The following is a 72,089-nucleotide window of genomic DNA, read 5'->3' on the forward strand; positions in this document are numbered from 1 at the left end:
AATGCTTGTGTCGAAGATGCTAGGATTGTTAGCATGTTAAATTAGGTTTTAGTGTTTAAACCCTAATTTGTTAAGTTAGCTTGTTTATTAAGTTGGCTTGTGTAATGGGTCTTGTGGAAAAAGCCCATTAGTTAGTATGTTAGGTTTTATTATAAATAACATACTAGTCTCTCATCATTGCTAAGCTGCAAATCCTAATTTAGGGTGAGAGAGGTTATTTGTTATTCTTGTAAACTTGTAATCTTGTTTTAAGAGAAAGTAAAAGAATAGCAGTTATAACCAATTCTTGTGTTCTTCTCATCTTCACTAATTCCTATTATATTTTGTTCTTGACATCGTTTTTCACAACAAATTGGTGCGGTGAGCGTGGAGAAGATGCCTTCAACAAAGTATGAGATTGAAAAGTTCACCGGAGTGAATGATTTCGGTCTGTGGCGCTTGAAGATGAAAGCCTTACTGGTTCAGCGAGGTTGCTTGGAAGCGTTGAAGGGAGAGGCAGCCATGAATGCAGAATTGACAACAGCGGAGAAGACGAATATGATCGAGAAAGCACACAACGCAATTTTGTTGAGCCTTGGTGATAAGGTTCTTCGGCAGGTATCAAAGGAGACGACGACATCAGGGTTATGGGCGAAACTTGAAAGTTTGTACATGACCAAATCGCTGGTAAATCGACTCTACCTGAAGCAAGCTTTGTATTCATTCAAGATGATTGAAGACAAAGTGTTGGCTGAGCAGTTGGATATGTTCAACAAGCTAATTCTTGATCTTGAAAATATTGATGTGAAGATCGATGATGAAGATCAAGCGCTGTTACTATTGTGTTCTTTGCCCTGATCACATGCTCACTTCAAAGAAACTCTCTTGTATGGAAGGGAGTCTGTGACGTTTGAAGAAGTTCAATCAGCCTTGTATTCTAAGGACTTGAATGAACGAAAGGAGCATAAACCTTCGACTGTTGGTGAAGGTTTGGCCGTTAAAGGAAAATTCTTGCGAAAGGATGGTAAGTTCGACAAGAAAAAGGGCAAAAGCCAGTCAAAGTCTTACAGTGGCGAAGCATCTGGTATTCGATGCTATCATTGTAAGAAGGAGGGTCACACGAGAAAGGTGTGCCCTGAACGCCTGAAAGATCATGGAGGTAAGGATAATGGCAATGCAGCCATTGTTCAAGATGATTTCAAATCATCTGATGTTCTTGTAGTTTCAAGCAATGACTCGAGAAGAGAGTGGATAATGGAATCAGATTGCACTTGGCACATGACTCCAAACAAAGACTTGTTCGAGGAATTATGTGATCAAGATGGTGAATCAGTATTGCTGGCACTATGCCAAATTTGTCTTTAAGCAGCACCCCTACGAAAGCGCTTTTAGGAAAAAGCGCTGGTATAGGTTTCGCTAGAAACAAAATTAAAAAACACGCAAAAAAAGCGCTCTTATAGGGGGGGGTTACGAAATCGCTTTCAAAAAGCGCTGGTAAAGGCATGGGTACGAAAGCGCTTTTCAAAAGCGCTCTTATACGGGGGTTATGAAAGCGCTTTCAAAAGCGCTGCTATAGGGGGTGGGTACAAGAGCGCTTTTCCCTAAAAAGCGGTGGTATAGCCATGTGTACTAAGGCGCTTTTCAAAAGCGCTTTCATAGTTGTTTCATAATTAAAATTTTTAAAAACAAAATTAGACAAAACGCGCGTTTGCCCTCACAAAATCCCTAATTCCCTCTTTCTCTTTTGCCATCGCTGTGACTGCAACCAAAAGCCGCGACTGCAACTTCTCCTCCTCCCTCCGACGGCGACTGCAACTTCCTCCACCCTCCGACGGCGACTTCCTCCTCCCGGGTAAGAACAAAAATCCTATTCATATCTCTCTCGCAACCTTATTTTCGAATTCAAAATTGTGTTTGTGAATTGTGAATTGTGGAGTGTGTGTTGATGTTCATAGGTTTAAGGTTACATTGTGTGAGTGAATGCTAGGGTTTTTGTTGGAGAATGATGGTGAAATTTGGTAATGAAGTTCACCAATGCATAACTGTGAACTCAACTTGATAGTTTTCATTTTCTTCTGTTGCAATGTTGCTTCATCATGGAGTTGGATAATCTGCATCCTTAGGTTTGCGACAATATTATAGTTGTCTTTATATGAAAAAATATTAACTATCAGATTACAACATAGTCAAGGCCGTCTCGAATAATTTAGGAGCCATTACACATACGCATTTCGGGTGATCTGGGGTGTTGCATATGTCCCTAGCTTTGTTTCTTGAAGGTTTACGAGGTTTCAGTAATGGGTGTATTGTAGGTTCTTATTAGATATTTGTTTTTTTCTTCCAGTAGTCCATTCTATTTGTCAAGATTATTATAACATTGTGAAGAAAAGATGAGAGAACAAAGGGAATGGTGCTCTGCCAGGGTTCAATAGTTTTGTGAAAATTCATTTTAGGGAATACAGATAGTTCAAGCTAATAAAAGAGTTAGTGAATATGTATGTGCATTAAGTTAAATACTAAACTACCCTAAAGTAGTTTAAATAATACTGTAAATTATAAAAATTTATTATTGAACATCTAACTTATTTTCATTAAACATATCATTTAGACAGTGCTCTCTGCAATTGGTTATTAAAATGAATCTTCTGTTGCAATGTTGCTTCATCATGGAGTTGGATAATCTTCATTTTCAACTGATTAAGGTTTAAATCTACATCAAATTAAGAAGTGATTATTTAACAATAACTAAATGAGATGGTGTTTTAAGTTCTCTTTATAAAATTGTTTTTGTCTAATGTCATGATAACTTATTAATAGTGTACTAATGTGCTTTAGTTTGTTTGATACAGGTTCAATGGCTAGTAATCAAGAAAACTCACACGAAAACTCACAAGATAGAGATGCTCCGGATACAAATGTTCCACCTGATACATCATCAAAAGAAGTTTCACGAGGCATCACCATTATGAAGGGAATCATTCGACATAGAGACCAAGGATTAATATATAATTTGGAATGGAATTCTGATAACCAACCAATTGGTTCTAATTCTGCAAAGTTGACAAGCTATATTGGTACACTTGTACGTATGCATATTCCAGTCTCCGTAGCTAAATGGAATCTGAGAAGCAAAGAGTTGGACGAGAAAAAAGACGCGATTTGGGACGAGCTTAAGGTATCATATATGGTTGTTGTTATTATCTTGACGATAATTTGTTTAAATTACTTATACTAACACACTCTATGCGTATGTTTTTTTGCAGCGGTCTTTTAACATACCAGATGAGCGTAAACGCTACATACTTGGTTTGGCCGGAAAAAGATATAGAGGGTGGAAAGCTTTTTTAACAAACACCTATCTTAAGGATAAAGATGGAAACTTTCTTGAAGAGGCACCGGGATGCCCAAAAAAATATGAGCTATTCATTGATGAAGAAGATTGGGCTAAGTTTTTAGAGCAAAGAGATGAAGCTTTTCGGAAAAGGAGTGCCACAAATAGTGCAAGAGCATCAAAACCCGCATATCCATACAAAAAAGGGCGTTTGGGATATGCACGCTTAGAGGAAAAAATTGTAAGTAAATAGAAATGCATTTTAATTAAGTGTCTAAATGTGTTTTATTTGACGATTTTATCATTTGTGTCAATGCATAGTTAGAGGAGACTAAAAGTGAGGAAACCTCACTTCCAGTACATGTGTTGTGGAAGGAAGCTCGTGTGAGCAAGAATCGCGCTGTCGATCCCGATGTTCAAAGAGTTTATGCTGAATGTGTAAGTATAACACTGTGTCTTTAATTAAATCAAATTTTTTTTAATATATAATTGATTTTTTATCTCCACTAATAATTATTGAAATGTAAATGAATTACAGGAGACCATGTCGCAATCGGTAACCACCGGTGAGGACCAGGATGATAGGAGCGTACTTAGTAGAGCACTAGATGCTTCTGAGTATCCTGGTCGGGTGAGGGGTAAAGGTCATGGTGTGACTCCAACCTCTTTTTACAAGCATTCTAGGAGAAGAAATCCTACCAATGAAGAAGTGTTGCAAAAATTGCAGGAATTACAAGCACAAGTCTCTGAATTGCAAAGAGATAAAGAGATGTATATGAGAGAAAAGTGCAATACTTCATCGGTGAAAGAAACTAGTGATAAATCTAGTATTAACTGTCAAAGAAAATTTCCCGAGGTAATTATAAATTTTTTTCCTTACAAATTGTTCTATTTTATTAATGATAATGACTTTATATTTACTATTGGTTTAGGGCATTTCATCTTGCCAACTATACTTATCGTCACCGAATTATCGCCTAGTTGGCAAGGGAAAAGTGCACAACACTTTGGGAGATTTACTTCACCATAGACTGCTCCCGGATGGACACCTGAAAGTATCATTTGATGTTGTATTAGATCATGATGCGGTACTACCGGTACCTGACATGGTCTCAGAGACAACATTGCTGCGAGATGCAAAAGGGGGTTAACAAATGCTCACACACTCACAAGGTGAATTGACTATTTGGCTAAGGTGGTTGTGCTTAAAATGAAACAAAATGCCTTAATTCTTTTCATGATTTCATAAAATCAACATAAACAAAAGATTTAGCATAATAAAATCTAGTTAAAATAAAGATTGTGGCCTCCAGCATATGTGAACAATGGAAAGCTTCCTCACATTTATGGTTTGGGAACTAAAGTGATTCAATCAACAAGCAAGTAATGCAAAAGAATGAATGACATGATAATTGTACAAATGAAAATTTTCCTAAACATGTTATGCTATAGAAAGCGATAAATGAGTACTTGAATGATACAACTTCAAAAACAATATCTTACCATACATTTGCAAGCTGAAACACTCACGCTTCGAAAAATCACCTCAAAAATCTTCGATTAACGAACAAAATTTGAGTACATACAACAAACAAAAGAATTAGAAAAACAAAACTAATATATATTACTAATTAGCCTTGGTGAAAGTGGAAAAAGGAGTGAACCAAGTGGAATAGGAACCGCACTGGTACAAAGCAAGAAAATTGAATTTTTCTGTGCTCGCTAAGCGAGCTAGACCTCGCTAAGCAATGACAATAAAACTCAGAAAAACTAGAACAACAACAGGTGTTCCAGCTCTCTTCACTTTATCTAAATACCTCTTAAACATTAAAAATAAACAAAATTTACAACCGTTGGGGTGCCTCCCAACAAGCGCTTGTTTTAAGTCGTTAGCTCGACACCTTTATTGTTTCGGTGTTTGTAAAGTAGTTTCCTCTCGTCATGCCATGGTGACGTCTCACCGCATAAACCTAAAGAAAGTTTCCTAACCAACCACTCAAAAAACGTTACGAGTACAAATATATACGACAATTTCACGAAAATAAAAGAAAACGCAAGTATACAATTATGTACACAAACAAACACATATATACAAGTATGAAACACATACAACTATTATTATACAACAAGGAAAAATTGGTGAATGTCTGATTCACAAGTTGAAAAGTGAAAATTTTGAATAATGAACTGGTCTGATCTCAACGTGTTTCACCAACATTCACCAACAAAAGTATACTTGTATGTAAACATATACAAGTAAACCTACATGGTGAACATAAACAAGTAAACATGTATAATTATATATATATATATATATATATATATATATATATATATATATATATATACCATCCCCGGCAACGTCACCATTTTGTTGAAGCAGGCATAGCGGCAAACAACAAAAATTTTGGAAATATTTATCCGGGAATTATTGTGTCCACAAAGATGGTGAGAATGCCGTTTAACAATTTCTATGGTTTCGAACTCGGGTTTGAATGAACAAAAAGTAAAAAGATATAGATAGGAAAAATAAGCACATTCTTAGAAGAGAAATAACTTATCAGGCATGAAAATATACTCACTCGTCACAAACTTAAACTTATCGACCAGTTATACTCAACCTATGATACTCGTCTATATCATCATGTATCTCTCACATCAGCGTCCATCTCTAGAGCACCTACGAGATCAACTCACAGCTGAGGTTATCTCTATAGCAAAGTTGCGAGAACATTCGTATTCTCGCGTCGACGATCTCTCGCGCGTCACTCGATTACGAAAGCACTAAGTACAAATACAAATAGTGTTCAGAAACTAACAGATAATCATCCTAGATAAAGATTCAAGCAGTTTATCTCTAAAGCAACCTAAATCCTTAGCACAAAGCAAAAATCTAGGACAACAATAAACACAGATTTGTATAGCAAGTTTTATTTAACACCATGGGCGATAAATATACATAAGATTCGAGTAACTATACAAACAAAATCCAACACAAAAGAAATACACAAAGAAGAGAAGAGATAAACCAAACATCTCGCGGGTTGTCAGTTCTGATTGATGAGAAATCCACCTCTGATCATCCAAGTGCATGACTCAGTATTGTTTTCTAAGCTAATACTAATCTAAGAATGAAGGTGATGAAGATTGGGACAAAAAATCCCCAAACCCATAACCTAAAATGTCTCAAATGAAGAGAATATAAACAAAATTCTGCGCTGGCTCACTTAGCGAGCTGCACTTTGTCATACCCCAAAATTTGCCCTCTTATAGTCAATCAAAGGTTCCTCAATTGCCCAAGAGCACTCATGGTTCTATCAGACAAATCTTCTCCTAATCCAAGATCTCTAAAACTAGAGTTTACATTTTATCAAAGGATTGTGAATATTCAAGGCTTCAAATGGATCTCAAGGTCTCTCATATGTCTCAAAGTATCTCCATGTCAAAAGTCAAGCTTCAATCCCAAGGACTTCTCACTCAATGGCCCAGATGATTAATAATCGACTATGTTGATCTAAAAGTCAACTATGGGCAAAGTACAATCAAAACTCCCGACTTTTGGTCAACATAAAGTATTTGAGGTTATATACATCATTTGATCAAAGGTTGATCATGATCCATTAATGGAAACTCAGAGATGAACAAATTCAAAGGTTCAAATTAGGGTTTCTTATAGGAAAAGTCAACTCAACTTTGACCGGACATAACTCTCTCATACTTTATCAGAAATTCCTCACTCAAAGCCTATTTGGAAGGAAATTGGATTATCTACAACTTTGTCTCTCACAAGCCAAGGCCAGAAATGCATCATTTGGGAGATATGGTACAAGAGATTATAGGTCCTCCAAAAAGTCAATAAAAACACCTTTTGGGTCAAAGCTCATAACTCGAGTATGGAAGCTTCAATTGAAGTGGAACCAAAAGGGTCATTTAGAGGACTCTTTAAGCTTTCCAAAAAGCCTTAGAACTCTTCCATTTGATAAAAATTAAGAGAGATGCGTTTGATAGAAGTTGGCTAATCTTTGAGAAAAGCTTGAAACCCTAAATGATGGAAATTGCATTTTTTGACTCATGGGCCTATATTTCTTTGATTCAAAATTATTTCTAAAGTATCCAAGAGTCTCTAAAGCCCAATGGCACTCCATCTCCTCATTTATTTTAATTATTTTGGATTAATTCAATTAAATTCAATTTTAATTAAAATAAAAAGCAAAATCAAGTCAATAAGTGAAAGGCTTATTATTCAAAATTCTTGAGGTCCAAGATACTCATTAATAAAGGTTAAAATCAAAATATATGATTGGGAGAAGATTGATATAAAAGTGGAAGCTTTAGATGCAAATCTAAAAAAGATTGGAAATCAAATATCTTCTACATTGAATGCAATATATTTGGACATAATTTTTGACCTAATAGAGGTCCCCTATATATAAAAATTTCGTTCATGTTATTAGAGGATTTTTTTTTGGGCAAGAAACTCTAGGGTTTCACGTGAAAAGATATTCAAGAATAGGAGAAAATTTGCACCACTCATTCAAGCAAGTTTCAAGGCCAAATATCAATCCTATATCCCTCTAGAGGTAATACAGAGTAAGGAGGTACCGTTGCTAAACTTCCATAACACTCGCAAACCACATATCACGTATCTCATTATCTTTCATATTTTTGAATCTCAAAATTCATGATTCACTATGTTTAAATGTAAACTAATCATATGCATGAGTTTTTGACAGCATATAGGAGAGTTTTGAATCATTTGTTTGGAGCTTTAGGGCGTGAAACGGTTTCCACCATTGTTATGGCACATCCATGCAAGCTTTTCGTGTTCACGGTGTCAGGCGCTTTCAAGACAAATAAACGTTGCCATTGGGTTCAGAAAGATATTTGGGATCGAACCATGTCCTATTGTGAAGCTAACGAATTGTGTTTTTACGTTTTTGCATTCTGCAGATTTTAGCTACGAAAATGGCATAGCCAAATCGCAGGTAATCAGCATCAAAATCGTGGCTGATTGTTGAGTCCAATGAAGAAGACGATGACTGGTCTTCTTGGTCCATTCTCGGTGCACGCGCAACTCCTCATTGGCCAGTCAACGGATTTTGATACTCTCTCTCCCTGCAATTGATCTGTCAACGCGCTGGTGGGGTCCACTAGGACTTTTGGTTTGAATTCCATCACCATATTTAATTTCATATTTATAGTTTTGTGTTGGGTTCATTAACGATTTAAAAACCTGGCTGAGTTGGTTAAAGAGTAGAGACGCGTACACAAATGGGGTGGGTTCGAACCCTTGTTGTGACAATTTAATTTTTACAAAGTCTTCCTACAAGATCCAACGCATCATACCCCACAACAGGTCACCATGCGTCCTCACTCGGGCACCCCAGGATCTCCAATAATCATGATCTAACGTATAGAGGTTGCACCTCTACTATGCACCCTCAAAGGCTCCCCACACAGGATTGAAGCCAGGTTTCTTTTGTTTTTTTATATTATTATTTATAGAATTGTTTAATTATAAATAAATTAATATATATATATATATATATATATATATATGATTTTATTTTTATTTTTTTTAAATTAGCATTCAGGCTACCAATATTTAGGATTATCCTCCCGATTATCTTTCCGATTATTCGACTTAATTATTTAATTGATTTTAATTATGAAAATCACAAAAACCCTAGGCAAGCTTATTAATGCATTAGGGTTTGCCCAATCCCATTAGCCATTTGGCCGAAGTGTTAGGGTCTAATTTATTATTCGTTTCGACTAAATCTATTGGTCACGATGGGTAATAATCAATAATCGATTATTTAATCATTTAATTAAATATAAATTCAAAATAAACTTATTTTGCTAAATGGTTTTAACCAAAGCTATTGGTTATGATGATTATCATTTACCCTTATCAATTCGTTATTATTTGTAATCGAATTTATCGATTATAAGGGATAGCGATAAATTAATAATTATTTAAAACATACAAATTTGCTAAAAGTGATAATCGAATCAATCGATTAGAATTGCCAGCAATGATTTATTAATCTGTTAATTATGGTGATCAAACCTATTGATCATTGCGATTAATAGTAACAAATTAAAATCAGGGTTGTACGCCCAATCCTAAAAACACTTCCCAAATCTAAAACATTCAAAACACTTCAAATCAAACTACGGATTTTCATCCTTATTCAAAACTACGATAGGCCATTCAAAAAGCCTCTAAAACCATCTCAAATCAAATTTCAACTCTAAGGGCGTACAATCCTGGCCCCGAACTACGTAGACTCTGATCCTCCCTAAGGAGGTACGTAGGCACTTGGCAACAAGGCGAGTCCCCTTCCCCATAAATCTCTTTCTTTTCCCGATTTGTTTTCCCTTAATGATTAACCCTTGAAAGCATAAACCTTACCTTAATACTCTTAGCCATAAAATTGTTAACCTTAGATTCAAAGCCATAGGAAAGGGTTAAGGGTGCCTAACACCTTCCCTCGACCTGAATATAGTATCTTACCCTGATCTCTTAACTGAGTAGGGTTTCCTATTCGCCCTTTAGAATAGGTGGCGACTCTAAAGCTTAATTTTTAGGGCAGGTTGCTACACACTTATTATACAAAATATCTAGTACAGTAAATACAATCTCGCTTAGCGAGCTAGCCTCGCTCAGCGGGCTCAGCTCGCTTAGCGAGCTCAGAAAATCTGCAACTTCTATTTTTAGTTCATGGAAGCGCGCTTGGAGTCCGCTTAGCGAGCTTCTGCAGAATTTCATTTATTGCTCCAAAACTACAAAATCGATGTCGCGCCTTTGACACTTTATCCCTCGAGGCTCCAATATGCATAAATACCTATAAAACAAAGGAAAAACTATCAAACGGTACATATAATGAATGAAAACTCAATTATGTGAATACACAAAACTTGGGATTTTATTACAAAATCAAAATGAATAGAATCGATAAGTGCCACAATTATATACTCAAAATAACGACATTTTGGCACTTATCAGCTACTACTATAAGAAAAAGGTACAAAGAACATGTAAGACCTCATAAAAGTATGAAGTTCTTGATTCAGATATAATGTCAACTTTCTACCATCAAATCTAAACGAATTATGATGGAAGTCATTCTAAAGCACCTTTCATATATAAAACTATGTACGCATTAAGATATGTGTATTCTATTCACACCTTTTAGCTATTTTTTTGTCTCATTGACTTGAGTGTTGGAGTGTTAACCTTGCAGATTTATGCCGTTTTGCCACATTGGAAGTACACTTCATCGCATCTAAATCATGTTTCACTCCATCATTAACTATTTTTAGTTCTTAGATGGGACAAGAAATAAGATAATGAACTTTCCCCATTTATTGTATTAGATAAGATTGATCATTGACATTGAATTAGAATCGATGTCCCTAATTATTCTTGTTAATTATAACAAGTTCTGTTAAATAGGATTTAGTCAACACTCATCAGCTCCTATAACTGCTCTTGTATTCTCTCCATAATTGTAGGATATGAAACAATATTTATGTCTTGCCTGTGATTAAGATGAAGGATCTTCACTAAAATAAGAATCAAATGAAAAGGAAAAATGATTAAATGGTAGCTTTGGAGAAGATGATAGAAGGTTAATAGCCCCACAAGTCTAAGATTTTACATGTGATAAAATAATTCGTTTTTAGGAAGCATAATGATTGAGAGTACTAATTTATTTTCTATTTTGATTAGGGGATACAAATATGTTGGGTCATTTTGATTTTAAAAAATAACACTTAGAATAAATCTTTAGAACTGTGGCTCAAAAGAATGATACTCATATCTTACCTAATTTATGTTGATATTGTTGTGGTGATTGAAAGTTTAATGTTGTCTCTGTGTTATCATAATTTATATTTTGTTTAAATTATATGTGTTTAATGACCAGAGAACATTAACACTAGAAGATCTAAATAACGTCTGTTCACGTTGGGCCAATTTCTTCCTAGAATTTTTTATTTACAAGAACTATAATTTGTCTTGGTTGTTTGTATTGTTATATGACTATCTATTTTTATATATATTTTATTTTTGTTGTAAAAATATATGTGTGTAATTTTCGATTTGGTGTAAACAATGTGTTTTGGTACATAAATAATGTATATATAGTTGTTTCACAAACGTGTTATTTTGTTATGTTCCACAAAATGCGTATATAGGTTAGGTCTAAAAAAATACAGGCTAAAAAGAGAATTATTTAAAATATAAAAAATTAATAGTTTAAAAAACAAGGAATTTCTCCTCTATTGAAATTTTTAGAGTTTGGGAAGTCGAAAGCACCAACGGGCACCGAATACTCCAGGACCACAAGAAAGGGAGACACCATATCTCCACCAAAAACATTAAGGCACTAGGTAAATGAGTCCTCTCTCTTATATATCCAACATTTTAGTCATTCATAGTTGATGTAGGACTTAACCACTCACACTTTCACTTAAAAATCTCCCCTACAAGTGTGAGTCCCCACATCCTATAATAGGATCCAACGGTGAATCCAACTCCCGCTCCCCTACCAAGTTAAATTCAGACTCTGATACCACTGATAGGTCATCATGAAGAGGAAAGCATCCACATTGGGTTAAACACTTATCTAAAAGTCATAGACTCACCCAACCAAGTGAAAAACACACTACTTATTCACCCAAAACCTTAAGGTGATGCGTGTATGATTCCCCTCACTTATAAAGTGCTCAACCTCCACTTTTTCAATCAATATGGGACTTAGAACTCATATTTATTTCTCAATACAACTCACACTTGTTTCTCAAAAATCTCCTCCTCAATTGTGAGCCCACCCACTATGTTCCCCCTTAAGCGAAAGCTCTTTCATCAACATGCTTATACCGCCATTGACAAACACTCTAACTCGTCATGGACATTACAACGGGATATGCCGCTTAACAACCACCATGTCCGAAATACATTCGATACAAATAATAGGTCCCTTCTCAAATTAGACTTTGATACCATAGTTAGAGAGTCTAGGAAGTCGAGAGCACCAAAGGGCACTTGATGCTCTTGGACCACAAGAGAGGAAGACGTCACATCTCCACCTAAAATCTTAAGAAATTAGGTAAATGGGTCCTCTTATATATATATATATATATATATACAACATTTCATCTATTCATAGTCGATGTGAGATTTTACCACTCACACTTGCACCCAACAGGAACTCCCAACCGAGGTAAAAACTCTTCCACTAACACCTTTCAGCTTGGGTAGTAAAAGAAACCGAGAGGAAAAGTAGAATGCTTTGCATTTAAAAAAAATTATTTCTAGGGATTAATTCAATGATTAATGCCATTTTACCCTTGGTTGATAGTTCAACCAAGGAAAATTTTGGCTTACTTTCCATATCACCATTTGTTACCCCTACCCACTAAACTGAGGTAAAACCCTTTATCCAACTGAGTTTAAAGCCCTTACTCATAGTAGTGAATGATTTATATTCAAAATTCCGTGTACAATAAAATGAAAAGAAACCTTCTTTACATAGGAGAAATTTTGGATCAAAAAAGAAAATGATGTGTAGGTCAATTAAATGATTTAATCGATTAACCCTAGCTGGTAATTGATTAAAAGCTTTCATGATACAAAAATCTTAATTCAAAAGAGGAAACTCTAAAACAACTATATAATTTAATCGATTAAAAACTTTTCTAATTGATTAAGAGGTCTTTTACCTAACTCTAATGGACTGGACCAAGTCTTTAATCGATTAGACATCGTGCAAACTTCCATAATTAATTATAAATATTTCTTAATCAATTTCATGCAAGCCTTGATAGGTTTTCAATAAGTTTTATGAAATCATAGAGGGTTTGAAAAACATTTATGAAGGATAGAAAAACACTTAGAAAGGGGGGGTTTGAATAAGTGTAGTTTCAAAACTCTAAAGATAAAAACAACTTGCACAATTATTTTTATCCTGTTTCGTTGTTAACTAAACTACTCCAGTCCACCCTTGACAAGGTGATTTACCTCAAATGAGGATTTTATCCACTAATCACACAAGATTACAATGGTTTTCCAGTTAGATAACCTCTAAGTCTTCTAGAGTATTCTGATCACAACCTGATCACTCTAGGAACACAATGCTTAGATACCCTCTAAGACTTTCTAGAGAATCCGATCACAACTTGATCTACTCTAGTTCTTACAAATGAATGTAAACAAATTCTTATAAGAGTTACAATGCTTATTAATAAGCTATTATCACAACTGTGATTTTTCTCTTAAGTTTAAGCTTAATCTCACTAAGATATTACAACAGTAATGAAGTGAGGTTGATGATGAAGTTTTGAGAGCTTTTGATTTGAACAGCGTTTCTGTAAGTTTGCGCAAAGTGTTGTTTTCAGCTTCTCATCAGAACTTCTATTTATAGGCGTTTGAGAAGATGACCGTTGGGAGCATTTAATGCGTTGCGTGATCCGTACAGCATTGCATTTAATGTTTCACTCTTTCGTCAACTACCTCGAGCCTTGCTTTTGTTGTGTCTACTGACGTTGCCTTTAATAGCTTCTAACGTTCCTTTTGTCAGTCAGCGTAGACTGCCATCTTGTACTTGCTTCTGATCTGATGTTTGTGTAAACAACATTTGAATATCATCAGAGTCAAACAGCTTGGTGCAGAGCATCTTCTTGTCTTCTGACCTTGAAGTGCTTCTAGCGTGATACCATGAGAACTTCAGTGCTTCTGCTTCTGATCTCAAGTTCTTCTGATGCTTCAATAGACCATGTTCTGATTCTGCTTGACCATCTTCTGATGTCTTGCGAGAGCATGTTCTGATGTTGCATACTTGAACCTTCTGAGTCAGTGCTTCTTGCGCTGATTTTGTGCATACTCTTTATATATTTCCTGAAATGGAAATTTCATAGAATTAGAGTACCACATTATCTTAAGCAAAATTCATATACATTGTTATCATCAAAACTAAGAATATTGATCAGAATAAATCTTGTTCTAACAATCTCCCCTTTTTGATGATGGCACAAACATATATAAATGATATGAATTTGTAATCAGAATATCAGACGGCTAAAGACAATTACACAGTTATAGCGCATAAGCATATAAACATAGTGTGTGAATATGTCTCCCCCTGAGTTTAACAATCTCCCCCTGAGATAAATAATCTCCCCATGAAATAAATACTGGAAGAAATTTATAAATAAAGGACTTCCCTGAGTATTTTCCATTTCAGTTGAGACGATCACATATGCTTAGAACTTCAGAACATTCAGAGCTTCTGCTTCTTGCTTCCATAGGACAGCTTCAGAGCTTTGAATTTCTTCTTGAATCATTGCATGCTAGATTGTATCAGAACATTGTTGAATGTACCAGAGCATCATCAGAGCATCTCTACATCCTGAAATGTTTCAGAACATACTAAATGAAAAAAGTCAGAGCATGAATGAATCAGAATATAAAGTATGTTTCAGAGCATATACTATGTGTCAGAACACATAAAATGCATCAGAACATAAAATATGTTACAGAGCACATAAAAAATGTATCAGAACATGTAAGGAGTAAGAATGTGTTAGAGCATATTCTATCACAAGAATATCAGAACATTCTTCCTTCTTGCTTCTGATCTTGAAGCTTCACAACACTCAGCTTGCTTCAATTTCCATGAGCTTGTTTCTATATAAAATTGCTTTTCCACATGTCTTTGCTTCTCATGTTGAGCTTTTTAGAATGTCTTCAATCCTGCAAAGCACTCAAAGACATAGAACTTGCAAATTCTGTTAGAAATGTGGAGACTTACTCCCAGCAACTGATAATATAAATCAGATCATTTATCACATTTTCTCCCCCTTTTTGTCATAACATCAAAAAGCATAAAAGATTCAGATGAGAAATAAACAATATGAGAGAAAAGAAAGATAATTTTCATTGATTCAATCAGAAGAATTATCAGAAGATACAAAAGGAGATGCAAGAAGACAGATGCAAGAACAAGGAGACAACTAAGACATAAAAGACTACGACTAGCCTAGCTTAGACATAATCTTGGCCAGCATGTCATGAATCCCAGCAGTGCTTTCATTCTACTTCTTCATGAAGTCTCTGAACTCTTCATGTGCTTGATCATGCTTATCCAGGCGAGAAGCAAGAACTTCTTGATTCTGTTGAAGACCCTTGATAGCGTTCACCAGAGCAGAGGGTTCAACAGAAGAAGATGTACTACTATTATTCAGAAGAATAGCATTACTAGCAACAACATCCAAAGTGAGAATATCATCTTCAGCAGGATGAAGCTCATCATCTTCCATCTCAACATCTAAGTCTGACTCAGAAACAACTTCAGCATATTCTGGATCAGGGATCTCAGAATCTTCATTCTCCAAAGCTTGAAGAATCTCAGCAAGATTCTTTGGAGGAACGGGAGCAGCAACTTCTGAAGGGTAGACAACTGCTGGAATAACTATATTTGGTGCTTCCTCAGAAGGATTCATTCTTAGCCAGTTGAATAACCATTGGAGGTCTCCAGTCTGAACCGAATATTGAGGCTTCCAAACAACCATAGTCAGACATGGTTCATCTTCCAACTCATCAGTGAACTTCTTCTCCTCAAGAGCTCTACAGTTTCTGATGGGATGATAGTACTTGCCATCATCAAGATCCAAGTAGTAACCAGAAGATCCAGATGCTGCAGCAACACATCTTCTCTAGATTTGTAGTGCATCATTCCAAAACTCCCTTTTGAAGCGATTCCATAAGCCTCGAGTAGCAACATGATCCAGCTGGGAGTCATGAGCAGCTCTTAGAATTTCCATCCTATTTTTGAACTTTAAGCTGAATAGAGCAAAATCAATAGGAATGGTGGGTTCAGGAGGGTTAAAAGTGAAGCAATAGTCAGGGTAAAGAAGAGAATAAGGGTTGGATTCTCTGTCAGGTAAGGAAAGGGTTAAAGAAAGTGGAGATTTTGTGGTGAGGTTGGATGAAGAGGGGATATCAGAAGGTGTTGGGGGACAAACATTTAGAGGTTGGGGATTGAGAATAAGAGTTGAAGGAGGTGGTTGGATACTATCTGGGATGGTGAGTGTATTTTGAGGTTCAGGAGAAAGAGGCTTTGGCTTAGAGGAACTGCCAGCTCTTAAAGCACGGAAAGTATCCCTGATGCGCTTCTCTTGGAATTCTTTAGAATTTACTTTGTAGGGATCAAAGGAGATCTTCTACTTCTTAGCTTGCTTAGCTTCTTCTTCTAAAGCTTTTCTCTTCAATCTTGCTTCTTTCTTCTTCTGTTCCTTCTGCTGCAGCTCAGCCAGAGAAGGAAGCACTCTTCCTCGAATCCATGCAGGATCAATAAAAGATTGAGCTTTTACAGAAGTGTTCAAATAACGCTTAACAGCCTTGTTAAGCTCTTCGTTGAACAAGGAAGCAAAGCCTTCAACAGGAACCCTTCTGGTCAGAATATCTGGAAATATTCTTGGAACAGAAGTTACCTTCTCAATTAGACGCATCCTTTGTAGATCAAAGCCATTCATGACATGTACTTGAATGACACCAAAGAACCTGGACGTTCCAATAGTTCTTAGAGGATCCAACAAATCACTTTCTATCAGAATGTCTGAAGTCATTCTGGCGAAGGGAATAGCCTTCTTCTTGAAGTCTGGAAACTTCTTGCGTTCTTCATCTCGTAATTCTTCAATACTGGTTTTCAAATTCTGAAATAGAATGTTTGAGATGTTAACTTCAATCCCTCTTCCAATGCAGAAAAGAGCATACTTATGATCTGGATTGATGTATGTTGAGGTGAAAGATCTCTTTCTATGATAGAGAGATCCTAGAATAATCTCAGCCCAAACTTTGTAGAACGGCTTCAACAAACCAATTTGATGAGATGCAATACCAGAAGCATTAGATATTTGTATCTCAACTGTTGTCCAACAAACACTACCAGGTTCAGCGCATGTGATTCCTTCTGAATCATCCAGATTGTACAACATTCTGATTAACTTCTCAGTAATCAAAACTTCATGCCCTAACACGAAGGAGATGATTGCAGTTGGGGTAACCGTTGCATGAGCCCAGAAATCTTTTACTAATGCAGAATAAATTGGTCCAACCAATCTATCAAGGTAGTTTGACCAGCCTTGTGCCATTGTCTCAGCATCAGTGTTGAAACCATGTAATCTTAGATTTTCAAAATCTACCGAAGATTCACACAGGACTTCCAGTTCAGTTGAAAGAATGGAACATGTCTTCAATGGAGCATAACCATACTTGCGATGAACAAGATGAGCAGAAGACAATTCTTCTTTACTTGAGGAACTTGATGAAGAAAACATGGAGATAAACTGAAGATACGGTTACGGACTAGGGTTTATGCAGAAAAAGAAAGAAGAAGATGAATGAAGAGAGAGAATGTAAAAAGACTGAAATGAATGTGAAATGAGTATATAAAGGGACGGATTTGAAATGAAATGCAATAGTGTTTGAATGAATATGATTATAGAAAACATGGAATCAAATGCACTTAATGAGAGATGACGTTAGGAGAGATAAAGTGAAAATTGAAATGATTTGCACAGTTACCTAGGGCGGCGTCTCCTCAATTGTACGCATGCTTGTCCAAATAGAGTGAACACGTGTTCAACATCTGAAAAGCTGGTGACAGCTGTTTTGCTTTAAAAGAACTTCTGAATCAACTTAGATAATGAAACGTCAGTGATAACAGAATCAGAACTTCTAATTGATCATCATCAGAACTTCTTATAAGAAAGTAAAACAAGGTCATCTCAGAACTAATCCATACATCAGAACTTCTCATCTTCTCATTCTGGGCATAAATCCATACTGATATTTTTCAGAATGAACTTAAACCTATCTTCAGCAAGGGGTTTTGTAAAGATATCAGCCCATTGATGGTCTGTATCCACAAAGTTTAAAGAAAGAACACCTGTTATACCCCAAAATTTGCCCGCATCTTTTTTAGAAAGAAGGCAACAGACTTCTGTCTAAAATTGGGAGTTTCATATAATCTTGGATTTTATTTCATAAATATCCTGATTTTATGAATACTCGGTTTTTAGAATTTTTCTTATACGGTATTTTGGTTCGCTGTTGAATTTATTCTTACACAAACGCCAAGTACTGTTTATCACTTCACACACGCTATTTATTTGAGATTTATTTGCAGATAAATAGTACTGACGCAATTGGTACAGAATTAAATTTTGCAGGCGCAGAGTCCGGGGATTCAGACTGTATTGGTAACAAGTAAATTATTATTAGTTTTTGTTTCCCACTAATTTTTGTACTATACTATTGTTTTCAAATCTTTTCCTTTCTTTTCAAATCTCTTTCTTTCAAATCAAATCCTAACATTATTCCATACATCTCTCTTTTCAAACCCTACCATACACTTTCTTTCAAATCCTACTACCACTCAAATTTTCCTTTTTTGTACGGAATCACTTCATTCCCCAACGTCTCTATCCTTCTTTTCACTCTATAAATACCTCTCATTTTTTCCATAAATTCTCACATCAAATTTCAACTCATTTCTCAAACTTCTACCTCATAATTATTTTCTCTTCTTCCCCGGCAAAAATGGCAAAATGGATGGATACGTGTTTTCTTATGGTCATCACTATTTTGGTGGTGATCATGTCCTTTTTCTGTCTGCATAGTCCTGAAAAATGCGGACCTGGGTTGCTTACACTCCCGTTCATCTATATGTTGTTATTTATAGCATGGGTTTTTAATCGTCATTTTTAAAGTTTGTCGTATCTTTCGCTTTCAAATAATGTACCGTTTATTTTATTTGTCGTACTGTTCATTATATTGTGTAATATTTGTACTGTCAGTATTAAATATCGTACTATCTGTCGTACTGTCGTTTAATTATCAAGATAATATTATGTGTGTTTTTGCTAGTTAAATATTTATTTTTTCTGTGCATTGAATATTTTTCAAGTTTATTATCGGTAATTTCGTTCGCGTACAGTATATTTTATTTATTTATTATGTTTGTGTTTTTCTAACAACTCATGTAAATAAATTTTCACCATTAACACAACAAAAACAAAAAGAAAAATTAACTTTAACTGTTGAATTTTCACTTTAACTGTTACATTAATGCCCGGACAGCCAGTTGACAGTCAAGCCCGCTGACAGCACGATTCTCCGTGTTTTGTATCATCATTCAAATCAATCTTTTGCATTTCAAAATTCCAAGATTTTTGTTCTAGAAGTCTTCTGATAATCACATGATCAGTAGAGACTCAACGACCAGTTTGACCGAAAAGTCAACAGACAGTCAAAAATGAATTTTTTTGTCAACATCCATATTTTGTCAAAAGATTCATCATTTGATCAATGGTTGATCATAATTCATCAAGAAAAGATCAGAAATCAACAAAACCCTAAGTTTCAAAATTAGGGTTTTCTCCTAAAAAGTCAACTGAACTTTGACCGGCCATAACTCTCTCCTCGTTCATTCAAAAAATTCCAACCAAAGCTTGTTTTGAATGAAATTCAATTATATTTCAAATGCAATTGATCCCATGGTCATTGGATTTACCATTTGAAAAATATGAGCTCAGACATTACAGGTCATTTTCAAAGTCAACAAAAAGTGGTTTTTTGTCAAAGGCCATGACATCAAGATAACTTCTCCAAATGAAAAAAAGTTTCCAAAGTAGCTTGTAGAGGACATCTTGAGGTTTCTAAAAAGTACAAGAACTCCTTCATATGATCAAAATTGAGGGAGATATGCCTTGTTGAAGTTGGCTATTTTTTGGGAAAATGCATGAAACCAACATTGATCAAAAATGTTTTTTTTCCAAAAGAGGCCAAGTTTTCATGATCCAAACATGATTCTAATGATGCTAAGGGCCTCCCACGACCAACCTAAGGCCCATAACATTTTTATTTCTTTTTTAATTTAATTTTATTACCTTTAAAATTAAATTAAAAAGAAATGGTGCAAGATCATTATCCAAAGCTTTTGTCTCTTGCTTGAGTCACCAAGGTAGCTTAATTTCTGAAACAAAGAGATGGTACATGGCAGGCCTAGAGCAAGAGGGATGAAGAAAATCAAGCCATGGCCAAAAATTCAAAGTTTTTATTATTTAAAAATTCAAAAGTTCAAAAGCAATCAAAGGAATAGGCAAGAAACTCACAAAATTCTCAAAAAAATCTCAAAGCTTTATAATTTTCGTTTTCTATCTTCCAACCATTATCAATACAAACTAATCATTCTAATCATCTCCTGGGACCTAATATAGTAAGTTGGGATCATTACTCATGGTTATATGCTCATAGAACTCATGCTTCGAAAGTAACATATTCATGCACTTTCTTTAACTTTCGTATCTCATAATTAAACATGTTTTAATGCAAACTAACACTTCTAACAAGTTACCAAGATGGATTGGGAAAGGTTTAAACACTTACATGCAAGTTTCCACGTAAGAATTCTCATGTACCATTATTGAGTTTTCAAGTATGTGAACTTTCGAATACCATGTTCCATGCGTTTTTAGCCAAAACTAACGCCACCATCGTGTTCAGGAGGTCATTTTAAGTCGACCTGGGTGCCCCTTGTTTTCGTTCATGGCTGTTTTTGTAGGTTTTCAAAAGCATGGAAATCTGAAAAAAAATCCGCAGGAAATTCCGCAGGTAAGTCTGCAGCTAATTCCACAGGTAAAAGGAAGAAGATGATGAATAGTAGGTTTGAATCTTTGACCAGCACGCGTGGCATACCCCACTCTTCTCATTCGCCGGTCAGCCTGCGTGGGTCCCATGTTGGACTTTTGAAAAGCTGAATGATCCTATGTTGTTTCTCTATCCACGTGCATCATGTGACCCCAATATGAGCCACAAGATCACCTAATAATCTGATCTAACGCCCTAGCATGCGCAGACCACCATAGTCCATCATAAGTCACCACACAGGATCTTTTCTTTAATAATTTTAATTCCTTTTTTAATATAACTTCTAAAATTGTTTAAAAATAGTTTTAAAAATAAAAAAAATATAATAAAAATATTTTTAGGTTTATAAAATAATATATTATTTTTTGATATAAAAATATTTTATTTTTTCTTTATAATTAAAATATTTTGTTTAATTAATTAGATAATATTTATATATTTATCTTTTAATTGTTTCTAACCTATCGAAAAATCAGAAAAAAATATTTTCTTTTTATTAAATTAAGTTTATATATTATAAATTAATTTTGCACATATTTAGAATATTTTTCTCTTTAAGCTTTAATTATTTGTATAATTATTTGCATAATTATATATTAATTAACTTAATAAATTTCCAAAACAACTTCAAAAATCCAAAAAAAATAATTTTATTTTAAAATTAATTAACAAGCAATATGAACATATTTTAGACTTAATTTTTAGGTTTAAATTTTATTTCTACCTTTTTCTCATTTAATTAAATTAATTATGCATTAATTAAAATCAACCATCCAAAAAAATCCAAAAATACTTCCCTTTATCTTATTGCAATTTAAATTCATAGATAAGTGTATAGGTTGTCAAAATCATGTAAATAGCGTAGTTTACATTTCTCGCACAATCGATGTAATAGCGTAGATTTACTTTCCGCATTTTATATTCCCGCACTTTAATTCCTGTACATATAAAAACTGCGTGTATGTCAAAAATAATAACTGAAGCGTTAGATCACTAACTTCAAAGATAAAAATATCTGAATCAAAACACAATCACACTTGCACCTCTTAGGGTAATCCCTCTGTTACTCTTTTCAAAATCAATTCTACAGTTTCAAATACAATTCAAATAATTTCTTTCTGTATCCAGTCAAAGAAAATTTTCTAAAAGAAAATAGGAAAGGACCTTATAAATTTAGGGTAGATCTCCTAATTGCTTGCTCAAATCAAAACAACAAATGTTTCACATATCACTGTGTTTTTCAAAACAAAACTTTCAAAAAAGACAACATTTTGTATATATCCAAACAAGGATCATTACGAAGTTAAAGATCTTTTTTCAAAACATCTTTCGAAAGATAAAACACTTTGTATACATCCGCACAAGGATCATTACAAAGTTAATTTACAAAGGTATTTTAAAACCACATACAAGCATTTCTAAGCAAGACAAATGATTCAAACAAGTGAGCTAAGCAATTAAGAGCCCATGGATAACCATGGATACAAAGGGGTGCTAATACCTTCCCTTTGTATAACCTACCCCCGAACCCAAAATCTCTTAAAGGTCTTTTTCTGTTTCATTTATAAACCTTTCCTTAATTGGATAAAATAAAAGTCGGTGGCGACTCCCTGATTTTCACAACTCAAAAATAAAAGAAGAGTCAGTTCGTATCTCACGAGAAAAAACCGAGGACGACAGAACTGGTGACTCTGCTGGGGATTTCAAAAACAAATTGTTTTCAAAAGGGATTACCTTAGAGTTTAGATCACTTTGATGTTTTCAATTGCTTGTCTTGTTTGTTCTATTTTTCAAAGGTTTGTTTGGGTATTTACTTGTGTGAAAGATTCTAACCCGAATCTCGAGATACCTTAAGTATGTGACAATAGACCAAAGAAACTGTACGGCATGTACCGATACGGTTAATCTGGTAGTCACCGTTAGTGCGACACTTTGGCCTGTACTGATATCCCTTGAAAACGATCAAGGAGTATGTTAGGCTTCCGAAATGTCATTAAACACTAATTTGTCTTAGAACCTTTAGTTGAACTTGACTTGTGGCCTATTAAGTGACTGGCTTTGAAGTTGATCAAAGTTGGTTATCCTCGAGGGATGTTTTGATCGGCCGTCCGAGTGCCGTATTGAGATGTTGTCTCCAAGGATCATAGAACCCGAATACTATTTTAAGACAGGTTTAAACCAACTCAACTTCAGTGGGGAGGGTATCACATATAAACCTCGTGCAAGCCTTTAAACTTAAGGCTATTGTGTGATTTGTTTGTGTGTGCCACATGTTTGACATCATGACATCATAAGCATCATAAACATATAATTTTCTCACTAATCATTTCAAGGATCGAAGAGTTTACCTTTGTTCTGTTGTTACAGGTAATGGCTCCCGCTACCAGAGATTATATCCGGATCAACATCTCAACAGTACCATCTGAACTTAAGGACTTAATATTAGAATTTCCTAGAAATGCTCAATTCACTGAAAAGCACGGTCACCTACTCCATTTGGTTACCTCAAAATTTGAAGAAGACATGATACGGGTCCTGTTCCAGTTCTTTGATCCCGAACATCATTGTTTTACATTTCCTGATTACCAGCTAGTACCCACCTTGGAAGAGTTCTCTGAACTGATTGGGTTACCTGTTCGAGATCAATTACCTTTCACTGGTTTAGAAAAGATTCCAAAACCGGAAATCATTGCTGCTGCCTTACACTTACGAAAGTCAGAAATCGAGTCTAACTAGGAAACAAAGAGTGAAGTCAAGGGTTTGCTTGCTAAGTTCTTAATGGGAAAGGCTCGATCACTATTAAAAGATAAAAGTTACCAGGCTTTTGAAGAAGTTGTGGCTCTTTTAATTTATGGGTTGGTTTTATTCCCTAATCCCGACCAATTCATAAGTGTACACGTTATTAACATTTTCTTAACCCGCAATCCGATACCTACTTTGCTGGGAGACATTCTACATTCTCTACACACTCGTACCATGAAGAAACGAGGAACTCTTATGTGCTGTGTACCATTACTGGCTAGATGGTTTACATTACACCTTCCCCGATCAGTGTTGAGAAACGAGCAAAGGATGCAATGGTCTCGCAGGATTATGTCTTTGTCTCATTCAGATATCCGGTGGAACAACTTCTTTCAAAGAGACATCACTCTCATTGACCATTGCGGGGAGTACCCTAATGTACCACTCCTTGGCATTAGGGGAGGCATCACTTACAACCCCTCTTTAGCTTTACGCCAATTCAGATATGCATGAAGAAATGGTCCTCATGACATGATTATTCGTGGCATTGTGTTCGACTACGAAGATGATTCCCAAAGATATCGACGAAGGTTTATACATGCTTGGGGAAGTGACTACAAAGTAGAAAGCAAGACTTTAGGACAATGGAACTCTATTCCCATGGAGCCTTACCTCAAATGGGTGCGTGTTCATGCTCAGAAGTTCATCATGCCTTATCCCGCTATCCTGCTTGTGACCATTGAGCCAGAAGTCGAAGGGGACGAACCTCGAGTTATTCTACATCCAGACATGTCAAATGACCTGGAAGAGCTGCAGAAATCTTGGGTTCAACTAAAAGGAGAAAGAGACACCTTCAAAGCACACTGTCAAGACTATGAAAGGAAAGTGTTGGAGCTCACCAGACAATTCCATGAAGAACAACAGATCAACATGTTCCTGGGAGCAAAGAGAAAGCGTCCATGGGAGGCTTGAAGAATCCTTTATTTTCTTTATTTTATCTTGTAAAACCCGAAAGAGGCAAAGAAAAGCAAGAAAAAAGAAACAAAAAAAAGGAAAAGAAAAAAAGAAATAAATTGTTTGACTAATAAATGTTTGTTTCTCTTTTGTTTAAACAAATTTAAATTCTAAGATCCTTGAAAACATTGCATATACATTTCATTCATAAACATTGCATAACAGGTTCACATAACGGGTCTCTCATCTCCTCGCTGTTTATTTCAGTCAGAAGGGATGGATTCTGAAACAAGCATCAAGAATCTCGAAGCACAGAACGCCCAAGTTCAGATGGCAATTTTGGAGCTAGAAAAGGGGCAACAAGAACTGAAAGCCCTGATGATCAAGAAGAAAAAGAAGCCCAAGGGATCTGTAGGTTTAAGCCACCTCGTGAGAAAAGTCAAAGTCCCAGCCAGGATGCCCAGAAAAGCGCCAATCCCTGAAGTAGTCGGTGAAGGTGATCAAGAAGACAACCACAGCAACCAGGGTTCTTCCAAACTCTCTCTCTCTCTCTCTCTCTCTCTCTCTCTCTCTCTCTCTTCTGATGAAGAGGATTATCACTCCGAAGACGAACAGGGTGATATCAAATACCAGCAGTTGGAAGAACGCATGAAAGCTATGGAGATACAAAAAATACCTGGTTTAGACTTCAATGATCTTGGACTCGTCTCAGATATTGTTATCCCTCCAAAGTTCAAAGTTCCTGTCTTTGCAAAGTATGATGGAGTCTCTTGCCCAAAGCTGCACCTAAGGTCCTATGTGAGGAAGATACTACCTCATACGGCAGATAACAAATTGTGGATTCATTTCTTCCAGGAAAGTCTGTCGGGTACACAACTCGAGTGGTACTACCAACTGGAAAGTGCATAAGTTCACACCTGGGAAGATCTGGCTGCTGCTTTCTACAAACAGTATCACTACAACGCTGACCTTGCACCAACCCGTACTCAACTACGAGGCATGACTATGGCACCAAAAGAAAGTTTCAAAGAGTATGCACAAAAATGGAGAGATCTAGCTGGAAGGGTTCAACCACCCTTATCTGATCGCGAGCTGGTCGACATGTTCATGGGCACTTTAACTGGTCCTTTCTATAGTCATTTGCTGGGAAGCTCATCGTCAGGTTTCACTAACCTGATATTAACTGGAGAGCGTGTCGAAAGCGGCATTCAAAGTGGAAAAATTCAAGTAGGCTCCTCCTCTGGTACTACAAATAGGCCCATCAGTGGGAGAAATGAAGTCAATACAATGCACAGTCAGAAAAGCCGCAAAAGTGAGCATCACCAATCTGTAGGGGCTGTTCTGATCTCTGCAGCTGCACCTCACAAAGATCAACCGCCGAAGTATACGCGTCGACCAGATGCACCAAGAAGAAACTTCACCAGAATCAACATGCCAATCTCTCAAGCATTGCAACACTTGTTAAAAGCAAATCTGATTACATTGAAAGATCCTCCGAAGAATGTCAACACTTCCTCTCCGAGTTATCGCCCCGATGCAACATGTGCATACCATTCCAACTGTCCTGGACATGACGCAGATCACTGTTGGGCCCTAAAAAATAAAATCCAAGACATGATAGATGCTGGGGAAATTGAATTCGATCCTCCAGAGACTCCAAATGTCATCACTGCGCCTATGCCAAAGCACGACAAGACTGTTAATGCTATCATAGATACTGTTTATATCTATGATGTGAGAGAATTGTCAACTCCGCTCCTTGAAGTCAAAAGAAAACTAATACGAGCTGGTTTATTCCCAGGTTGTGACCCTAATTGTTTTTATTGTGCACACCTACCCAATGGGTGTGAGAATTTGAAAGGAGGAATTCAAAAATGGATGGATCGTCGTATCATTATGTTTGAGAAGCTCCCTTCTATAGACAATTTGTGCGAAGTTTTTTCAAATGGGATGAAGATAGAGGACGTTTCAATGGTTTCTAACATGCCATTGAAAACCCCTACCAAGGCTCCTTTCAAAATTTCTGCTGCACCCAAAGTGGCATCTGTAATCATCACCAGTCCGGCTCCATTTCCATACTCCTCAGACAAAGCTGTCTCGTGGAATTACGACACTAATGTCTATGTCCATGGAGTTAAGCAAGACACCTTGGCTGAAGAGGCCATGAATTTTACTACTCCAACTGTTGATAATATTGTGGGTACTAGTAAGATTACGAGAAGTGGAATGATATTTTCATCAGAAATCTCTCCAAATGTTGCTACTAATCTAGTCCAAGTCCCAGTTCCTAATCAAGATGTCAATGCTCGAGGCAAAGAGCCGCTAGTTGAACCAATTCAAATACCTGTGGAAGTCACTATTGAAGATCCGTCGAGGCAAGAAATGGAGGAAATATTGAAAATCATCTGCAAAAGTGATTACAATATTGTCGAACAACTGGGGCACACTGCTTCAAAGATTTCAATGCTGTCTCTGCTAAAATATTCAGAAGCTCATGCCAAAGCCCTGATGAAGTTCCTGAAAGCTGCACATGTACCACAGGAGATTTCAGTCGATCAATTTGAAAATTGTGTTGCCAATCTAACAGTAGATAACGGTATCGGTTTCTCTGACGCCGATTTAACCCCTGCTGGAAAAAATCACAATAGAGCCCTGCACATCTCTATCGAATGTAACGGCACCACTTTGTCTCATGTGCTGGTAGACAATGGTTCTTCGTTGAATGTGTTACCAAAAGTAGTACTGGAAAAACTTGACTTCGAAGGAGTTGTGTTACAACCAAGTGATGTGGTGGTAAGAGCCTTCGACGGATCAACAAGAACAGTATACGAAGAAGTTAAGCTCCCGATCAGAGTGGGCTCTCAGATCTTTGATTCTACCTTTTACGTGATGGAAATTCATCCAGCATACTCCTGTTTACTAGGACGCCCTTGGATACATGGGGCAAGCGCTGTAACTTCTACCCTGCATCAGAAGTTAAAATATCCGGTAAAAGGCAAGGTTGTCACAGTTTATGGCGAAGAAGAATATGTGGTTAGTCACCTGAGTAACTCCAAGTATGTTGAGATGGATGGTGAATTCATCGAAACCCCCTGCCAATCTTTTGAGGTGGTCCCTCCAGCTATCTCTGCTGCCAAACATATTTCTGCTACTCCAACTATGGCTTCTCTCAAAGATGCTAAAGCTGTGATCGACGAAGGTGGTTGCATAGTATGGGGACAACTCCTTGATGTGCCTTACAAATTCGATAAGCTAGGTCTGGGCTATGCTAATGGAACTCAAAAGAACGATCAAAGTCCTCGTTCTGGAGGATTAATGTCACATTTCATCAGCCAAGGAGTAAATGCTATTGAAGATGAAGTTCCACTTGTTTCCAAGGAAGTTTGGGATACTTTGGGAGAACCAAGCGGCAGGTATGATTTTCTAGTAAAGTACACTGCTCCTCAGAGTTCTTTTATTGCCATTGAAGACATTGTCCCAACTGGATGGGATGATCAGTTCGAAGATTACAAAAGTTTCACAAGTTCCATTACTGAGCAATACCAAAGTCCACCTAGTCCAAAAGAAGTCTGGGATACACTGGGAGAACCAAGTGGTAAGTATGACTTTATGGTGAAGTATTCCGCTCCCCTGAGCTCACAAGTCGCTATTGAAGACATCACCCCAACTGGATGGGACAACCATTTCGAAGATAATATGACAATCACAAGCCCTGTCGCTCCTGAAGAATTTTGGGAGACACCAAATGACGAGAATGATTTCCTGATGCAGTACACTGTTCCCCAGAATGCACAAGTCTCCCTCAAAGACAACATCCCAACTGGATGGGACGATCTTATCGGGTATCTCTCTCAGCCAATAGAGGTATCTCAACCTGGGCTCTCGTATCCAGCAGAGTATCTTGCTCATCCTGAAGGATCAACAACTAATTTCACCACCAAAGAAGTCAATGCTGTGGAAGACGAAGAAGACAGCTGCAACTGGAGCAGCTGGATATTCCCTACTCACAACAATGGATTGAACAACTGGGAAGCCGAAGATGTTATCTCCTTTGATCGAGAGTAAATGCAATTTCCTGTTTTCGTTGTTTATATGTTCAAAGATAAAAATGGTTCCTGTACTATCAACCATGAACTTAAAAGCCAGGTGCCTTGCCCGAAGCACACTGGTCCTTTTTATAAGGGTTTGTCATACCATGATCATGTTCATTCAATAAAATCATGGGACGTTTGCATATTCAAATTTTGTGATCCTTTTTGTTTCTTTCTTTGCTTTATTCATTTTCAAATAGCTATGTGTTCTTACACACACCCACATAATAAATGCAGATTCACATTCACTCTGGATCCTGTTGATAACGATTCTGCTATTGCCAATCATAACTTTGAAAATCCGATCTACCAAACTGAGGACGAAAGTGAGGAAGATTGTGAAGTACCTAGGGAACTTGCAAGGCTATTAGAACAAGAAGAAAAGACTATACAGCCGCATGAAGAACCAATTGAAGTTATCAACCTAGGCAGTGACGAAGAAAAGAAAGAAGTCAAGATAGGGGCTGATTTAAAAGACAGTGTCAAGCAAAGACTGATTCAAATTTTACAAGACCACATTGAGATATTCTCTTGGTCCTATGAAGATATGCCTGGCCTTGACACGGATATTGTGGTTCATCGCCTGCCAATCACAGAAGGAAGCACTCCAGTTAAGCAGAAACTGCGGAGAAGTAGGCCCGACATGTCCAAGAAGATCAAAGACGAGGTTGAGAAGCAATTCAACGCTGGCTTTCTAAGAGTTGTGAGTTATCCTCCATGGATAGCTAACATTGTGCCTGTGCCTAAAAAAGACGGGAAGGTCAGAATGTGTGTAGACTACAGAGATCTGAATCGGGCAAGTCCCAAAGATGATTTCCCTTTACCTCACATCGATGTACTAGTTGACAATACTGCACAATGCAAGGTATTTTCCTTTATGGACGGATTCTCCGGTTACAATCAAATCAAGATGGCGCCCGAAGACATGTGAAAAACAACCTTTACAACACCCTGGGGAACTTTTTGTTACAAAGTGATGCCCTTTGGTTTAAAGAATGCAGGAGCAACATATCAACGCGCAATGGTAGCTCTGTTCCATGATATGATTCATCAAGAAATAAAGGTTTATGTCGATGATATGATTGCAAAGTCCAACACCGAAGAAGAACATCTGGGTCATCTGCACAAGTTGTTTGACAGACTCAAGAAGTACAGGTTGCGACTGAATCCAAACAAGTATACCTTTGGAGTAAGATCCGGTAAACTCTTAGGTTTCATTGTCAGCAGCAAAGGTATTGAAGTTGATCCTGCCAAGGTCAGAGCCATTCAAGAAATGCCCATACCCCGTACCGAGAAACAAGTCAGAGGATTCTTGGGACGTCTGAATTACATCGCCAGATTTATTGCCCATATGACTACTACTTGCGTGCCGATCTTCAAATTGTTGAAGAAAGATCAAGTGGAAAGATGGAACGACAAATGCATATTAGCCTTTGATAAGATCAAAGAATATCTTCAAAAACCACCAATCTTGTTACCACCAGTGGAAGGAAGACCTCTGATAATGTACCTAACAGTGTTAGAAGATTCAATGGGGTGTGTACTAGGGCAACATGACGAGTCTGGCCGAAAAGAGCATGCAATCTACTATCTTAGCAAAAAGTTTACCGATTGTGAAACAAGATACTCACTACTCGAGAAAACTTGTTGTGCCTTGGCATGGGCGGCTCGCCGACTAAGATAGTATATGCTAAACCATACCACTTTCCTGATCTCCAAAATGGATCCTATCAAATATGTGTTCGAAAAACCTGCTCTCTCTGGAAGAATAGCAAGATGGCAAATGATCTTAACAGAGTATGACATCCAGTATACTTCACAAAAAGTGATCAAAGGAAGTGTGGTAGCTGATCATCTGGCTCATCAAGCAGTGGATGATTATCAAGCGTTGAACTTTGACTTCCCAGATGAAGACATTATGCTAGTAACTGACTACGAACAACCAGGACCGGAGGAAGGACCCGAGCCGGGATCCCGATGGACTATGGTTTTTGACAGAGCCTCTAATGCGTTTGGCAATGGCATCGGAGCTGTGATCATTTCTCCTACAGGAGGACATACACCATTCACTGCCAGATTATGTTTCAACTGCACTAACAATATAGCCGAGTATGAAGCATGTATTCTGGGTCTCAAAGCTGCAATCGATCTAAGAATCAAGTTCCTGGAAGTCTATGGAGACTCGGCCCTTGTAATTTATCAAGTCAAAGGGGAATGGGAGATGAAGCACCCGAATCTAATTCCTTACAAAGAATATGTGTTGAGTTTGATTCCTTATTTTGAAGAAAACACTTTTGAACATATCCCGCGCGAAGAAAATCAACTGGCTGATGCCCTAGCTACCATGTCATCTATGTTCAAAGTCAGGTGGGACAATAAGGCGCCAATGATCACCATTTACAGACAGGATGAACCAGCCTATTGCAATGGGGTCAATACTGAAGGAGTGGAAGAAAAACCATGGTTCCATGAAGTAAAAAGATATCTCGAAACCCAGGAATACCCTGAAGGGGCATCCATTAACGATATAAAGTTTCTAAGAAGATTCGCTGCCAAATTCTTTCTGAGTAATGGAATCCTGTACAAACGCAACCATGACTCAACTTTGCTTCGTTGTGTGAACAAGAAGGAAGCGGAACAGATTATGGAAGATATACACGATGGTGCCTTTGGTACTCATTCAAGTGGACATACAATGGCTAAAAAGATTCTGAGAGCAGGTTATTACTGGTCTACCATGGAGACAGACTGCCATCATCACTCCAGAACTTGTCACAAATGCCAGATATATGCCGACAAAGTACATGTACCTCCAGTCCCATTAAACGTCCTGACAGCTCCTTGGCCTTTTGCAATGTGGGGTATTGATATGATTGGAGAAATCAAGCCTACTGCTTTCAACGGACATCGTTTTATACTGGTCGCTATTGACTACTTCACAAAATGGGTAGAGGCAGCCTCGTTTGCTTCAGTCGCCAAGAATGTTGTGGCCCGGTTTATCAAGCACAATCTCATTTGTCGGTATGGCATTCCTGAAAGGATCATCACAGACAATGGCACAAATTTAAACAACAGGATGATTACTGAACTTTGCACGCAGTTCTAGATCAAACATCACAATTCATCCCCATATCGACCAAAGATGAATGACGCGGTAGAAGCTGCCAACAAGAACATCAAAAAGTTCATACAGAAAATGACAGTAGCCTACAAAGACTGGCATGAGATGTTACCTTTTGCTCTTCATGGTTATCGCACATCAGCGCGTACTTTAACAGGGGCAACTCCATTTTCCTTAGTCTATGGTATGGAGGCAGTTCTTCCAATTGTAATTCAGATTCCTTCCCTGAGGATTATGAAAGAAGCTGATCTAGACGAAGACGATTGGTTTCAGACTCGGTTGGACCAGATAAATTTGATTGATGAGAAGAGGCTTGCGGCTATTTGTCATGGTCAGTTGTACCAGAAACGTATGATCAAAGCCTTCAACAAGAAAGTCAAAAGTCAGGCATATCAAACCAGTGATTTGGTTGTCAAACGTATCATCTTACCACAAGGCGACCCCAAGGGCAAGTGGACTCCCTCTTATGAGGGACCATTTGTAATCAAGAAGGTATTCTCAGGCGGAGCCATGTTGCTTACCACTATGGATTGCGAGGATTTCCCACACCCTGTAAATGCGGACATAGTCAAAAAGTACTTCGCTTAAAGAAAAGCTCGCTAAGTTGAAAACCTGAAAGGGCGACTTAGGCAAAAAAATGAGCGTCTCGGTGGATTGAAAACCTGAAAGGGCGATCCAGGCAAAAATTAGAGACTAAAAAAATAATAATTATCCCGGTAGGCTAAATAAATAAATAATACAATGTTTCAGTATTGTATACTCTGTAGCCTTTAGAGCGTTCAGAATATCCAAGAAGGAAACATTTTTGTGCCTTAGAATCAAACTTACCAAGATGATCTTTAGTATTCAGAATGAACCAAACACATCCAAAAGGATGAAAATATGAAATGTTGGGCTTTCTGTTCTTCCACAATTCATAAGGAGTCTTATTTAGAATAGGTCTTATAGAGATTCTATTCTGAATATAACACGTAGTATTTATTGCTTCTGCCCAGAAGTGCTTAGCCATAATGGTTTCATTGATCATAGTTCTGGCCATTTCTTGTAGAGTCCTATTTTTTCGCTCTACAACTCCATTTTGCTGTGGAGTTCTAGGGCAAGAGAAATCATGGGCAATACCATTTTCTTTGAAGAACTCCTCAAAGAATCTGTCTCAAATTCGCCACCATGATCACTTCTGACCTTTATGATTTTGCACTCCTTCTCGGATTGAATCTGAGTGTAGAATTCAAAGAACATTGAATGAGACTCATCCTTGTGTTTTAAGAACTTTACCCATGTCCAGCGGCTATAATCATCTACGATGACTAATCTATATTTATTCCCTCTGACAGATGTTGTTTTGACTGGGCCAAACAGATCAATGTGCAGAAGTTCTAGCGGCCTAGAGGAAGAAACAACATTCTTAGACTTGAAAGCAGGTTTGGAGAACTTGCCCTTCTGACATGCTTCACAAAGAGCATCTGATTAGTATTTCAGATTAAGGAGTCCTCTGACCAGATTTAGTTTGTTATCTGAGAAATCTTTCTCAAACTAGCATGTCCTAATCTTCTGTGCCAGACCCATTGCTCTTCAGAAACAGACATAAGACAGGTTACCTTCTGATTCTTAAGATCTTGAAGATCAGTCTTATAAATGTTATTCTTTCTCTTGCCTGTAAATAGGATTGAGCCATCCTTCTGACTTACAACCTTGCAAGACTTTTGATTAAAGATTATGTCATAACCATTGTCACTTAATTGACTTATGGACAACAAGTTATGAGCTAATCCATCTACCAGAAGAACATTAGTTATAGAAGGAGAGTTACCAGACTTTATGGGTCCTGAGCCAATAATCTTTCCCTTCTGATCTCCTCCAAACTTAACTTCTCCACCAGACTTAAGCACCAGGTCTTGGAACATAGACCTTCTTCCCGTCATGTGTCGTGAGTACCCAGAGTCCAGGTACCATGACATGTTGTGCTTGGTCTTCTTTGCTGCCAAGGATATCTCTTCAGAATCTGATTCTGATGTAGATTCCGATCCATCATCAACTGTGGACATCAGTGCAATGTTTGCCTGCTCGCCTTCAGAGTCTGATTCTGATTCTGAATCTGAATCATCCCATGTTGCCATAAGACCTTTCTTCTTATGAAACTTTTTCTTGGGATTCTCCTTCTGAAGCTTTGGACACTCATTCTTGTAGTGACCAGGCTCATTGCATTCATAGCATGTGACCTTCTTCTTGTCAGATCTTCTGCTTTCAGAAGATTCTCCACGTTCAGGCTTCTTAGAACTTTTGAAGTTCTTGAACTTCCTATGCTTGCTCTTCCAGAGCTGGTTTACCCTTCTAGAGATCATGGACAATTCATCTTCTTCTTATGATTCTGATTCTTCTGAATCTTCTTCTTCAGCCTGAAAAGCGTTAGTGCATTTTTTATAGTTAGATTTTAATGAAATAGACTTACCTTTTGTTCTGAGGTTCATTAGCATCCAGCTCAATTTCATGACTCCTCAGAGCACTGATCAATTCTTCAAGAGAGACTTCATTCAGATTCTTGGCAATCTTGAAAGCAATCACCATAGGACCCCATCTTCTTGGCAAGCTTCTGATGGTCTTCTTGACATGATCAGCCTTGGTGTATCCCTTGTCAAGAACTCTTAATCCAGCAGTTAGCATTTGAAATCTTGAGAACATTTTCTCAATGTTTTCATCATCCTCCATCTTGAAGGCTTCATATTTCTGGATCAAGGCAAGAGCTTTGGTCTCCTTGACTTGGGAATTTCCTTCATGAGTCATTTTCAATGATTCATATATGTCATAGGCAGTTTCTCTGTTTGATAACTTCTCATATTCAGCATGAGAAATAGCACTCAGCAAAATAGTCCTACACTTGTGATGATTTTTGAATTATTTCTTTTGATCATCACTCATTTCTTGTCTTGTTAGCTTGACTCCTCTAGCTTTCACTGGATGTACGTAACCTTCTACCAGAAGATCTCATAAGTCACCATCTAGACCAAGAAAGTAACTTTCAAGTCTATCTTTCCAATATTCAAAGTTTTCACCATCGAATACTGGTGGTCTAGTGTAACCATTGTTACCATTTCCATTGTATTGCTCAGCAGGGCCAGATGTAGATGTAGGAGTTGGATCTTCACCGGCCATCTTGATTTAAGCGCTTTTCTCTTCCTGAATCTTTTCTAAACATGGTTAAGTGCTTGCACCTTAGAACCGGCGCTCTGATGCCAATTGAAGGATAGAAAAGCACTTAGAAAAGGGGGGGGGGGTTGAATAAGTGTAGTTTCAAAACTCTAAAGATAAAAACAACTTGCACAATTATTTTTATCCTGGTTCGTTGTTAACTAAACTACTCCAGTCCACCCTTGACAAGGTGATTTACCTCTACTAAGGGTTTAATCCACTAATCACACAAGATTACAATGGTTTTCCACTTAGATAACCTCTAAGTCTTCTAGAGTATTCTGATCACAACCTGATCACTCTAGGAACACAATGCTTAGATACCCTCTAAGACTTTCTAGAGAATCCGATCATAACTTGATCTCCTCTAGTTCTTACAAATGAATGTAAACAAATTCTTATAAGAGTTACAATGCTTCTTAATAAGCTATTATCACAACTGTGATTTTTCTCTTAAGTTTAAGCTTAATCTCACTAAGATATTAAAACAGTAATGAAGTGAGGTTGATGATGAAGTTTTGAGAGCTTTTGATTTGAACAGCGTTTCTGTAAGTTTGCGCAAAGTGTTGTTTTCAGCTTCTCATCAGAACTTCTATTTATAGGCGTTTGAGAAGATGACCGTTGGGAGCATTTAATGTGTTGCATGATCCGTACAGCATTGCATTTAATGTTTCACTCTTTCGTCAACTACCTCGAGCCTTGCTTTTGCTGTGTCTACTGACGTTGCCTTTAATAGCTTCTAACGTTCCTTTTGTCAGTCAGCGTAGCCTGCCATCTTGTACTTGCTTATGATCTGATGTTTGTGTAAACAACGTTTGAATATCATCAGAGTCAAACAGCTTGGTGCAGAGCATCTTCTTGTCTTCTGACCTTGAAGTGCTTCTAGCGTGATACCATGAGAACTTCAGTGCTTCTGCTTCTGATCTCAAGTTCTTCTGATGCTTCAATAGACCATGTTCTGATTCTGCTTGACCATCTTCTGATGTCTTGCGAGAGCATGTTCTGATGTTGCATACTTGAACCTTCTGAGTCAGTGCTTCTTGCGCTGATTTTGTGCATACTCTTTATATATTTCCTGAAATGGAAATTTCATAGAATTAGAGTTGTCATACCCCAAAATTTGCCCACACTCTTTAGTGACAAAAATATTCGAAACCATTTCAAAAATTGGATTTTATAAAGTCTCGGGTTCATTTACATTGACATCCTGATTTTTATAAATATTCGATTTAAAGTCTATTTTAAAAATATAGTTAATTTACTCTTAAATTGCTTATATTTTAAATAAATAGAAAATGCTGGTAGATGCTTCATACACTTCCAATTGGCTTTTTATTTCAAATAAATAACATAGCTCAGTTGGTTAGGAAGTATGGCTTGTAAACAAATGGTCACGAGTTCAATTCCCGCTTAGTGCATTTCCATGTTTTTTTAACTATTTTTTTATCCTTTTTTGCACCAGGACGCACCTAGACACAAGCACGTCCAGGTTCTTAATCTTGGTCATCAAGAAAAGTCCATGGGCTTCTGGGTCGGATCTTTTCCTTTTTTTATCCTTTTTTACACCAGGACGCACCTAGACACAAGCACGTCCAGGTTCTTAATCTTGGTCATCAAGAAAAGTCCATGGGCCTCTGGGTCGGATCTTTTCCTTTTTAGGATTATTTTGACCTAAATTTCAGTCTATATAAAGGGCACTTCCCACCCTCTTCTTCATCAACTACTATCTAACAATCCTTAACAATTTCTCACCATTCTCTCAATATTTTTTCAACCTTTTTCATATTTCCTTTCAAAAACTTTTTTTCCCGATTCTTGTATTTTGGCCAATGATTATTACATGAGGCCCCCATATTTTATTCAATCTTTTATTTCAATTTTAATTTATTTATTGTTGGCCAAATGATGATTTTCTGATTATTTTTAAACTAACAATCCCATTTTCAATTTTTCAAATCTTAATTTACCTTTTTTTTATTTATTTTATTTTTAAAAAAACCTTGCAATGAACACTCATGTGACGGTCTTGTATTTTTACATTATATGTATGAACTTATAGTACATAACACTTTGAGTATACTATCCACCATGTAAAGAAATTTCTTTCACTTTTTTTCATGTGTACTTCACTACATAATTTCTGATCTTTCTCTTTACAATATGAGTTAAAAGGTAGTGCACTGACAGTGTAAAATAATTTTACACTGTCATCCAATAGAAAATCATAAATGTGTCATGTCATTAAGTTTTTTTTAAATAAAAAAAGTTTTTAATTGAATACATGGGTGGTGATTAGTTGACAGTGTAAAAATATTTTACACTGTCAGTGCATCACCCCTTTTCTCTTACAGTATTATTAGCCCTTTTTTCTTAATAACATAAACAAATCATTTTTCTAACTTCTAACAAGTAATCGCTCACATCACGCTTTGTATCAACACTCATTAGAACAAATTAAAAAAAAAAAAAAGACTTTATTTTCTCACAAATCCATTGCAATACGTTACAGATAACAACTAAAGTAAATACTACTCTTAACCATGTGTGTACAAGTCTTAACCATGTGTGTACAAGAATTATCTTTCTTTTTGCAGAGAAATTCCGAAGAAATCTCAACCGCATCCACTTCCAAACCCCCGATCGATCTCCACGGCACTACCGAACCTCTGCATAAACCGCACCATTCAACCACAGTCGGAAACAACTCTTCAGCATCAACACAAACCTTCACAACATAAACCAATACTCATCTTGTCCCATTTTCCTCATTGCAACGTCTATTTCTAGTTCACCCTCTCTTTATTTGTTTTTTTAGTTTATTTATTTATTAGTTGTAATCTCTGTATTAGTTGATTTTCCTTTATAAATATCAAAAAATACAAAAATATTAGAATTAATCTTATTTTCCATACTACTAAAAACACTAAAATAGGTTAGTTTATCCTTCTCATTTATAAAAGATATGTTGTTTAATTTTAGATTTTTTTTAGAATTTTAATATATTTATTTTTAGATTTTTCTTTCATCAGTTATGATTAATTGTTAATATTTCTTTATTCACGCGTCATTATTTATATATCCGTACTAACATTCTTTTGATTTTTGCGAGGTACTATCGTTGAGGCTTTGCGGACATTTACAAGCTTTATACTTGATAGTTTCATATATATTTTTTATTTTCGCTTTAATTTCATGTTTGGGGGTTTGTAATAATTTTTCCCCGTTTGGCAATTTGTAATTCCCCCATCCCGAAGCCATGTAATAGCGTAGGACCTTTACATTCTGCACTTTAATTTTCTGCACATATTTAACTGCTTAGATGTATGTTAGGATTGTATGGCAAGATAACTTAATTAATCGCTAGCTAACCTAACTCAAGATTAAATACTCGAATCCAACACACTTGCACTCACTCACCCCTAGGGTACGCCCCTCTTTGGTTGCCTTCGATTATAAGGTCGTGTCCTTCGAAATGTAGAGGTACTCATTAGCAAAGGTCCCTCAATACAAAATCGTCACTAAGTTCCTCGATGACCCTCGACTGTTGCCTACGAAAAAGTGACGATCGTCCCTTCGAAATTGCTAAAGGTACCTCTACTTGTTGCCTTCAAACGACCTCGATGACCCTTCGATGACCCATACGTCCAATATAAACAAGGACTACCTACTTCTATATAGTATGGATAATCCTAGGAACTTTAAAAAGTATAGAAAAAGACCAACTATTTAGGGTAGTGCTCTTAATCTGCCTAGCTCACTAAAAAAAATCTTTTCAATATTCTTTCAAAAACTAAGGCTACGCATTTACGCTAAAGACCTTATGCCCCTTTTCAACTCAAAACAAAAACAAATATGAGCTAAGCAAATTAAGAGCCCGTAGATAACTACGGATGAAAAGGGTGTTTACACCTTCCCTTTTCATAACTTACACCCCGAGCTCGTTTTCTTTTCAAAAGGTCTTTTTCTGTACTTTTTACCCTTCCTAACATTGGACAAAATAAAAGTCGGTGGCGACTCATGCTTACCGCAACATTGGTTGCTTATAAAAATAAAAGTCAGTTCACCGAGTTACAGAACTGGCGACTCTGCTGGGGAGTCTTTAAGAGGGGTTTACCTTAGGGCTTAGTTCATCATAAATGTTTTTAATTGTTTGTTTGTGTGCTTTATTTTTAAGGGTTTGTTTGGGATTGTTTCTGAGTGAAAGATTTTAACCCGAATCTCGAGATACCTTAGGTATGTGACAATAGACCAAGGAGACTGTGCGCATGGAAGAGAGTCATGTCAAATGAAACTCCCTCAATATCTTCTGTATTATCATAAATAATGATAGAGGTTGCCTAAAAACACCTACTAGAATAAGTTATGACGATATTATCTACAACTAAAAAAAAAAACGTGCGACGGCAACAAACACACTTAGTAAGGTGGATTTTATATACTCGAAGAGAAGCTTTATGCCTTCCATTGCGACATTTCCCTTGCTAAGGAAATGGATTTCAAGGAGCCAAATTGCTACATAGATTCTCCCACTATATTAACCTTATGCAAACTACAACCAAGATATTTTATAAGAATCTTAAGTTAATTCAAGAGATCAAGCATATGTTACATGGAAATGGGCTTTTACTGACACTCTCCCACAAAGACATCCAATATATTAATTTCATGGTCAAATTTAAGGCTTCATCTTTTTGAAATTGAAGACCTTTTATTTCTTTTTTTTAAACCTTGTAACTAAAAAATCAATAATAATTGAAATTAATTTATGAAAACATCTAAATCACAAAAAGTAAAATAAGATAAATTTTATATATAATTAACAAAGCATTGGTTTTTCAAAATAATAAAAATATAATGTTATCAATTTGATTTAAATGGTTATAATTACACAATCTCCTCGTTGAATTAATATTTTAAATTAAATTATCAAAAAAAGAAAATTAAAATAACATTTCATTTTGAATATTTTAAAAAATATATTTTAAAAATATAATTACATATATTTAATAAAATTAATTGAATTATATTATCTTTTCATTATAAATAATAATTTTAACTAATTTTCAATTTTCGAGGGATATGACCTCACAATATATTAGGCAGCCTTGAATGGGGCAGGCCAAAATACTCATCTCTAATCAAATATTCTAAAAAAAATCTACTTTACACCCCCACAATTATATTTTGACACTACACACGTATCTATCAATACCTTTCTCCTTTTTTACCTTCAAATTTTATTCTTAAACAAGAAAAATTTGGTAGTGATGTTAAAAATTTAGTATGTGTTTTAATCAAATTTAAAAAAAAAATACTATAAAAATACATAAAACTAAATATTAATGTTTTAAAAATTTAATAAAAATATATAAAATACATATATTTTAAAATCCGCAGAGACATTCGCGAATGTAATGTATTTTCTCAGGCATATTCCAAAATAAAAAATTAAATCATTAAGAAATTATTAAAAAAAATACGTAATATTAATTTTTTTTTAAATTAAGTATGTGTTTTCATGAAAAATTTAAAAATACGGTATAAATACATGAAATTAGTTACCGATCTTTCAAATTTGCAGGTGACATATTTTCTAGGAAAAATTTTCTACAATCTGCAGTAAATTTTGCAGAAAAAAATTAAACAATTAAAAATATATAAAAAATATATCTAATATCAAATTCTTTTAAAAATGATAATACCAAATATTTAAAAAATGCAATAAAAATGTATAAAATTCAGTATCAATATTTTAAAATGTTGCTGAAAATGCATTTATTTTGAAATCGTCTCTAAAATCCTCAAATAGTGTATTTACTTCAGAATTTTTTGTACACTCCATAATAAATTCTGCCAGAAATAAAAATAAAAAATTAAAATAGTAAAAAATCTTAATAATTTAACATTTTCTTATTATAAAAATATTTTGGTCGTATTATCCTGTCAAATATAATTTTAAAAGTGCCAGATAGATTCTTCAATATTCTACTATATGCTAACTACTATACTGAGGCAACTCAAGTGGATTGTGCCATGTGTGTCAATTCAAATATTCTACTTTACACCCTCACAATTATATTTTGACACTACACACGTATCTATTAATACCTTTCTCCTTTTTTACCTTCAAATTTTATTCTTAAACAAGAAAAAATCGGTAGTGATGTTACAAATTTAGTATGTGTTTTAATCAAATTTAAAAAAAATTCTATAAAAATACATAAAAGTAAATATTAATGTTTTAAAAATTCAATAAGAATATATAAAATACATATATTTTAAAATCCGCAGTCATTCGCATGCATATTCCAAAATTAAAAATCAAATCACTAAAAAAATTATTAAAAAATGCATAATATTTTGAAATCGTCTCTAAAATCCTCAAATAGTGTATTTACTTCAGAATTTTTTGTACACTCCATAACAAATTCTGCAAGAATAAAAATCAAAAAATTAAAATAGTAAAAAAATCTTTATAATTTAACTTTTTCTTATTAAAAAAATATTTTGGTCATATTACCCAGTCAAATATAATTTTAAAGGTGCCAGATAGATTCTTCAATATTCTACTATATGCTAACTACTATACTGAGGCAACTCAAGTTGATTGTGCAATGTATGTCAATTCAAATATTCTAGATATTTATGATGATAAAGATACTCATAATTAAGTTAGTGCTACTACTGTATATGGATGTATATGAAGGATCAAAGGCTGCTGATGTATCTAAATCCAATGAAACATTTGTGGATAAAATGACTCATCAAAGATCTTCCTCCTCCTGATTTGTTCTAGTTGGTGAAATTATACAACTTCTCTCTTTGTGGAGCCCTTCATGCAATTGGAAGGACTTCTAGTATCACTATCACAACATATCATAGGCTAGTTGATTTGGAATATTTTTCTATGATCTCAAAATTAAGTTGTTGTAATTGTTGTGACTACTCAAATTCCAACAAGGCAATCTTAGAAATTCTCACTTTTGCATAGGATCACACTCATGGCCCCAACAACTTACTATCAATCTTTGATGGAAGACAAAATGCAGAAAGAAGCAAGCAAATGAGCTTTTTGTCATACACCTTATATTTGTTGATTGAGTATTGAAATTGTTAACCTCTAGTTATGTGTGACACTGACCAATGTTGTTTGCCAGCCTTAAAGTTTGATATGATTATGTTGTATCATACAGATGATAGAAGGTTGATAGCCTCACAAGTCGAAGATTTTACATGTGATAAAATAATTCGTTTTCAGGAAGACATAATGATTGAGAGTTCTAATTTATTTCTATTTTGATTAACAAGTGCAAATTTGTTGGGTAGTTTTGATTTTGAAAAATAACACTTAGAATAAATCCTTAGAGTCGTGGCTCAAAACAATGATAGTCATATCTTACCAAATATTTATATTGTTACAGTATTAATCATTAAAGATAAAACATTTAAGTTTTCTTTTAAACTAATAATCTCTTATTTTTATGATTATATATAGTAAAGTCGGTTAATGTGTGTCTTTTATGGTCTCAAATGGATTAAGACTACTATTATGATTTAATTCTCTTGATTATTCTTATATTTTAAATAATCAAACTTCACATTTTGATCATTATTTACATTATCTAAAATATGTTATTGCAGCCTATAAGATTAAACTAAAAAACTTTATACTCGAAACAAATAAAAATAGAATGGAATTAATATGATACATAACATTGAATTATTTATACTAATTGGTTTTTATTTAACCGTTATGCATTTTATTAGTGAATTTTTAAAACTTTATTTAAAAAGTATTTAACGGATATAGTTCTTTCATTATGAGACGATCATTCTTTAGAAGATCATTTATTTATCGAAAGTATTCTTTTAAGCAAAACTATATAATTGTTTTTTTACAAAATAAAAGAATAATTTTAACATCTAATTATTTAAATATTTATTATTAAAAATTTTAATATAATCAAAATTATATAATTTTTTAAAAAATGATATATCGAAAAAATAATATTTTAAATAAATTTATTTAAAATATAATTAAATTAAATTTAAGTGATATTTAAAATTTTTAAAAATTATAATAAGAAATTAAAATAAACCACACTTTATAAAAATTATAAATTGCTATTTGTGATTTTAAAATAAGACCAAGGTTTAAATTTTAATAGAGTCAACTATGTTGTGGAATTAAAACAATAAATATGTTATAAAACAATATATGTTGTGGAAATAAAACAATAAATATGTTATAAAACAATAAAATTGTAAAAAGTAGCATATTGGGTAGGGGTGGCAAAACGGGTCGTCCGCCCAGCGCTCGCCTCGCCTAATGCCCGTCAAAAAGCGAGCGGGGCGGGCAAACCCACAAAAGTAAAATGGGCATAAAAATCATGCCCGCCGCCCGCCTATTTTTTAATTTATTCTACTTTTATTTTTTTAATAGATTAAAAGTCTTTTTTTACCTTTCAATTAAATTTTTCACTTATTTTTTATAACAATTTTTTATAAAGCATCTTTTAAATAAATTTTACCTAAAAAAATATTGCATATATTTACAAATAAATGTATAAAATAAAACCATCAAAAATTTAAATTACTAGAATTAACTAAAAAATGGCGTACTTAAGACGAAACGAGCTTAACAAATAGGTGATGCGGGCTTTAGCAGGGCGAGCTTAGACGGGTGCCAGATTTTGGCGGAGCGAGCTTTTGGGGACGGTGGGCCCAAAATCCCAACTCATCCCACCAATTTTTGGCGGGTGCGCAGGTCGGTCCGGCGGACCACCGCCCGTTTTGCCATCCCTAATAATGGGTATCGAACTGAGGACACTCAAAGGCAACCTTCATTCTAAAAAATACAATATCTTCCGCTAAGACACTAGAAAAATTCGAATAAGTAATTAAATGTATTATTTCTAATACATTATACTTTAACTTTAAAAACCCATTAACAAAATTTTGAGGCCCCTTTATATTTGAGGGCAGGTTATAGGCTATGGGTCTGCTTGCCTTGCCCAGGGCCAGTCCAGTATTGTTAGCTGAAGATTTCGTTGAACAAATATATGTGCTTCGAAGGAGTGCATAATCGAAGGCAAGGTGGTTACTGATGACCATCTCTGAGAAGTATAAAATGGCTACTGATGGCCATGTTTCGATAGCAGGAAATGTCTAAGTTTTTTATGAAGGTGATGGCTACTGAAAGCTATTGGAAGGATATATCCTCGAAGACTTAGACAAAATTTATAAATTTACTTAAGTATTATTATTTAGCGTGTTTGTTAGTAAGTGTTTATTAGCATACTGCCACGCGTCGAAGATGGACTCAGGCGGGAAGATTTGAAATTCGAAGATAGTCACGTAACTGCTTATTCACAGATGTCATCGCTGGAAGTTCTTATGAGAAACGTGGCAGCAGATTAGCGTAGGGCCGTTATGGTCGAAACTAGTATAAATAGGAGTTTTCATGATAGAATTCCGTGTGTTCATTTTGTACAAATCACTCACATATTTACTCAAGTATCAAGCGTTAACGAGAACGAGTTCGCTGAGAAAATGTACGTATGACACCACCATCTTAATACATGAGTATTATCTTTTATTGCTTTTCGTCTTCGAATATCTTTAAATTCTTGCATTCTATTTACTTCTTATCATTTACATTACTGTATCTTTAACTTTCATGTTATTTACTTTCATGTTATTTACTTTCATGTTATTAATCTTCATGTTACTTACGTTCAAGATCTTTAACAGTTTTATGTTTTAAGATTCTTTTTAACAGAATTGCATGTTATGTTATATGCGTTGTCTACATTTTAAAGTCATAATCACATATAATCAAGTCATCACTAAAAAGTGTATGTTTTTAATCGAATAACATTTGTCGAAGACAACGAATCATGAACATGGTTCTAAAGAATATTGATAACAATCTAATTGACTATGTGTCCTAGGATCAATCTAGTCGATCCTGCGAGTAACCAAATCATATTTATTATAGTTTGGAGGACTAGCGGTTGTTTACCGGAAATCACCGTAAACAAATTGGCACGCCCAGTGGGACCGTGTCAAGCGGATTGTTTTAATCAATTGCTTTGTTTTGTCTAGACAATATCAAGACCTTGTATGAACCTTAGGAACGGTAAATTAACAAACAGTGCACAACCGGTTCCCAAACGAAGGTACAACAAGAAAATGGCTGTTACAGCCAGTGCAGGGGGTAATCAAGATCCCTCACAAGGCACAGGATCAGGAGCGGCAAATTCGAATTCCACTCAAGGAACAAGGGATACAACGGGTCCAAATGGATCGAGACCTGCAGATAATTCCCAGTCGGTGCCTGAGAATAATACAGGACTTTCAGGGACTTTGCCAGTTTCAGTGTCAACAACTGCACCTTCGACCACGAGTGCAGATGAAGTATTACCGTTTCCCTCAACAAATGCTGCGAATAACTTGTCTAGTCAAGGCACGAATTCAACTTTCGAATGGAGGCCAAATTCTTCATTCGGGATGCCATTTCCTTTTGGATCAGGCGTACGAGGGGCCGGACCTACTTATGCCCCAACTAATAATGCGACATTTTCACCAAATGTGGGATCTGCAAGTCGAAGTACATACAACGGTGGTTTTTCTACCCAGGTGCCTCTTTATACCACAAACAGCCAAGCAGCATTTCGACAAGAAATGGATGCAAGCAATCATGATATGCTAGGGGCCTTAGCCAAAGAATTGACTTCAATCTTTACCCCATTGTTGACAAACATTACTTGCACAAATAGGGAAAATGTAGAAACTTTCCGAAAGATGTCATCTCAAATGAATCGGATGTCGGAGTTCATGGGTGTGACACAACCAAAAAGGAAAGATAAACAGCCCGCATACCAAGAGGAAATGCCCGTTTTAGAACGCATACAAGATGAGGGCCCATCCTCGAGACCACCCATCCGAGATATAAGCTCCTTGCGGAGGACGAATTGGACGGAAGAAACTCCAGTAATTAATTTAGAGACTTCAAGTCAAAAAACCGTCCCCGTTCGACAAGAAACGGAGGAAGAACAACCCAGAGTAAGAATTGTAGGTAGAAATGAACATCCAGATGGGGTTGTTCAAAGAGTCAGAAGGGAAAATCTGGCCACGGAGAATAACTTGACTGCTATGATAGAAAGGGTGATGGCCAATAATGGCCTAAGTACTGGACTCAGACGTCCAAATTATACATCCCCTATATCAGACTATATTATGCAGACAGAATTACCTAGGGGCACTAAGGTACCCAAATTTACAAAATTTTCAGGCGAAACTAACGAATCGACAGTGGAACACATTGCTAGGTATCTAACAGAAGCAGGGGACTTGGCAGGAAACGAGGACTTAAGGATCAAGTATTTCCCGAGTTCGCTGACAAAGAATGCCTTTATCTGGTTTACTACTTTGCCACCCAATTCGATAGATGCGTGGGCATACCTAGAAAGATTGTTCCATGAGCAATTTTACATGGGTCAAACTAAGATAAGTTTGAAGGAATTGGCCAGTGTTAAGAGGAAATTCACGGAGACTATTGATGATTATTTGAATAGGTTCCGTCTGTTGAAATCTAGGTGTTTTACGACAGTTCCTGAGCACGAACTTGTCGAAATGGCAGCAGGTGGTCTAGACTACTCAATAAGAAAGAAATTAGATACCCAATACCTTAGGGACATGGCCCAGTTAGCGGATAGAGTTCGACAGGTCGAACGCTTGAAAGCAGAAAAGGCTAGGGCTAACAAAAGTCATAAGAAGGAAAGGATAGCGTACGTCGAAGTCGAAGGCGCTGATGATGAGTCTTGCGATGACTCATATAGCCTGGAGGAAGTCGAAATAGACTTAGCAGAATTAAAAGAGGCACCACCTTATGCCTGCAAACTATTAAATCCTGCAAATGGAAAGAACCCTGTAGAAAATGATAAGAATGATAGGTTTCCTAAGAAAACTTATACATTTGAGTGTGATGAAATATTTGATCTATTAGTAAAAGATGGCCAAATGATACTACCTCCTAATTCCAAAATTCCTCCGTTGGAACAACGGAAGAAAAGAGGTTTCTGTAAATATCATGGGTTTTTAGGCCATAAAACTTCACAATGTTTTCTTTTCAGGGATCTAATTCAAAATGCTATCAAAGATGGAAGGTTGAAATTTGCTGACAAGACCAAGAGTCACATGAGGGTCGATACCAATCCCCTAAACATTGCTGATGCTAGCCTCTGTGAGGTAGAAGATATCAACATGGTGGAGGTATCGGAGATCGAAGTGGCGGAAACTAAGGCAATGCTCAACGGAAAGCAGGCTACTGAAAGCCTGAATGATGAAATAATCTTCAATACTGAGATTGAAGAAGCTTCCCAAATAGAGATGACTGAAGCACCAAAAGAAGAGAGCAATGAGGCCACTGAAGACCTCAGGATGAAACTCCAGAAAATCCAAATCTCTGAAGTTGCTCCAGCGGTGGTCAACATGGTTAGCGCCAGACACCCAACATCTGAGTTTGGCGAACTAGAGACACGGCTGACAAGGCAGAATGGGGGTATTAAAGTTCCTCTAAGAGCTGAAAGCCTCAAAGACTACCTATGGAATTGCCATGAGAGAAATGGCGGAAAACAATGGATGTGCCCAAGGTGTTCGATCATGCTGAATCGAAGAATCGAAACCAATTTCGAAAGGGCTCGACGTGAAAGATGGGAACACCCAGGGAGAGAACCAAATCCTTTACTACAAGTGTACCCAAGGATGGATGAAAGCTTATTAGGATTTTTGATCAGATGCCACAAGGGGAACTCTGAAGTTGCACTCTGCCCCAGATGTGGGGCAGCCTATGATGAGATGCTAGCACGATCATTTGAACGTGTGCACTGCTCCATGAATCAAGAAACTCAGGGGCTACGTCCTGACCTGTATGGTTTCGATGTATGGACCCCAACGAAGAGACCAGATAGTCCACATCCTAGAGTTCGAAGGGTAACGTTCAAAATCCCTGCAGATCCACCTAGGGATAGATGGGTACAAGCTGATGCAAGAACCAACAAATGGCGTAGTTGGGACCAAGGAGGAAGAACCGCAATGGCATATAGGAGACAATTTCAAAGGCCAAATCGAGAGACATATCGATTGGAGAACTATAAGGGAAAAAACCCTATGTCTCGGTCCCAATGGAGGAGGCACCAGAGGATGAAAAAGGCCCAGAAGGAATATAGACCAAGAGAAACTGGAGAAACTAGCAGCAACCAAGTCCCATACCAGGGAGCAAAGTCAAACAAACCTCCGGTGGGACGTGCATTGTTCGAAGCTGAAAAGCTCTTGGATGAAGAAGATAAGATGCGGTCAAATTCCTGGAACGAAGAGGACAGAATGACAAATGATTTTGATTCTGATGGAGTCTCGTCTATAAATTTAAATTGCAATGTTGTGTCCGTACTCCCTCACGAGTTTAACCAAGAAACTGAAGTAGAAGACTGTGAGGAGGCTGATATCGAAGAAATGGCAAAACACAGACCTGTGTGTTACTATGTGCTAAATAATGGTGCAGTCGAAGAGCAGAATGCTTTCTTCGAGAGGCCTGATGAGGGTATGAGAAATCATTTGAATCCACTCTACATTAGGGCTAAGATTGAGAATGTTGGCATCAATAAAGTCCTAGTTGATGGGGGAGCAGCAGTAAATTTGATGCCCCAGTATATGATAAAGAGAATTGGCATGTTCGATACGGACATAAGACCACATAACATGGTCCTGTCTAACTATGAAGGTAAGATAGGACAAACACTGGGAGTTGTTCAAGTTAATTTGACAGTAGGCTCAGTTACCAGACCCACTATGTTCATGGTTATACCAGCAAAAGCAAACTATAACCTGTTGCTCGGAAGGGAATGGATTCATGGGGTAGCAGCTGTACCCTCCACAATGCATCAAAGGGTGACAATCTGGAGAGAAGATGGCATAGTAGAGAACATCGAAGGTGATCAGAGTTACTATATGGCTGAAGTTAACCAGGTAAATAAATCCAACTTCGATAGGAATCTGGCAAATATAGGACCTTGTCATACTGCAGAAGAGATGTACACCCCAAATAAGAATGCATTGTATTATCTTACTTTGCACCCAAACGGATTCCAATGGGATAGAGAGATCATGGATGGTCCAACGGATACAGCACCTTTAGAAGATCATGCAGCAATACGGCCAACAGGCTGGGACGATGACATTAATCATGTCTGAGTCTTCATTCTTCGAAAGGATTTCGGCCTGTGTGGCCGAGAACAAACAAAAGGCGGCTCTCGAGGCCGAATTAGCAGATGTAAAGGTAGATACCATCCAAATCAAAGAAGAGATAGCAGAATTGGAGGTGCATACAGATTTCAAACACTCCAAAGATACGATCCTAGACGAAGAGATTATGGACGAAGGATCAAACCAAAGATTAGATGCAATATACGACGAAGAACCTTTAGGGTTCGAAAAAGACCCAATGGCTTCTAATATAAAGATGTTAGCCCAAGATCCACTCGAAGAAGTAAACCTCGGGGACAGGGATCAAAAGAGGATAACATATATCAGCGCGAAATTAGAGCCAGAATTAAAAGCAACGGTCATCAAAATGCTGAAAGAAAATAGAGATTGCTTTGCTTGGGATTATGATGAGATGCCTGGTCTAGGAAGGGATCTAGTCGAATTGAAGCTTCCGATAAAAGAAGGGAAGAAACCTGTGAAGCAAACTCCTAGAAGATTCGCGCCAGAGATCCATTCGAAGATTAAAGCAGAGGTCGAAAGGCTTTTACGTTGCAAGTTTATCCAAACTACAAGGTATGTCGAATGGATTGCCAATATAGTGCCTGTAATTAAAAAGAATGGCTCTTTACGAGTATGCATAGACTTTCGTGATCTTAATGCAGCCACTCCTAAAGACGAATATCCCATGCCTGTAGCAGAAATGCTGGTAGACTCAGCCGCAGGTTTTGAGTATCTAAGTATGTTGGATGGATACTCAGGATATAATCAGATCTTTATTGCAGAAGATGATGTATCCAAGACAGCGTTTCGTTGCCCAGGGGCAATAGGCACTTACGAATGGGTTGTAATGCCTTTTGGTTTAAAAAATGCTGGGGCAACTTACCAAAGAGCAATGAACTCTATATTCCTTGACTTTATAGAAACATTCATGCAAGTATATATAGACGACATTGTGGTGAAATCTACTTCGGGAATGAGTCATCTCGATCATTTAAACCAATCATTCGAAAGAATGAGGAAACACGGATTGAAGATGAACCCCCTTAAATGTGCTTTCTTTGTACAAGCAGGAGATTTCTTGGGTTTCGTAGTCCATAAAAAGGGAATAGAGATCAACCAGAACAAGACAAAAGCCATCATGGAAACCAAATCTCCATCCACGAAGAAAGAGTTACAATCATTATTGGGAAAGATAAATTTTTTAAGAAGATTTATCTCTAATTTGAGTGGACGCACGCAAGCCTTCTCGCCTTTACTACGGCTTAAGCAAGGAAAGTTCGAATGGCGTGCTGAACATCAAGAAGCTTTCGATCAGATAAAGCAATACTTGACTTGTCCACCAATCTTATCTCCCCCAAATGGGAAGAAACACATGCGCCTGTACATTTCAGCATCAGACAAAACAATAGGCAGCATGCTGGCACAAGAAGATGAAAATGGCATCGAAAGAGCCATTTACTACTTAAGTAGAGTACTCAATGATGCAGAGACTAGATATACTGCTATAGAAAAACTCTGCCTTTGTTTGTATTTCTCTTGTATTAAGCTTAAGTATTATATAAAGCCAGTTGATGTTTACGTTTCGTCTCATTGTGATGTTATTAAGCATATGTTATCCAAGCCAATATTACATAGTCGAATTGGCAAGTGGGCTTTAGCCCTAACGGAATATTCGCTAATATTCCAACCTCTCAAGGCAATGAAAGGCCAAATTGTGTCAGACTTCATTGTCGATCACGCAGTGGTCGAGAATCATCAGCATTACGTGGACCTAAAACCTTGGAAGTTGTACTTCGATGGGTCGACACATAGAGAAGGTTCTGGAGTTGGAGTGTTGATAATTTCTCCTGATGGAATTCCAACAAAGCTCAAGTACAAACTCGAAGGACCATTATGCTCCAACAATGAAGCTGAGTACGAAGCGTTAATCACTGGACTTGAGGCTTTGTTAGAATTGGGGGCAACCAGAGTCGAAATTAAAGGAGACTCCGAATTGGTCATCAAACAATTAACAAAAGAATACAAGTGCATCAAAGAGAATCTAATCATGTACTTTGTCATTGCAAATAGGCTACTCAAGAAATTCGAATACGTAGAATTGAAACATGTATCAAGGGTGAATAACCAAGAAGCAAACGACTTGGCACAGTTGGCTTCAGGATACAAAGTATCGAAAGAAAAATTGGAAGAATTGATCGAAGCAAGAGGAAGAGCAATGTCTACTAAACTTTCTCCGAGCGATCTAGAGAATTCACAATTGGGTTATGCCAACAAAGAAGAGTTCGAAGTCCTAAATATTGACTCTTTGGCAGACACGGATTGGAGGAGCCCAATAATCAACTATTTGAAGAATCCTTCGACGGAGACAGATAGAAAAATCAAATATAGAGCCTTGTCATATTTTCTAATGGGGAACGAATTGTTCAAGAAAACTCCTGAAGGGGTATTGCTGAAATGCTTGGGCGAAGCAGAAGCATACTTGGCTCTATCAAACGTACACAGTGGGGCATGTGGTGCACATCAAGCAGGACATAAGATGAAATGGCTTTTGTTTCGTTATGGGATGTATTGGCCTTCAATGTTGAAAGATTGCATAGAATTTGCCAAGGGGTGCCAAGAATGCCAAGAACACGCAGGTATACAACATGCTCCAGCAAATGAACTCAGTACAATAGTGAAACCTTGGCCTTTCAGAGGATGGGCTTTAGATTTAATTGGAGAAATTCACCCTAAATCATCCAGAGGTCAAAGGTACATTTTGGTAGGAATAGATTATTTCACAAAATGGGTCGAAGCAATACCATTGGCAAATGTGGACCAAGAAGCGGTGATTGAGTTTATTCAAAAATATATTATATATAGGTTCGGAATCCCAGAAAGCATAACAACTGATCAGGGATCAGTCTTCACTGGACGAAAAATGCAGGACTTTGCCAAGGAAATAGGATTCAAGTTGCTAACATCCACACCTTATTATGCTCAAGCAAATGGACAAGTCGAAGCAGCAAATAAAATTATAATTGGTCTTATTAAGAAGCATGTGGGGAAGAAACCCAAGAATTGGCATAAGACTTTAGATCAAGCACTTTGGGCTTGTCGAACCTCTCCAAAAGAAGCTACAAATACAACTCCTTTCCAGTTGACGTTTGGACATGATGCGGTACTACCAATCGAAATATTTTTGCAGTCAGTAAGAATACAAAGACAAGCAGACATTTCTCCCAACGTTTACTGGGAGTTAATGATGAATGAGTTGGTAGATCTAGACGAAGACAGGCTTCGAGCATTGGAAATGATTAAAAGACAGAAAGAAAGAGTATCCAGAGCATACAATAAAAAGGTGAAAGGTAAAACTTTTGTTAATAATGATTTAGTCTGGAAAGTTATTTTACCTATAGACCGAAAAAATCAGGCGTTTGGTAAATGGTCCCCACATTGGGAAGGACCTTTTCGAATCTTAAAAACATTTTCGAACAATGCTTATGAAATTGAAGAATTAGCAGAAGATCGTAGGATCTTAAGAGTAAATGGGAAGTATTTGAAGAAATATAAGCCAAGCATGTTCGAAGTTAAGATTGCAAAAACGTAGATACTTGAGGTGTCACGAAAAGCCAAAATGGTTAGCCATGTGTCAAAACACATGAGCCATATTGATCAAAATGGCTTTACATGCAGAATAACAGGCTTAAAAAAGAAAAAGTCTAAAGAAATTTCAAAATATTTGTCATTCATAACTTGGGTTTTGCATGCATTACAAAAGATCCAAACAGGATCTGAAAGTACAACAAAAAGGAAAGAAAGCATAAAAACCCTAAGACAAAGGAAAAAGGAAAGTTGTTAGTTAATCCTTTGGTTTAAACCCTCCAAGGATAACACGGGTGAAGGTTCGGCTTCGAACATGTCGATGGCTCCGCCCTCACGCATGCGTCTCACTACACCCTTTCTTTGAAAGATGAAAGAAAGAAGTCTTCCGTAAGGGAGGCAAGTCACGTTCCTCTGCCGTTCAGTACCAATAGAGACAGCTTTCACAAGACCTTTGAATATCATCAAAGGAATGTTGATCTTCTTCCCTCGAAGACCACAGAAGATGAACTCCAAATCTTCAACCAAGATGTTGTTTTCGTTGACCCTCCGAGGCTGGAAGTTGCCTACGAGCATCTGATGCCAGATCCTAACAACTCTGGCGCTGAAAGGATCATTTTCCATGACGGACCTCAGCATGAGATGCGTGGTCATGTTAAAGACATCATCATCAAAGCGTTCCCCAGAGTTACTACACTTGATTAAGTGAGCAATGGTGGCAGGAGTAATACTGAAACGTGCATGCCGAATCTCAGAATCTATGGTGGTTCTACCTTCAGGATCTATGCGTACAGTAGCATTCATCCAAAATTCAGCCAACATGTTTGGATAAACAGCACCTTCCAAGACTTCCTCAAAGTAGAAGTCCAACTCCTGATTGGCAAACAAAGTTTCAAAAGTGACAAAGTGGCGAAGGAGTTCATCCTCAGAAAGTCTGAACTCGCTCCGGATAAGGGTTTTGATTTCATTGAGTGAGAGGATTTCGGCCATTATGAAAAAGAGAAGAAGGTTTTGGAGGAAGAAAAATGGTTTCTCTTTTCTGAGTTTAGGAAAGAAGAGAATGAGTGAATGAAGAAAATAAGGGTGATATTGGACCTTTATATAGAAGGGGAATACTAAAGGTTGGTTTAGTTTCTTAATAATTGATTAGACTGCAGTTGGTTTTTTCAAAGAGAGGAGTTATTACATCCGCCGTTTCCCGCCCTTGGAAGTTGAACAGCAATCATGAAACTGATTCACGCACGTCTTAAAATGACGTTTTGAAAAAGTAACGTTACTGTTAGTCATGAGTAGGGCTAAAGAAGTAGAAACGTCAAGTCCAAAGGCTAAGAGGTCGCGAAGAGTATTCGGAGTTTACATGTTGCATTAATGAAGAATACTGTGGAGGATCTGAAAATATATTTTGACAAGAGATTGAAAAGATTTGCTAAGAAATAGTGCTGATAAATATTATATTAAGGGAGAAGTTAAGCATATAAATAAGTGCTTTTACAAAACATATGAGGTTTCGATTACAAATGAGAACGCAACAGATAATAAGGTTCGAAGTAGCTAGTTGAAACCCTCAGGGAGGTTATTCTTGATCTTTGAATATTGTGACTCCCAAGAAGTCATACGGAGTTCGATCACCGATCGTTGCTTCTTCAACCTTTCGATCTCAGGAATTAATTTTTGAGCAGCCTCGAAATGTGTGATCCCTGATTGTACTATTTCGACCAACTCCTTTTGATTGGATTGTTGGATGGTTGCCTGGCTGCGTTCAGCTTCCTCGATTTTCTCCTCAAGTGCCTTTATCTCTTGTTTCCAGATCTTGATATTTTTTGCATGATCATCAAAGGCCTTCTGGTCTTCTGATTGCTTAAGTTTGAGGACCTCGCCTCGTTGGGTTGCATCTACTGCAGAATTCCATGAAGAATCACGGGAGGCTATTGCTTCAGATAACTCTCTTTCGATATTTCGTTTTCGAAGGATATCAGCTTGAAGTTGCTCAACCAAGGAGCCTAACAGAACAAGTACATCTGAGACTGTTGTGGAGACTTGAAGTAAATCTACTTTTCTCAAAAGTTGATGTAAACCATGACTCTTAAGAGGATCCCGAATGAGGAGATCCACAAGATTGACATCGAAGAACCGCTCTTTGATTTGTCGAAGCACGCTAGAAGTATCTTCTTGGTTGCCAGACTCCACAGTCGCAACTGGAATAGCGTCAGGACTTGGAGACGAAGAAGCATCCACATTCATGATAATCTTCAAGAAACTAAGAGGATCAGCATGCTTTAATTGTTCTAGCTCCGAAGGCGTAGGGGCAGGCATTGAAGTGGTCCCAGGATCAGCTTTTGTGTCAAGAGTCGAAGCTTCTTGAAAGTTTTGCTTTTCTAGTTTGGAAGTTTCCTCCGTAGCATCTGATTCAGACACGGTGTCGTCACTGTGATGAGGATGCAGATTCACATTGTCACTACCTGAGAGGGCGTGATCTTCGCCTTCCAAACTTTTGTCTTGATGGGTAGCTGGAGACTCATCAGTAGAATGACTTTCTTCAACAGGTTCAACAGGCAGCATAGTGTTGATGGGCTGAGCATCTTCGACCACGGGTGAAAGAGCGGGAGCTTTGTCTCGAGAAGTATCTGTGTCGAATAAAGCAGAGTTAGTCATAAGAATAAACCTGTAACAAGTTTGTTCAACGAAGCTAAAGATTATTATTACCATAAAGTTTGGGGACATCAACGGTAAGACCAGGATCTTTGAAGCCTGAAGTAGCAGTACCAGCATCATCCTGCAATAACAAGGTAGAAAAGTTAAATCCCATTATCTAGATAAAGTCACAAGTTAATATGCGAAAAACCTGGAAGACCTTGGTTTGAATATTATCTGGACTTGAATTGTGACTTTCGACAACAAGTATGTTGCTAGTTGTTTTCAAAGGAGAATCTTCAGAGGACGCTTTATCAGTAGGAGAAGCAGTTTTGGAGGGACTCGCTCCCTTTCCTTTTTTCGAAGGAGTAGCAGATTTTTGTCTTTTCCTAAGTCCTTGTCTAGTGTTAGGAGGAGATTTATCCCCATCATCTGAAGCAGCGGGCGAAGAAACTTTCCGTTTCGGACCAGTTGGGGGCTTCGAACTCTGAAAAGACAGATGATAAGCAAAGGGACTATTGGTTACGGATTATATAAGATTAAGAACGCAAAAGGTGCGTACCGTAGGCTTTTTATCGGGATTGAGAGAGCCACTTTCACTGGGTTTGTCGCTTTGGGATGTCCCAGGATTCTTTTGGGCAGGAGTCTCTTTGATCTTCCTCCTGTGAGCAACAGCTGTAGTCGAAACTAAAATTAGTATACCAGTCAAAAAGGAAAAGTCAGTCGAAAAGATTGTCTGAATCCAAACCTTCAGGTATTGGAGTCAAGACACGAACGTGTTTGAGATCTATATGGAGATGTCCTTTGAAAGTATCCAAGGTATGCTTAGTCGGAACCACCCGTTCAGCGCGTTTTTTACTACTATTTTGAAGATCTTTTAAAACGTTGCCACACACAAACCAATCTGGAAAAGGAGGGCTCAAAGCCACACCAAAATCCGCGCTTGGCAGCGGAGGAAATTTTGGAGGATTAAGTTTGAAAGCCACTTCATAACGTAGTTCTGGTCGAACATACGAGGGCAATTTCAACTTATCCAGTTTGGCGGAAAACTTTTCGCGCAAAGTAATTGCAGCCTCACGGACGGTCCGACTAAGATCATCAGGCCTATAGATAGTTTCAAAAAATTTTTGGAAAGCTTGTATTTCTTTAATATGAGTTGTAGTACCTTTACGAAAATGCTCCTGCACATCAGCAAAAGCTGCAGTTAGTTCCTGCGTCAAACTATCAGCATCAAGGATTTGAGAAGTATAATAATCCGTCCACCATTGATGGAAGTCTGGTGTACAGTAAAAGGAAGGTTCGAAAGGAATAGGGGAAAGGTTGGTGACGCCAGCATATCTGTTAACTTTCTTTTCACATTCTTCTTCTGACAAGTATAAGGTGTGGAAGCATATATGACTCCTTTTCTCATATAAGCATTTTGGTTTTATTTGGACCAATCCAAACTGTCGTGAAACCAAATTTGGTTGATAGCACACAAGAGTGCATTGCCCTTTCGATGGTCGAAGGCGATAGAGGAACAATCTTGGAGTCAGAAAAGATTCCCAAATTTCCATAAGCTCAGTTTGTTGGTCCTGAGATGTTGGTGGGAATTTCTGAGTAAACCATTCAGGACCCTTGGTTCTATGTACAAACGGAGCCATAGACGGATCAAATTGACGACGTTGGGCAAACATCATCATGTACGCTAAGAAGCATTCTTGAAGTTTCCCAGGCTCTTCTTGTGGAGTCAGGTAAGCCAACCTAGTTCCTTCAATAGTTCGATTCCTGATTTTGTCATCTTCCTCCTTGATTTTCCCTCGAAACGGAAGATGAGCTTCGAACGTAGCATTTAGCCACAGTTGCAAAAGCCAGAAAGGTCCAGCATAAAGTAAGGTACCAGATTGGAAATTCTTGGTAAGGTTTGCAGCTTCGCTGAGGTTTTCATAAAGAAATCCCAGAAGTAGTTGGCCAAGATTGAGCTTTTTTCCATTATGCAATTGGTTAGCCATGCAAAGATATCTCTTTGCAACTTGTATGGATCTTGAGCAGAAAGCACACCGCGAAAGCCATAGCGCCAAGAAAGCAATATGTTCGTTATCAGAGACTTCTTCGTTCGCGGTAACATGATGTCGTTGGATAAAAGCAGTATAAGTAACTGTCGAATTATTAAAGCCAATCGTGTCATCATCCATCTCAGTGGGATCAAAGTCTTCCCCAGTTGGTCGAAGTCCTGTAATCGCAGCTACATCAAAGAGAGTAGGGGTGACCATTCCACATGGGAGGTGGAAAGTGTTGTGGGAAGCATCCCAGAAATGGACCGCTGCTACTAACATGGGTTGGTTATATGTTAAGCCTGTTTTTGATAGTTGGATCAAATCGTAGATTCCTAACGATTTCCAGTCAGATTCTTTCTTTTTCTCTACTTTTTCTAACCAGGCAAAGTATAAGTCAGGATCTTTGGCTAAAGGGAGTGACCTAAACACTTTTACAAAGTTGGTCATATAATTTAACCTAATTTTTGGCAAAGCCAAAGAGGCTACGGTTGAAGTTTCTTCAACATTAGCAGATTCTCCTGAAGGAGAGCAACCCTCTTCATTTGTGTTAGCTTTGCTCACTAATGGCCTAGTCTTATAATAAGCAGGGAAGAACTTACTTAGGGTTTGATTATCTTCACCCGGCAATGGACCCATAAAAGCAAAAGTTTTTCCAGAAAGTTCAAAGGGTATGATTACCTGGGAAGCGTAAATAGCACGAACTTCTTCAACGTTAGGGTTTGGAATATGTTCGTTTTCACCAGACCGTGTGGTGGATTGGAGCTTTAGAGCAGGTTGAAGAACGTTGGAAGATGAAGCCATCGGATGAGTTTTGAGAAATTCAGATTTGAAAAGTTTGAAGATGTTGGTTCCTTTGTTTGATGAAGAAGACGGAGAAATAGGAATGAGAAGTTGTAAAAAGAGTGCAAGTCCAAAGTATTTAAAGGTTTAACGGAAACCCTTTTTTAAAATCTTTTGGGTAAAACCCAAAGGACACGTGGCGAATGATGATTTAATCCAATGGCGGTCGAGAGATTCAGCTTTACTCCTAGTATATAGGAGTAATAATCAGGAAGTAAGGTCAAGGACGTGGGAATGTAAGTTATGAGAAGACATTTTGAGAATGACAAGACGTTTCGGAAACAGAGATTATCAATGATTATGACGTTTAGTCAGTAGTCTTGGAACTATCAAAACTTAATAAGAGACGAAATCTTATGATGGCAAAAAACGCCTATTTCTGTTGATCTTCGAAACAGGCATTTATTGGGGGCAATTTGTTAGCTGAAGATTTCGTTGAACAAATATATGTGCTTCGAAGGAGTGCATAATCGAAGGCAAGGTGGTTACTGATGACCATCTCTGAGAAGTATAAAATGGCTACTGATGGCCATGTTTCGATAGCAGGAAATGTCTAAGTTTTTTATGAAGGTGATGGCTACTGAAAGCTATTGGAAGGATATATCCTCGAAGACTTAGACAAAATTTATAAATTTACTTAAGTATTATTATTTAGCGTGTTTGTTAGTAAGTGTTTATTAGCATACTGCCACGCGTCGAAGATGGACTCAGGCGGGAAGATTTGAAATTCGAAGATAGTCACGTAACTGCTTATTCACAGATGTCATCGCTGGAAGTTCTTATGAGAAACGTGGCAGCAGATTAGCGTAGGGCCGTTATGGTCGAAACTAGTATAAATAGGAGTTTTCATGATAGAATTCCGTGTGTTCATTTTGTACAAATCACTCACATATTTACTCAAGTATCAAGCGTTAACGAGAACGAGTTCGCTGAGAAAATGTACGTATGACACCACCATCTTAATACATGAGTATTATCTTTTATTGCTTTTCGTCTTCGAATATCTTTAAATTCTTGCATTCTATTTACTTCTTATCATTTACATTACTGTATCTTTAACTTTCATGTTATTTACTTTCATGTTATTTACTTTCATGTTATTAATCTTCATGTTACTTACGTTCAAGATCTTTAACAGTTTTATGTTTTAAGATTCTTTTTAACAGAATTGCATGTTATGTTATATGCGTTGTCTACATTTTAAAGTCATAATCACATATAATCAAGTCATCACTAAAAAGTGTATGTTTTTAATCGAATAACATTTGTCGAAGACAACGAATCATGAACATGGTTCTAAAGAATATTGATAACAATCTAATTGACTATGTGTCCTAGGATCAATCTAGTCGATCCTGCGAGTAACCAAATCATATTTATTATAGTTTGGAGGACTAGCGGTTGTTTACCGGAAATCACCGTAAACAAGTATATATACCATTGATTAATTAATGTATTTGATCTATATATAGATCATATAGATTAATGGAATAATTTAAAAATGAAATTTCTCTTATAATATGGGACAGAGGGAGTATATATATATATATATATATATATACACACACAGTGGCGGAGCCAGAACTTTTTGGCAGCCTGGGCAAAAAATTTAAGTGCAAATTACATGTGACATAATATATAAATAGTCATAAAGTGTGCTACATAAGAGAGATGAAACCTAACATGCGGATATTGTGCTAAATAAAATTAGGAGGTAAATGTCCTCTCTGAGACCTCTTTGCGGTGAATGTTCGAATAACATCACATCTTTAATTGACTTGAATATCTCACGTTCGGTATAACATCTTGTGTGTGAACCTGAACTCTCAGAAGATTCTGAGTTATTTAATTTATGAATGAATTTAATTGTCTTAAGCTTAATAATAAACTTAACTAAGAAATAATTTAAGGAGAGCTTACAAACCTTATCTTAATGGACTGTTTAACTCAGGAGGAGCTTACAAACCTCATATCTTTAGTGGACTGTTCTATCAATTAATTTATATAAGGTATATAAAACTATTAGAAATTAAATAATTTAAAAAAAAAGAAATAAACAGTAGCAAAACAAAATTAAATAAAAAATTTATTGAATAATAAAAATCTAATCAAATAAAATTACATATTTTGTGTTTTTTGAATAAAATAAATAATCTAATAATAATAAAAGAAAACATTTTTTTTTTGTGTTTTTAAAAATATTTTTTAACACTAGAATAAACTAAGTAAATTAGAAAAAAGACAAAATAAATTAATTCTAATTAACTAAAAGAGTCTTGTTTTTGCTTTAATTTAATTTGATTTAAGTATATGAATTAAAAATGTTTTGGGTCTTTTTTATATATGTTTTAACAGAACAATAAATTCATTTTATAGAATTATCATATATGTTCTGTCACGTAGCATGTAATGTTTGACATGTAACTATATTAACTTACTACTTAGCCTTATGATGGTCATAACTAATGATAAAAAGTGATACTGAAGTCTAAGAATATATGTGCTATATATTTCGGAAATGCTAACCCGTGCTCCAACTCTAAAGGTATTCTTTAAGTAATTAAAATGGTACTTTTTTTAAAAAATGCGTGTATTTAATATATTGAAAATGTATTGGAAATTAAAATATTAATTTTTATAAAAAACATTTTTTTTATTGAGTATGCTTAAAGAATGCCCTGAGGACACTCGTTAGCAAGAACCTTTGTTGTAATCATTGTTTAGTTTTAAGTGAGTTTTTTTTAATTTCTGTTTTAATTCATAAATAATTAATTGGGTTGGGTCTGGACCATTGGTTATCCTTTTTTTTTAATTTTCACACCCTATTTTTATTAATTTTGCCCCTAATTTTATCTAAAAATTGGTTATTAAATTGGGAAGAATACAAAGAAAATAGGGATTGAGCCCGGGCGCATGCCCGGGCTGGCTGGGCCATAGAACTGCCATATATATATATATATATATATATATATATATATATATATATATATATATATATATATATATATATATATATATATATATATATATATATATATATATATATAAAGGAGAGATCAAATTACACCCGAATAGTTACATCATGAGTTACGCTCGCTCATAACTTCACCTCAAATAATTATTTTTTAAAATCATCTGTTGGATTGAAACATATTATCATATAGATCATACGTATAAAATTTGAGATAAATCTACGATGATTTACTATATCATCAAAATGCACAAAAATTAACTCAAAATAGACTTTCATATAACGTTAATTTTGATGTAGTTCGATGACATAGTAAATCATCATAGATTAATCTCAAACTTTGTACATATGATCTATATGATAATATGTTTCAATCTAACGACTGATTTTCAAAAATAATCATCTGAGGCGAAATTATGAACAAGTGTAACTCTTGGTGTAACTATGAAAAAATTAAATTTTTAACCATTGATATATTATTATTTACTTCAGACAACTGTGATGGATGACTTGTAATCTATTAATAATTTTTTATTCAGTTTTAATTATAATTATTTAATTTTTTATATTTAATAATCTATTTATAAATAATTTGGATAGTTAATTCTATTTCACATTCTTTTTCAAACATTCCTCTTCTTCATTTTCAAACATTCATCATCAAAAATATTCATTTTCTTCATCTTTTTATCTAAATTCTATTAAATAATAGCAAAAAATTTCAAATCCAGAATTCAAACTCATCAATTATTGGAATCACTATATCTGTAAAAAAATTAGTGTCTTCAAATTTGAAAGTAATGATCAAATCCAGATTTCATGATAAAAATATTTAGAAACAGAGCCAAAAAATTTCAAAGACAATGTTAATATTTAAAAAAAAAAATTGCTTTTTAATTTTGAATAACAGACATAAAATTTTAGAAGAAAAATAGAAAAGCAAAGAATGAAAAAACATAGGAAGAAAGACATAGAGATTGGGAACCTTGAAAATTTGAATTTAATGCTTCAAGAAAGAGTGAAAACTTTAATAATTAAGATATAAACAACTATGAAGAAAAAAAATCTTCTTATAGGAATTCCTAAATAAAATCTTATCATAGATATAATATCTTCTATATAACTTATACTTATTCTCTAAATCTTAAGAAAAAAAATCAGGTGTGTATTAAATTTGAAAAAAAATAATTTAAATTCACCAAAATAATCTCAAAACAAAATATACAACAATAAATCTGGAAAAACAATTACAGTTATCACAAAATTCCAACCAAAAAAAAGTTTCTATCACAAATAGGAATCACATAGCCACCACAAAATCTGAAAAACAAGTTTAACAAATCTGAAAAAATAAAAGAGACATATGTTGCCCGATCTTACCTTACCGTGTTACCGTCATTGAATTCAATACTTGTTCATCTCACACTACAAGAATAACTGCAATTTGTCAGGGACTAAACCCCTCACTAAAGGCAAAACCCCCTCACAAATGCACAATTTGCGAGGGGACAACTCCCCTAGCAAAACAGGGGGTCGCAAATCCATTATCGAGGGGCTTTCAACTTCGCTAAATTGCCAGGGGCTTCTCCCCTTGCTAAATGTAAAGTCAATATTCTCCTCTGCAACTTACAGACGTAGGCACCAGCTAGCAGTCTGCAAGGGGACAGACTGCGTCAGATATTTTGCTTGGGGATTAGCCCCTCGCAAAATGCAGCATATATTTTTCTTTGCTTGGGGATTAGCCCCTCGCAAATTGTTTTTCATTTGAAAAAAAATATAATTTACAAAATCATACCTAATAATTAAAATATATATATAATTATAATATAATTTAAATTCAAATATATATATATATATATAATAATTCAAATTAAAAAGAAATTATTATAATACATATAATAATTAATATTTAAGCAAATATAATAAAAATGAAACTCCATACAAAATTACAATAATATTTAAAAATAAGTTCAAAATAGTTAACACAAATTGTTCCATACAAATTAAAATAAACTTAAATATGTAAATTTAATTATTCCCCCCATCTTGTTCCTCCTCTTCTTCATTAACTCCTCCATATCCACTAGTTCCTCCAAATCCACCACCCATATTTTGTGAAGCAAAAAATTGATCAAACTTTTGTGACCGCTCATTTGCAATTCGCATTGCTTCTTAATACTCTTGTGCCTGCCTCCTCATTTCTTCCTGAAATTCTCTCCTCATTTCTTCCCGTAATTCTCTTTCTCTTCTTTGCATTTCCTCTTGCATCTCTAATTGTTTTCTCTTCATCTCTTCAATTTCCAAATTTCTTGCTGCTACTTGTTGTGCTGCCTCAGTATTTGCCAAGTTTCTCACAGCTTCAAGCATTTCGGCGGTTAATATAGGTGGAGTGGATGATCCTTCTCCATCAGCATATCTCATTTTGAAACCAATACTATGCCGCTTGATATTTTTGGAATACCCTCCAGTACAATACATTCTCCCATTTTTATACTGTTTTTTTAAATACTTATTATTTTTAATGCATACTATTTTCAAATACATACTGCTTTTATATTATTATACTGTTTTTTAAATACATACTGTTTTTTAAACTATTATATGAATATATATTTGTAATGCTTTTTAAAAAAATTTATACAAAAAGGCACATAAATTTGTGAGGAGTTTTAATATTCTATTTTTTTGTATATACTGTTTTTTTAAACATATTGTTTTTGTGGAGTACTTTTTTATATTATATACAAAATATACTTTTTAAAACATATATATTGTTTTTTATATTATGCAAAATGTTATACTACTTTTTTATATATTGTTTTTTTAAACATTTTATTTTTGTATAATATTTTTTATATATACTATAAACTATACAAAATAAATATTTTGTTTTAATTTTTTTTTTGAACCAATAAAAAAATATGTTGATTAATTCAAAAATCAGTTGGGGTACAAGGTGACCAAAGGTCCAACCTAACTACACACCTATAGCATCAATTATGCATCATCAAGTGTGTGGTATACTCACGATATCTACGACTATGCCAACTCCTATGTATGGTGGCCTCTATAATGTTCTTTACAATATCTATGGTATCTCTATCTATTCTACTACCAAAACAGACAACATTCCTAAAAAGACAACAATGATAAATTATCTCGGCGATCGCAATCTTCATAATCCAAACTCTTTTTCCTTTTCCTCCACAGTAATTGATGAGCCATTGGAGCTCCACGGCCCAATGAAGAGGGAGATGATCAACACAAAGCCATTTTAAAACAGCTCTCCAAATCTGATTGAATTTATTACAAGCAAAAAATAGATGATCTATATTCCCAATATCATTGCAGAAGCAGCACTGCACATCACCAATGATCCCCCATTTGGCCAATCTGTCTTTTGTTGCCAAACGACGATGGCATGCTAACCAAAGATAAGTGACAGCCCTTGGTCTAGCCATGTTCCCTGCAATCATATCATACCAAGCAACAGAGTTATGATCACTATATAATAATTTGTATGCACTCCCCATACAAAACTTTTGAGAATTAACACCGCTATTCCAGTAGCTCTGTATGTCATCAATACGGTCCCTAGCTTTCATGACCCCTTTAATGATCCACGAAGCACCCATGTTCACCTCAATGCTCATGAGATTTTGCTCTTTAATGAAATAGGAGTGCATCCACTTCACCCAAAGACAGTCCTGCTTATTGCTCAAGTTCTAGAGTAGCTTAAGCATGGTTACCTGATTCCACATCTCCAAGTTGATAATTCCCAGCCCTCCATGCTTTATTGGCTTGCAGACTGTATCCCAGGCCACAGGGCTCTTGCTGCTAGTAGCATCTCCTCCTGTCCAGATAAAGGTGCGACAAGCAGAGTGTATTTTGTGTATAACACATTTGGGAACCGGGAAGCATTGCAGCCAATAGCTTGCAATAGCCGTGCACACAGATTTGACAAGTTGAATTCTTCCAGCAATGCTTAGCAATTTGGCACCCGAGTGATGGATTTTGCTAAGGATCCTTTCAATGAGGGGAAGGTAGTGATTCAGTGACATCTTCTTGCTGGTGAGAGGCACACCAAGGTATCGAAAGGGCAATTGTCCTTCATTGAATCCAGTGCTCACAAGGATACTCTGTTTCACCTCCTCACTAACAGCACCAAAATACACATTACACTTTGAGGGATTCACCCCTAGACCTGTGGATTTGTAGAAAGTGTGCATAATATGCATCATCATATCAACAAAACTTTTTTCACCCCTAGCAAAAAGCAAAATGTCATCAGCAAAAGTAAGGTGAGTCAGAGCTAGTTTTGCACATCTAGAGTGGTGGTTGAAATTATGATTAAGCTGCATTTTTTGAAGGAGCCTACTCATATATTCCATGACCAGCACAAACAGGTAAGGGGATATTGGATCCCCTTGCCTTATTCCTCTCTTTGCCAGCATAAGCTTGGAGGGATCACCATTGATACTGAATCTATAAGAGACAGTGGAAACACCATCCATGATCCAGTTTACAAAAATCTCAGGAAAACCAAGCTCAAGCAGGATAGTACTTATAGCCTTCCAATTAAGCATGTCATATACTTTTTGAAGGTCTAGCTGTATTAGACATCTTGGAGGGCCATGTTTCCTAGAGTATCCTTTGATAAGTTCTGTGGCAAGGAGGATATTGGAATGAATCTGCTTACCAGGAATAAAGGCTGCCTGATTATGACTGGTAATGGATCCAATGACTGCAGCAATCCTGGTAGTGAGAATCTTAGAGTATACTTTATACACAATGGTACAGCAGGCTATTGGTCTGTATTCTCTAAGGTATTTGGCATCCACCTTTTTGGGAATCAGAGTGACCAGGGTGCTATTGAAGGCTTTAAACATGGTACAATGTCTGAACCAATAGCATATGGTGTTAATGAGATCATCTTTCATAATGTTCCAACAGCTTTTGAAAAATTTTGCACTATATCCATCTACACCAGGGGCTTTAGAGTTACCTAAATCATGGAAGGCATCATAGATCTCTTTCTCTCTGATGGGGGATAAAAGTTGTTGTCTCTGGATAATAGATAATTGAGGCCCATCTCTCATAACCCTCAGATCAATTTGCTGCAGCTCTCTATCCTCAGTTCCCATAAGTTCACCAAAATGCATCATAACCTCATTTTCAATCTCTTCTCTAGATTCAAGATAAGTCCCATCAGAATTACATATGTGCATTCTTTTCTGTTTGTTCTTGGCTTTAACCACTGCATGGAAGAAGTGGTTATTCCCATCTCCAAGATTAATCCATTCAACTTTGGATTTTTGCCTGAGAATCTTCTCTTCCATCTCTTGCCATTTGATAATTTTCTCACACTTATCCTTGATATGCTGTATAAGAGTATGGTTCAGGTTGTCTCCAATAAGAGCTTGGTGCAGTGTAGCAAGTTCATGCCTGGTATCAATAATGGTCCTTTGTACATCAGTCAAAGGTTTGCTCAACTTTCTAATGGTGCTACTCAATCTTCTAAGCTTCTGCCATAGAATGAAGGGAGGGCTCCCCATGATAGGCATATGCCAGCTCCTAGCCACAGCTTCCTGGAAACCTTGAACTTCAGTAACACAGTTGATGAATTTGAAGGAATTTCTCCTGGACCTCATAGGAACCATACTAGCAATCTCGAGGATAACATGGTCTGATACACTATGAGGAAGGTGTCTAAGCTGCAAATCCAAATTCTGAAACCAATTAGGGTTGCCAAGGACTCTATCAATTCTGGAGAAGATAGGTTCATTGACTTGATTATTGTGCCAGGTATAATAATCACCCAAATTGTCCATCTCACTTAAATTGCAGTTAGTTATCATATCTTGAAGATCCCTGAATTCATGCTCAAGGACCATTCTGCCACCAATCCGATCAGTGCTCTTAAGAACATTGTTGAAGTCACCAACAATGCACCATGGACTGTTCTGATTTCTAGGGATGTGTTCAATATCTCGCCAGAGAAGTTTTCTCTGCTCCAAGGTATTCATGGCATAGACCACAGTCATTAAGAATCTTTCTTTGCCATCCATATCCTCCACTCTGAAGTGTATGAATTGGCTAGAACTATCTTCAACAATGATGTTGGTGTTGTTAGAATGCCAGCTAATCCAGATACGCCCATTACCATGATGCCGGTAATTGTCCACAAAACTGTCATAGTGTTTCAGCTTCTCCCTGATAGCTTGAGCTTTAAGATGCTTCACACGGGTTTCAAGTAAAATACAAATTTCAGGTTGCAGGTCATTGAGACGGGAGCATATCTCTCTCATTTTGCCAACCTTGTTCAGCCCCCTTACATTCCAAGATGTCAACATGGATCAATGGCTATATGCCCTACTGGATCAGCCAAATCCCCTAGAGCAGTGAAACCATTGCTGCATACCACATTGTTTTTATCCCGAGGGTTCTTGTTATTTGTGCTCTTGCCATGTCGTTGCTTTGGTGTTTCCCATACTAGAGCTCCTTCATCATTTATGATAGCCACCTCTGGTAAATTGTTGTCCTCCTCCACATTGTTTTTATCCTGAGGGTTCTTGTTATTTTGTTTTAATTTTTAAAAACACATAGTTTATTTTTATACACTATTTTTATATATTATTTTAATCTATTCAAAATATATAAGATATTTTTATATACTCTTTTTTAAAACATATTATTTTATATACTGTTTTTTATTTATTTTTATATACTGTTTTTCATATTATTTTTTATATGTTTTTTTAAATAAACTGTTTTATATAAACTATAAGTTATATACTGTTTTTTGTTTTGATTTAAGTAATATAAACTATTCAGAATTTTATTTTTGTATAATGTTTTTTATATATACTATAAACTATACAAAATAAATATTTTGTATTAATTTTTAAAAACACATAGTTTATTTTTAATCACTGTTTTTTATATATTATTTTAAACTATTCAAAATATATAAGATATTTTTTAAAACATATTATTTTTATATACTGTTTTTTATTTATTTTCATATATTGTTTTTTATATTATTTTATATATACTTTTATAAATAAACTGTTTTATATAAAGAAATATGTTTGCAGTATATAAAAATACAACTTTTTTTCTAAAATAAAAAGATATCATTTTTTGAAATTAATAAATATACAATCTTTATAGTTACTTAAAAAAACTAGAAAAAAATTTTAATCTCTAACATAAATACACATAAATATACACACTTTAAAATCAACACAATAAATCTCTTAACATAAACACAACAAATTTATTTACTATTTTTATTTAACAGTTTATATTATATAGAAATTCAACCGTGGTAAAATTATTTTTCATTTTAATTTTAATATAGAAATTAATGGACACGCCTATTGTTGTATAAAAAAATATTGGTGTTGAGATTTGAAATTTCTAAACCTTAATATATTACCACGGTTGTTATTATTATAGACTGTAGTAATATATCTTTTAATAAAATTGAAAAAATTACAAACGCTTAAATAAGAGATATTATTTTGATTGTTTGATTAATTGAGATAAAAATATGATACGATAGATATATTTTATAAGAATATTCTTCTTTTTCTTATCGGAAGACTTGAGCTTGTCAAGAGTATCATCCAGAGCATACTAATTTACTTCTTTTTTTTTTTTCTTATCTATTCTTAGTTTATGAGCCTCCTCGTAACAACTGACAAATAATTAAAGAATTTCATATGGATATGTGATACTTATAAAGCAAGAAAGTTTTCAATGTAGCTAGCTTAATATAAGGTTTGCACTCCTACTCTTAAATCAAGTTTCCACATTAACCGTAAAAAATATCAATAAAACAATAATGGTTTAGTTTGCATAGTAGCTCTTTAATTTTCAAAATTAATGTGAGTTAGTTCGATTAAATTTTTATTTGCTAATCAATTCTAAAAGCAAAACTAATTATACTCCTAACATACAAACATTTCAAAATTAATTCTCAATCAATTTTAACTTTTAACCTCAAACGAAGAAGCAACATTTATCATAACTAACATAAAATAAAATTTACATTTACATTGTTGTTATCTTTTTTTAAAGACTAAATCAATCCTTTTAAAATTTATATATGTTGACTTAGGAGAAAAAAGTCAACCTCATTGTTAACTAATTCAAGATTAATAAATATATTAAATTTAATATCAAATATTTTTACATAAATATTTAAACTAATTCTTTCAAAATTAATTTTGGTGGTGGTAGAACCAAACCAAACAAACAAACTAGTAAATAATATTAACAAATGAAATAAACGTGGAAGTTAGTTAAGGACTACTTTGTACCTAAAATAGTCACATATACTATACGTGTTTCTTGTTTCTACCACCAATGTCACACTCTGTCACTCTCTATACACCTGCTTTAGTACTTTCTACCAATTACGCATATTTCATTCTATAAAATATGTAGCTTATCTTATATCTTATATAGTGCTCCCTAATTTAGAGTTCAAAACAAACCATACTAATTAGATTACTATATTAATACGTGACATATTATATACACGTGCATGTAAATTATTAGTAATTTTTTCGTAATTTAATAGGATCCTATGCTGGTTTTATAGCTAAGGTTGGCCTAAAAGAAGTGTTGCACCTTAAATTCTGAAAGCAATATCATAAACAGTTAGACATTGTTGTTATATTTCCACCACTATAAGATATGAAGAAAATAGTAAAGAATCGTTTTATATAGCTGGCATTGATTTGAAATGTGGTACGTTAAGAATATCTATCAATGATATATCAACATTTTTGCACTATATGAAAAAGAAAGTATTAACTTTTTTTTCAATATGTAAACACACGTGTAACATTTGTGTTCTAGTCGTAATAGGTGTGAGTCAGCATTTCTGGCTAAGATTTTAGATTTATAGGAAAAGTCATAATGTACAAAGTTTTTTGAAAAATTATTTCAATGAAAAAAAAAAGGACAAAATAATTGAAAATTTTGACTTTTTTTATTATTATGTTAAATTATTAAGTGTAGTTGGTGGTCCGTAACCGTAGCTAGATATGTTAGACCAAAAGGACGTATGATTTAAATGTGTGTCATATGTTTGTCTATCTTTTTTTAAGTAAAAAATAAATTATTAAGAGCTTTTGCTTATCTTTCTGAAGTATGGTGCTATATATTCACTTAATTATGGTTTTCATGTTAACGACTTATATTTTAAATGCGAACGGTGAGTTTAGAATAAATTATATTTTAACTTAGAAAAATAAATTTAATAGTGGTTCAAACTTTATGAAATTAAAAATTAGGAAAATCACTAATATAAAATTTTTATGCATGGGTATTATATAAGTCTATCGATATTTAGAATTAGTGAGAATTTGTAATTAGACTTCATATTGTGTCATTGTTTTTTTTTAATTGGCAAATCTATTAGACGGGAGTATAAAGATATTTCACACTAAATACAAACGTAAGACTCATTTACTTCCTAAAATAAAAAAGAGGAAGAGTGTTCCAAAAAAAAATTACAACCATCCGTTAGAATACAAAAAGAAGATAATCAAAACCATGATCTTATAACATGATCGTCATACAATCATCAAAATTGAACACCGCTCCTTTGAAGATAATCTCATTACGCGTCAATAATAAACTCCACATTGTTGCTAGCTAAATAACCGCTACGATTATTCTTGTCATTTTATTTTTCATTTTTTTTTCAAACGAAGAAAAATTTCTCAAATTCTAACATAGATAAATTAAAATCACTCACAATCTTCGAGAAAACCTTCCTCCAAATACCTCTCGCTGAACTATATTACTCTTAATTCTTTTTTTTTTTTACAAAATAGAGTTTAATAGTTATGCACTGACATTGTAAAATATTTTTATACTGTCAACCAATAAAAGTTAATTATTCTGCCATGTCATACCAATAACTTAAAATTTACAGTATGATGTGGCGGGATACATGGTAGTGATTGATTGACAGTGTAAAATAATTTTATTTCTTTTTCTCTACAAAATATAAGACTTTGAGATTTATGATTTGTTATTTTCAAGGAATACAATTTCTGATTTCTGTAGTATTGAAATTTAATTTCTTCTGGTTAATTATTTTATCATAATTGATAGTTTAATATTGAAATTCTTTTTTATTTAATAATTAATTATTTTACTAATATACAATAGTACTTGGATGAGAAGATAAGAGGTCTTTTCAACTTGAGGAGAAATTTTGAATTAGATCTCACCACTACACATGCAATAATGTTAAATTCTCTTATGACATATGTTTGTTGTTGCTCATTGTAGTTCTATTTGATTGCATTGCATTTACAGGATATCTAACTACTAATAATGGTCACTAAAGTGAAAAAAATACTATATTAATATTTTATTAATTAAATATGAGTTGATATAATAAATTACTAATAAATTGATATTGATATAAATCATAGTCAATCAGTATTAAATACTAACTATTGATAACTTATTTGATTAAATTCTTTTTTGAAAAATCATAATGTATTGACCTATTATTTTACTAATTTTAATTTGTGGTTTGCATTTTTAATTAATTAATTATTTAATTACTTTTTTATTAATTGTTTAATTGTGAGAAAAGCCGGTCTTGCA

Source organism: Vicia villosa, linkage group LG4 (genome assembly GCF_029867415.1).
Source record: "Vicia villosa cultivar HV-30 ecotype Madison, WI linkage group LG4, Vvil1.0, whole genome shotgun sequence".
In the NCBI taxonomy this organism is placed as follows: Eukaryota; Viridiplantae; Streptophyta; class Magnoliopsida; order Fabales; family Fabaceae; genus Vicia; species Vicia villosa.